General features: G+C 33.9%; 3 protein-coding genes across 3 annotated transcripts; 1 reads left to right on the forward strand and 2 right to left on the reverse strand.

Moving 5' to 3' along the window:
* Positions 1-11,065: 11,065 nt before the first annotated feature.
* On the reverse strand, positions 11,066-13,135 carry LOC112034756 (phospholipase A1-IIgamma). The gene is made up of 2 exons (XM_024067570.2): positions 12,347-13,135; positions 11,066-11,972 (listed from the first exon to the last, which is right to left on the reverse strand). The coding sequence occupies exons 1-2, from the start codon at positions 13,010-13,012 to the stop codon at positions 11,361-11,363; spliced, it is 1,278 nt and encodes a 425-aa protein (XP_023923338.2). The 5' UTR covers positions 13,013-13,135; the 3' UTR covers positions 11,066-11,360.
* Positions 13,136-17,636: 4,501 nt separating this feature from the next.
* Positions 17,637-20,485, forward strand: LOC136068786 (uncharacterized). The gene is made up of 5 exons (XM_065776433.1): positions 17,637-17,878; positions 17,992-18,329; positions 18,455-18,644; positions 18,878-19,069; positions 19,354-20,485. The coding sequence occupies exons 1-5, from the start codon at positions 17,637-17,639 to the stop codon at positions 20,483-20,485; spliced, it is 2,094 nt and encodes a 697-aa protein (XP_065632505.1).
* A 6,802-nt stretch (positions 20,486-27,287) lies between these two features.
* Positions 27,288-31,204, reverse strand: LOC111987373 (phospholipase A1-IIgamma). Its single transcript, XM_065776434.1, has 3 exons — positions 30,460-31,204; positions 29,880-30,056; positions 27,288-27,617 (listed from the first exon to the last, which is right to left on the reverse strand). Exons 1-3 carry the CDS (start codon positions 31,051-31,053, stop codon positions 27,288-27,290), a joined length of 1,101 nt encoding a protein of 366 aa, XP_065632506.1. The 5' UTR covers positions 31,054-31,204.
* Positions 31,205-72,089: the final 40,885 nt, after the last annotated feature.

Below are 72,089 nucleotides of genomic sequence, written 5' to 3' on the forward strand. Positions count from 1 at the left end.
ATGAAATTGAACCTAATTAATTCGCTTGGCTAATTAATTGATTAATTTACCAAATGAGTCAATACATTTTTGGCCTATCAAGTGGTATCAGAGCAGGCACACTTTGATTAGGTTTAATATTTGTTGTGTAATCCATTGACCCATGTTTGTCATGGATAGAAGACAATCTCTTATTATACCTCATTTATTTGATGACACTAACTATGCATACTAAAAAGCACGCATAAGAGTTTTCTTGCAGTCTTTAGATGAGAAGGTGTGGCAAGCTGTGGAGATTGGCTGGACTAAGCCAAAGGAAGTGTCGGTTGGTTGAGATGATGCCAGTAAACTTCAACAGTAGAGCATTGAATGTTCTATTCAGTGTGGTCACTAATTAGGAGTTCAAGAAGATATCCTCTATTGAAACTACTAAGGAAGCATGGACTATCCTCTAGACAATCTATGAAGGAACTAAGGCTGTCAATGATTCAAAGCTCCAAAGGCTCACTACTAACTTTGAGGAGATAAAAATGGAGGAGGATGAGTCATTTGATGAGTTCTATGCCAAGCTAAAAGATATAGTCAACTCAGCCTTTAATCTTAGGGAAACCATTCCCAAACCCAAGGTTGTAAGAAAGGTACTAAGGTCTCTACATGAGAGATTTCATGCCAAGATCACTGTCATTGAAGAATCAAATGATATTGACTCTATTCCTTTGATGGAGGTGGTTGGAAACTTGCAAACCTATGAATTGGGTTTGACTAGAATCGGAAAGAAAAGCAAAAGCAAAAGCGTAGCACTAAAAGCCAAAAGTAATGAGACTGATGAGTCTTTTGATGATGAAGATTTCAAGATGAAATCCTACATCACTAGGCAGTTTAAGAAGTTCATGAAGAATTCCAATGCGAAAGGATTTGATAAGGACCATAAGGAATCAAGTTCTTCTCATTACAAGAGCCAAGATAGAGGAAAAAAGGATGTTAAGGATAGCAGTCAATACACTATTCCCTCCTGATGAAAGTCCTTCGGATGTCAAGGTTTTGGACACATGAAACAAGAATATCCAACATATCTCAAGTCAGTTGGGAAAAGCAAGGCTCTTGCTGCTACCTTGAGTGACATCGAGCCTGAGATTTAGTAAGATGACAGTGATGACGAGGGAATCTTGAGTGCTTTCACTGCTAAAGTTGATCCTACTAAAGGGGTTATAGAAACAAAAGATGATGAAGAGGACTTAGTGGTATCTGAGTTTGAGAAAATTGATGAACAAGATGACATCCATACAACCTATGCAAAATTGTACAAGGTTTTTGAGAAGCATGAGAAACTGTATAGGCTGGCCACCAAGAAGCTGAGTGAAGCAAATCAAACCATTGGAGCTTTGCGTTTCGAGAATAACTTCCTTGCTGAGAGGACAAAGAAGCTTGAAGCGGAACTATTCCATGTTAGAGCTCAATTGGAAAGGACTTCCAGTGCAAAGCTCGATGAGATGTTAAGCTTTCAAAAAGATGCTTATGATAAAACCGGTTTGGGGTATGATTTCCCTTCTCTTAATATTGCCTCATCTAGTACAACTGTGTTTGTCTCACCTGCTGATAATATTAATTGTAAGAATGATGAAGCTAAAACTAAAATAGCTAGTCGGAACTTAGGTAAAGGCAAATCTAGTTTAGGAGCACCAACTAAGGTTAAAAAGAAAGTGACTAGAAACCCTAGGACTAAGAAGGTTAACAACAAAAAATCTCAACCGAAGAAGCCGCATCTCTGTCATCACTATGGAGCTTCAAGGCATACTTGTCCTGAAAGCTCGAATTTGTGTAAAAACATAAGAGCTGTTTAGAGCCCCAAAATAAAATTATGGCTCAGTTGATTTTACTTTAACTTAAACTAAGTACGAAATAGAGTAAATGCAAGTGGATATACAATATAACTAATCTAAGCAATATTTATCAAATCACAGCAATAAAATGAAAGTTAAAAGAGTAAGGAAGAAGAATGCAAATACAAGATAATACGCCGATGTGTTATCAGGAGAAAACCGAAGAACTCGGCAAACAATCTCTCTGCGGCCCTCTAAGCAGTAAGTCGATCCACTACAGAATGAGTTGGAGTACACGAATAACAAAAGACCCTCCATGTCTAGTCTACCCCATGTACTTGAGCCCTCTAAGCTTCTACTACCAACTAACTTAACGAAGTCTTGTCTTCTCTAGCTCTCCGGATCACGCAATTTAGTCCGATTGCATCCACCAAACAAATGGCTTCTTCCAATGCTTCTCAACAGCACCAAAACATCACTTTACACTTAGGATAGGTGTGGTAAGTGTTTGGGCTACCAACCTCTCAAGGATTTGGAAATGGAGAGGTAGAAGTTGAGGAAAACCACAATAGATTGTGTAGAAGATTATGGGTATGAAAATCTCTCAATCTCAAGGGTAATGGTTAGGGTTTTCTCTCTGAAAAACACTCATTTCAATATGTGGGTAATGTGGGTATATATAGTGTGGGTAGAGATAAGATGCATCAGATACGACAAATTGACAAAACAAAATGTTTCGTGGGTATCTCGCAGGAAGGCCTTACCTGCAAGACATCCGTGAAAACTAGCTGTCACCATCTGTCATTACTTTTCGCATTCCAATCATGTGTTGAGCACATGCTCCACTTCGCATGAAGGCTTTTCACAAGCTACCCACGAAAACATCTTTGATCTTCAATGATTCTTGAGTCTTCACACTCTCTCTCACACACAACCCTTACAATAAAATCTCACATAAAATACAAGGTACAAAAGATTGAACAAAATTACAATCAAATTTGGCACGAAATTAAAGCCAATACAAATTAGTTATAAATCACAACTTTACACGTCCAAATTGCTACAAGTGGTTAGCCACTCAACAAAGCAATAGTATGTTCTCGTCCGGAAACCAGAATTAGTTTCCATCCTCTTTTGCTCCTCTGGGAGATCTTCTTAAGGCTCTCATGTTCCTTTTGAACTTGAACGGTTTCAATTCTTCCTCCTCACCAATGGATCAAAGGTTTGCTCAAAGGAAAGGTTCTTCCAAAGTGTGGAATGAAAAAAGTTCTAAATGATTTAGTCACATTTTCTCTCTCTCTCTCTCTCTCTCTCTCTCTCTCTCTCTCTCTCTCTCTCTCTTAATTGTCTCATATTATGACCATTTGAGATATGAGAAAATCACATGCACTCACACAATCATAATTGCTTGATGGGGACTATCACCTTCGAGGTACATCTTTTAACTCCCACATCTCCTAAAAACATGCTTGCAACCATATTTAAAAGCATTTTGATTCTTTTGCTTTTGATTTTCTTTGCATATTCTTTTTTCTTTTTGAGCATACCATGCATATGCATATAAGAGAAAGAGAAGAAATACCCAATTATGTAAGCTTAAACATCAATTTTGCTATGCTGAAGCATATAGATGTTATTCATGATTAGTGGGCTTTAGTGGTAAGATGGTTATTTATTCCTTTCTTTTAGAATTTTTTAGTCATTCCCGTAAAAAAGAGTGATATGAGTGTTAAGTATAAGAGATTACTTAATCGTACTCATCACAAACACGAGCCACAAAGCTCACTTGTTTAGTTGTGCATTGAGATGCTCATCTAAGCTACAAAAGATATAAATTTTAGAAACTTTGTTTCAATGACCATTTAAGGTACACAAGTACCAATGTACACATACACTTTTTTTGTATATATCTGATTTTTCAAAATTTTTTTTTTATATTATATGAGAAACAAAATAAAAACAAAGCTCAATATAAACAAACAAAACCATGTTAAACAAAACAAAACATAAAACTAAATTGACTCAAAAAAAAAAAAAAAAGCAAAACAAACAAGTAATGCATAAACAAAGAGAGAGAGAGAGAGAGAGAGAGAGAGANAAATATAATATAAAAGATAGATGATAGGCTAAAAATGTATTGACCCCTTTGGTAAATTAATCAATTAATTAGTTAAGTGAATTAATTAGATTCAATTTCATGCAATAAGTGTGGTAGCACAAACAAATCACCAATTAAGTTAAATGCAGCAGAAAATAAATTTGATACAAGTAATTTGTTTACAAATAGGGAAAACTACCGTGGCAAAACTTCACCTGGTGAATTTAAAGTCACCACTCTGGAGAATCCACTATTATCAAAACAAGTGGTTACAAGTAAAATGAATCTCAGTATCTAATACTAACTTACAGTTGAATCCTTACCCCAATACCCAATTGGACTTGTAATATAGCGGCAATCTCTCCTTTTAATGCACAGCTTCTAGTACGTGACTAACCAATAATGCACGGATCCCAGTACGTAACTAACATACCAACTTGAAAAAGACGTTGGCTGCAAAGTTCTTCAGTTCATCGAACAATAAAGATCAAGAAGCTCATTGGTTACAAAACCCTTAGCACAAAAACGCAGTAGCTTATACAGAAAGAAAGATGAACTGGGGCAAATTGTCTCCGGTCACAATATGCATGTATAATCACTTTGCATCAAGTTGCATTATCTAGTAACGACCCTTAAAATAATCCTTATATATGTCTAGGGTTGCAAGAAAAGAAACCCTACACAAATACACATGAATATGCGTGAAATCAAATCTAAAAATTCTAATTTCATAATTGTTGAAAGATACAGCTTCTATCGAGCTACTATCGAGCTTCAACATTAATCCTTGATAGATATGATTCTGTCGAGCTTTAATGAACATGACTTCTTCACTTGTATCTTTCACTTTGCATCAAGTTGCATTATCTAGTAACGACTCTTAAAATAATCCTTATATATGTCTAGGGTTGCAAGAAAAGAAACCCTACACAAATACACATGAATATGCGTGAAATCAGATCTAAAAATTCTAATTTCATAATTGTTGAAAGATACAGCTTCTGTCGAGCTACTGTCGAGCTTCAACATTAATCCTTGATAGATATGATTCTGTCGAGCTTTAATGAACATGACTTCTTCACTTGTTTCTTGGACAGATTTGTATAGCTTCAATACTAAACTTGAACTCTTGTTCCTTGAAGTACTAAACACATCCTAAATCTACCCAATTACAAGTAAAGTGCGTTTTGTCAAAGGATTAATCAATTTATATAACATATGTCTCTAACAATTTCCACATATGTTCCAACAATCTCTCTCTTTGGCAATCCGTAATAAAACCACAACAAACAAATGAATCATGAGAGTAGTTTTAAATAACTAAACTCATAATCACTTGTTGAATTACAAAAAAAATCTAATCCTAACACAAACTCTTGAAAAACTTTGCAAGAAGAGAGCTCATGGCATGGTAGATTTTCACAACCTGTCTTTCTGAAATACTTTAAACAAACTCATCAAGGCGTCTTAGTGTGAAACAAAAATAAAAATTTCATACATAAAGAAACATGTGTATTAAGAGAGAAAAGAAATAACACATGAAGAGATAGGTGAAAAACAACATACATCATCATATATATGAAAATAAATACAATGTATGTCATAAATAAATGGTCACAAGACCAGTGTACAAGAGGATAATGTAACTAAAGAGAAAGAAAAGAAAAGTACATAAAATCCTCACTACATCCCTCAAGAATATATAGACACTCCCCCTAACAAAAATATCCTATGCTAACTCTCCCCCTAAAAACAAGACTACTCTCATCATCCTAAAACTACTTCCCTTTTTTGTCAAAAATGACAAAGGGTGTCATTGAGAGGTCATCATCTCATTATCACTAGCAGAGCTAGCACCCTCATCCTCATCCTCATCATTAGCACCAACATCACTATCCTCATCTATTGAATCCTCTGGAGAAGGAGAGGGAGAAGTGACGAAACCACCGAGGCGAGCCTGTCGTCGTGCAATACGACCGGCATAGGTGTTCACTTGATACAACTTATCACTAAGAGTGTCAAGGGGAGCATCCATGCATTGAAGCTGCACCATGATGGCCTTAAGAGTCACTCCACCATCTAAGGAAGAAGGAGCAGAGGTGGAAGGAACAGCAAGAGCAGCAGGATTAGTTGTCTCTGTCCGTGGCTGCTTCGATCGAAGCTGGGCCTCGCTCAGTTGAACAAAAGCTATGCTGATGGCACCCATAATGGTGAAGTAGGGAGAATTAGGAATAGGAAAAAAAAAAAGGCAAAGAATCCATGTGATAGCCGAAAGAAAAATGAGCTTATCACGGGTCGCTGTATTCTGATAAACATCAATGATGGAAGTGATGAAGTGAGTGGGGAAGTCTCTAGAAAGATCTTCTAAGAGGGACAACAAAAATCAAGCACGAGGCTCTATGATAGAGTTATAGTGAGACAGTGGAGTAAGAACAAATTTCATCACCATATTAAGAAATCTCAGACCTTTTGCAAAGCCTGAGCATGGGGTGTTTTGATGCTCACCCCATATCGAAGGTTTCTCACAAAAATAAGACAGAAGCTTGTCTTTGGACATAGTCCTCAGACGCTGACAACCGGGATAATTAGGATGTGATACCCTTAGGAAATGTAGTATCTTGGATATAAGATCCGAAGTGACTACGATACGTGTACCTCTAAATGTCGTGGCAAACTGAGGTACAGAGGTATCGATATCGTGTATATTGGAGTAAAACTCCTATATAAACACAATAGGGCACCTCAAGGGTATCTTACAAAAAGATTCCCATCCCTGAGTCCGAATGACATCAGGTAGAGGAGTGTCAGAAAAGTCCGACAGAATGACATGGCACTCCGGAAGAACACCACGTCTCTAAAAGTTCTCAAGGAAGTCTTGCTGGGCTTTCCTATCACAAAACCGGACATGAAGAGGGGTGTATCAGAAGAAGAAGAAGAACTGGAACCAAGAGGGTTCCGAGCCAAAGTAGATTTGCACTTAGGTACCATGCGCAATCTATCCAAGAGAGAGAGAGAGGAAACACATCACAAACAAGGCAAAAAGAAAGAAAAGAAAAGATATGTATGCATGAAAAATGCATGAACATGTGACGTGCTAAATAAATTGCATCATGGGTTGAAATCCAATCCAAACCTACTAGCACTCATTAACAATAATCAAGCACACATCTAAATGCATGAAACAATGTTATAATGCTAATGAAATGCAATGCATGATCATGTATCATCAAATTCACAAAGCCCAATCCAAAAGTTTCAAGAAAAACTCAAAAACCCCAAAATTTTTAAAAACCCCTAAACCTAGGTCTAAAATGCTATGATGCATGAAAAGGGAGAAGATTAGAACACTTACCAAGTGTTTTGATCTTGATCTGATTCCAACAATTTGGTCCATATCCTTTCAATTGTGTCAATTTGGCCCATAACCTTTTAGTGTTATATCAATTTAGTCATTGCCGTTATCTATTAGATGAAAATTGCTGACATGACAAATGACCAAAATAAAAAATTAGTTTATGTTAATGTGACAATAAACTAATTTTTTTATTTTGACCATTTGCCACGTCAGCAATTTCTATCAAAGAAATAACAGTAGGGATTAAATTGACACGACACTGATAGGTTAGGGATGAAATTAACATAATTGAAAGGTTAGAGATTAAATTAAAATATGATGTAAAAGATAAAGACCAAATACATAGTTTACCCATCATTAAATCATTTATTTTATTTTTTTGTGAAGAGATTTATTTTATTCTTTTAATATTCTAATAAATTGACACGACACTAAAAGGTTAAGGACTAAATTAACAAAATTGAAATATGATGTAAAGGATAGAGACCAAATACATAGTGTACCCTTTATTAAATCTTTTATTTTATTTTTTTCAAAGAGATTTTTTTTTTTTTTTGATAATTGTGAAGAGATTTATTTTGCTCTATTAATTACACTGGACTGTATATAAAAAATTGATCATACTTAGGTAAGAATAATAGCACCTAGATATGGCAAAACGGGTCAGAATTTTTTGACTCGACTCAATCTGACTCAAAAAATACCTGATCCCAACTCGGTTTTTTTGACCCGAAGCAAAAACGGGTTGACTAATTACCCGACCCGTGTTTTTTACAGGTCAACTCGACCCGACCTGTGAACAAAAATATTTTTTAACAAAAATTAATAAAATTAAAACAATATTGGTTTAATTGTTTGTTGTGAGCTTTAAGGAAACAATTGAGACATAACTGCGTGCAAATGAATTGTAAGATGAATGGTTGAGCATTCTGTAATGAGTAAAGATTTTTAGATACCAAATAGTAAAGTACATATCAAGATAATCTGGTTATAGTAGAGTTAAAAATATAGATTTAAAATTGTAAACATGTGTGAGAAACATTCATAAGTGTAAAATAGGGAAGCCAAAGTATCAAATTAGCATAAATTATGAATGTTTAGACCTATTTTTTTAACAATTTATATCCAAAATAAATGGTTTTTCAAAATAAATTATGATATTTCCTAAAGTGTGTGTTGCTTAATAATGATATGATATTCATAAAAGAGACAATGTATATATAAGTAAACAATCAAACTTTAATGTATATTATCAAATTGAAATAGAGTGTCAATCACAATTGATAATAGATTATAAAATTAATTTTCAAGATTGTAAATTTCTTATATGTTTTTATTCTTTGTCAAATGAGTTATCCAATAAGTCATTTGTAATTTTGTTTTATATTTTGAGATGTTGATATTGTGTAGAAATAAAACTTGTGTATTTGTTTTATTATCTTTATATTATTTTGTTTTAGCTAACAATGTTATGATTTGTATAATTTTAAAATTATTGAATAAGTATTAATAAGTTTAACTGAGTTCATTCTTGGTATAAGTTGTGAATTCAAAGTAATGGATTTTACATTGAGTAATTTGTTGTATGACTTTTCAAATGACAAATACATGTTGTTTTCTTTATTAAAAAAAAAATAAAAAAATAAAAATAAAAAATAAAAAATAAAATACCTATTTCGGCCCGAACCCATTTTTAACCTGCTTAAAATGAAATATTTTGACCAAAAACTCATTTGACCCACAACTTAATTGATCCGACCTGAACCCGACCCGACCTGCCTGTTTTACCATGTCTAGTAGCACCAAGCCCATACCACAAAGAATGTTGGATTTCTCGCAGTACGCGCATCCCACCAATACGTGAGACTCATGTGATGTGAGAGGGTTAGATACCAAATACAAAATATCATGTTTCAATTCTATGACGTGTTACATGCCTTTTACCCAAAAAAGAAAGGAAAAGACGTGACTTTCCTCTATGGTAGGCTTTCCTCAATAAGTAAATTTAATATTGCATGGGCCAATGGCCCAGAAGTCAAAATATTAAAGTTTATAAATTTTTAGCCGAAAGCCTTTAAATTTCTGTCCAATATACATATTTGAGGCCCATGAAGACTGCATTGAACAATAAACCATCAAAAAAAAAAACGTTTCGCTAATACTTAAATTTAATGTAGATATTTATTTAAATATAATTGAAATATCTAATATTATGTCAATGCTTATTCAATAAGCTCAAAATTTATGTGCAATATACCAATGCCTAATTTAAACAATAGTGGATGAAGGGGCCAAGTTAATAAGAATAAATGTAAACATTGAGGGAAAGATATACAAAATTTTAATTTTACAAACCAAAATTAAAATTATCCTAAACCCAAAAGTTGTAATTTGAGTTTTTGACAAAATTAAATAATATGTATAAATAATTTGGAGAAAAAAAAACTTGTGGATTAGATAGTAATAAACAAAAAAGGTTTGGATTGAATTTCAGTTAGTTTCATTAGTCTTGTTGATCAGATCATTTAGAGTTTAGTAACTATAGTTTGCACAATGCATCACTTTTATCCTTGAGTAGTCATTATATGCAACACCTAAACACTGAGGCATTGGAACATGAAGGAAGTGTGACAAGATCTATGTAAAACCTCAATATGCATGGCTTCTCAGTCATTTTATACATGGGAAAAGTTGTATTGTTCAACCATTGGATTAATTTTTTGGAGAGGAAGGTATTGTTTTCGTTCGCCCCAAAAAAAAGAAAAAAAAGTTTAAGCAAAACTGTGTTATGTATATATACTAAAATTAGTGATGGGATAGCAAGAGGTATTTATTGATCTAGCTAGCTTGCTGATAATGAATAATTTTATAGACAATCATTCTTACAAAATTTTTTACAACTTACTAATTTGTGCGATTATAAGTGGTGAATATTTTTTATCTTTTGTGACCCATGATTTTACATTTACCACTTACAAAGGCACAAATCAATAAGTTGTGAAATAAGTTGTGAGAATGGTTGTGTTTTTGATAATATTCTTGCTAAATAAATAAAATAAAAAACTAAATTCAAGTAAGAAGGATATGAAGATCTTTGGAAACTAAACCCACGTAGGAAACAGAATGCCATTACATAAGACTACTTGATAAGGATACCTTTTTCATCTTTATTGTCATGACCTGAGAGAGAGAGAGAGAGAGAGAGAGAGAGAGAGAGAGAGAGAAAAAAAAAAAAAAAAAAAAGTTTAAGCAAAATTGTGTTATGTATATATACTAAAATTAGCGATGGGATAGCAAGAGGTATTTATTGATCTAGCTAGCCTGCTGATAATGAATAATTTTATAGACCATCATTCTTACAAAAAATTTTATAACTTCCGATTATGAGTGGTGAATATTTTCTATTTTGTGTGACCTATGACTTTACGTTTACCACTTACAAATGCACAAATCAAAAAGTTGTGAAATAAGTTGTGAGAATGGTTGTGTCTTTGATAATATTCTTGCTAAATAAAATAGGAAAAAAAAAAAAAAAAACTAAATTCAAGTGAGAAGGATATGAAGATCTCTGGAAACTAAACCCATATAGGAAACAGAATGCGATTACATAAGACCACTTGATAATATATTCTTCTGGAAATAAATAAGGATAACTTTTCATTTCATCATACATCTTTATTTTCATGACCTATCTACTATATGCAAATTGTGGGTACTTTCCTTAAAGAAAAAGTGTTGCTACTTTCTTTTTGGACTGAAATTTTCAGTTAGATATAGCAAACTGGAGAGAGAGAGAGAGAGAGAGAGAGGTCCTTTATGCAATCTTGGTATATTGAGTGATACACAAATGAACAACGTCCAAACTTCCCCTTTTTTAACACTAATATGACATTCCTAATCCTAAAGGACTCCATTACCTAGATATATAGGTAATTAAGCCAAGGACTCAATCAATTTGTGTCATATTACATTATTAAACATTCTTTCCTTATTTAATTTCCTTCTAGATCTAAAAGCACAACCAAATTGACACAGCAAGCAACTCAAACAAAGTTTTCAAATGTCTTCTAAAAGTATCTCCAATAGTATCCCATATGTATATAAACATTCAACTATCAGGTCCTTCCACTTCATGATCCATCATTTTCCATGAACCATCAAGTTGTTGAACCATTCCCTTGTTCTGCACACATTGCCATGACGCCAGAACAAGACACTCTTCCTTCAAACCATCCATTCTCTTGTTTACGAGTGCAATATCTCGATGAACCTCCAACCTGAACTCTCCTGAAGTCCCATGTGTTCCAGCAACTCCATGCAAGTAACCCTCCAAGTTATGCCAAGTTGACCAATTTCCAGGACTCTTCAAGTAATGCGATTTGCCATTATCTATTGTCAACTCATCTCCAACATCGGAGTAACCTATGAGAGGATAGTTAGGAACAAGATCTGGAGCATTACGAATACGTAAGACTCGAAGATCTTTATGTTCTGAGAAAACTTTCTTGAAGTTGGAATCCCCCACACGAGGGCTGGCAAATACTATTGCTGTTACTGGACAAGATTTGTTTGGCTGGTCTTTTAGCTCGTTAATTCTATTGGCAACTATGTCAACCGCATTTAGAGTTGCAAGTGCTGCACCCAAGCTGTGACCAGTAACAGTTATACTGATTTCCTCGTTCTTGAATTCTTCAACTAGTCTCTTAATCTCACCTAGAACCTGAATGACAAAAATAGCAGACAATATTTAAGTTATTGCTAAGACGTTGTAATTCAATAACATTGCAAACTCTTTGTTATGTGGAGAATCAAGGTTTGAATCCCCTCTCCCTGACTCTCCCCCATAGTTGCTACTATTGAATTATCAAAACAAATACTTTGATTATCATTTTTTTACCTTGATTTCTATCTAATTTTATTTAAATTACTATGTTCTTACATATTGTCACCTTTTATAACTTATCAGTAACTCTCTTAATTAAATTTTGAACTTATATGGCTATAGGCAAAAAAAAAAAAAAAAAAAAACTCTCTTAATTAAATTTTGAACTTAAGGCAAAAAAAAAAAAAAAAAAAAAAAGTATCAAAATTTACCTGGTTTCTGGCACTTGTCTTATTGAATGGAGAACGGGCATCATCAGAAGTGTATATGGAATACCAACCTTGGTGCACCTTAGGATCATCCTTATCTCCAACTCCAAGTAATTTGGAAGCTGAAACCGTAAGAAATTCTAGATCATTAATCCACTCCAGGGTTTGTACTGTTCCTCTCCAAGCGATCACAATATCCCTCCTTCCTAACACGGCCTTCCCTTCGTCTGTGGCTACCGCAACATACCCAATCCAATTTGATTCCTTGCTCCATGCCTCCCTTGATAATGACTTTATGATAAACGCATCAGGAACATCGATGTTCGACGTTGCATACAAGAACTTGGTGACACGATATTTGAAAGGATTTCCTTTCTCTAAATTCACCTTAGAGAAGAAATCCTTCTTCGCATATCGGCTACTTCCCGCAAACTTAGACACCTTCTCTGTATCAAATGCGTCATATGTAGCTTGAGCCATTTCTCCATAATGAATTATGTACCTTCGAAGATCAATGTCTAGAGGCTCCAACAAATGCTTCCAGTTATTCTCGCCGCTAAGAAACCTCCACTTTTTGGCTATGCTATCCATCTTTTTCTTCTTGCCTTTCCACCTTCTAAGGATGAGTCCTATTGCATGCTTTATATTATGTACTACCTGAGCTATCATATAGAACCTTTCAAATTTAGAATCAAATTTTAATTTTCTCTCACTTAGGTAACCAAAATCTAAATGCTAGATTTTGAGAATGAAATGTCTCTGTCTAGCTGCCTTATTAGTAATTTTAAAAAACCTCTGACATATTCATATGCGAATGTTTCATCCCACATTTAAAGATTGGTTATATTCGCTCTATTGTTCAATAACTTGGCCTAATAACTCAAGTCATTCGAAAAGTTAAAAGAGTATAGCCAGAACTTTCTTTTTCCCATCCCAATAAAATATGATTATTCATTGGATAATTATTGTTATGTTAGCTAGCACAGCAATACCATTAAGTCAAATAACCTTTGGTACACGCCGATTAGTTTGTACAAATCCTCATACTAAACCACATGTTACAAAAACGTTAATACTATTATACTAGTATATAATTAATCGCCTCCCACGTGAGCTTGTGAAATACTTTTAAGGTATATTTCACGTGGCCGGGCTAATAATTACTAGGTAAAATTAGGCAAAAGGATAACCTTCGCAAAAAGTAAAATAATAAAAATAGAAAAGTTAAAGAACTGGATTTTCGAAGCCTTATTAATTTCAATGCTTCAAGCGACATACTAGCATTCCTTCAGGATTAGTAACCGAAATTCCCAAATCTGATGGCAATACTGGATCATGTGACTTGTATGGTCTACACTGCTGTTAAGTTAAGTTAAGTGGTCATGACCATGGCACATCCTTGGCTTTGAAGGCCTTCCCACCTTTCTTCTTCTTTTTTTTTTTTTTTTTTTTTTTTTCGGCAAAGATACCAGTATAGCAAAATTATATACTTTCCAAACAAAATTTATCATTAAATAATAGTAACAAGACGTGGATGAAACTAGCTCTCTATATTCAAATATATTTATAGAAAATTACAATTAATTCCTTGGAGATTACTCAAAAGTAAACGGCACTTCTTATTATATAGGTGCCTTAATTTCCAAATATTCTTATTTACTACATAACCCTATTAATTAAGTAGGTTTATTTTCAGTAATTGCTATTATTTTGGCCCCTAATCTTGACAGCGGAACCACTTATTCCCACATCACAAATATTGCCTCTAGCTTTCTTTTTTCTTTTCTTTTTTCTTTTTTGAGAATCAACCTCGAGCTATCTATTTCGTGTAGGTTGATCTAAACTAACTCATCAAGACACGACTAGTCTTTTTTTTAGAAATGACACGACTAGTCTTGCCTTCGAAGTTTTCAAAAGAAATATATTTGCATATATATATGGAAAGTATAAGAATATGATTGGAAGCCGAAGAAGGCATGTATATCGATTTGTTGATGAGATACTTTGCCACCCTTCCCAGAAAAGACAAGTTAAAAATGACATATACTGTTCACTAATGCGGTGATGTTATGGCATGCATCACAATCCAGCTGCTTCATGCAAGCTGGCTAGAACTGACATATAAGGAACTCCCTATTGAAAGTTTAGGCATAATATTTAAATTAATTACATAATTCATTGTAAAGGTAACGTGACTAAAATTATTTGTGGATGTTCATTTCAATTGTGAAAGAGTGGGTTGAATGAATTTTTCTCCAAACCAAGTTGGAAATTAACTCTATCTAGGGACAAGGGATAATTTTCTCAAACCAAGTTGGAAATTGAAGTGGAATAGCCATGATCAATGGTGGAATCACTTTAGGGTCTACCTAGAAAATGGGTCCGGTTGAGTGAGGCAGTAATAGATTCTTTTTCCCTTTTTTATGGGCAAAAAGACTGCATTGTCATAAGAATCCTTACTTCCTAAATTGGGTTGAGCTTGCAAGAAAGTACAAAGGCACTCTGAACTATCTTTTCCAACCAATTTGCAGTAAAATCACATTGTAACTTGTAAATAGTACCTACTACTTACCAAAGATTAACCCACTATTTTTTTTTTTTCTTTTTTTATTTTTAAAAAAAAAAAGTTTTACTAACATATGCTTTTAAGACATATGTTAGTAAAACATTTTAAAATTTTTTTTATCAGAAATTGAAAAATTGTCAAACTTTTTGATGGTATTTTCAATTTCTAATAAAAATTTGTCTAACATTGATTGTTAATGTAGAGCATACATTAACACGACCAAAAAAAAAATCAATACGCAAAACATTCAAATCCACCAAAAAAAAAATAATAATAATAATTCTCAAACTCTTGGAACAACAGTATAAGTTTAAATTGGCCATTAATGTGAATAATGATAACAGTTTATGGGAAGTTTAGCAAAAACATGAACACAGGTAAAATAAAAACATGATTAAGCATAGTCTTGCGCTAACCTTCTTGTGACTACAGTGATTAATGAAGTTGTTGCCATTGCGCAGAAACAGAGAAAGAGATTTCTAACTCTTTGAGTTGAGGTTGAGATTATGAGCAGGATTCAGTGGACCGAGAACCCTATATTTATTGATAAAGATATGGCGGCATCTTCCATTTGGAAAGAACCAACTAGCTAGGTCTTATTTTTTTTGTGGAAATTAAACGACAAAACAAGAAGTTGACCAAAAAGAATTTTTTTTCAAAAAGTTTGATGATTACTAATCACAGTGACTTCTTTATTGCTCTAGTTAAAATGTTAAATTACCCAGCTTAGAGAGTGAAGTTCGGAATCCTAGCACCAACCTAGGTTTTGAAGTAAGGGAGCAAAGAAGCAACAGAACTATTTCTTTATGAAATGGATCTTATTCTAATATAATGAGTTGGCTGGCAAGCGCGACAAAATTAGCGGCATATATTGGTGGTCAACAATGAACTTGTCTTTTCTCCACACACACACACACACACACACACACAAAATGAAAGTCTTAGACCGCACTTATAAAAAACTAGTTACCTAAATAAGATAACTAATTTTAATAAAAATAAAATAAAATCTTTTAGAATTAAGCATAAAATATTAGATAAAAAAATAATTATTTAATATGAATTGCACCTCAATTTGACGAGTAATTTTATCTACAATACAAAATTTTAATATAACTTAAGAATACAATTAAAGTCAATCAATAAAGAATTAAAATTTTATAACTATTACTATTCAATAAATGAATTAAATTATCTTCAATTACGAACTCAAAAAAAAAAAAAAAAAAGAAAAAGGAAAAAGAAAAGAAAGTTCAATATATAAAGGGTCAAGTATGGGTCAACCTATCCTAGAAGCTAAGTGGGTTGGATAACTTGGATCGGATCGACCCATTTTTAAAAATCATGTATCTGGTTGGGATCTAATTTTGTTAGGTTTTCTTTAGGGATACGGAATTTCGACATCCTAAGGTTTTGTTTTAACCAAAGAATTATAAAAATTATTATAAAATTTCAAGTGATATGTATAATTAATGTGTAATGTGACGTTTAAATAATACATGTACACCAAGCGTATACATTATGTTTGGAGAGTGACAAAAACCATTCACTATATATGCTTAACTCATCAGCATCAAAAAAGATAGGTGGTGAGCATTATGTAAGGTTTGGTTTAAGTTATACTTACGATTTGTTTAGGAACAACTTATTTAGCTGAAATTAAAAAATTTTTGCTGAAAATACTGTAAATAAAGCTAAAAAATAACTGAAATAGTATAATAGAATCCATGAATAATACCAAAAAATATAATGGAACCCATGAATAGTAGCAAAAATAAACTGAATAGTTAAAAAAAAAAAAAAAATTGGCTTTTTAAGCCAATGCTGAATGCATACTGAAAGTTCAATATGGGTATGAAACACCCTTGAACGTTTAGACCCCAAATTACAAAATTACCAATTCAAACTTAATATCAAACGATTAACGTGCGTAACATGAATATAAGATAAACACAGAATTGATAAACAATCTAAGCCAAATATAAACACATCCACAGCAGTAAATATAAGGCAAAGGTAAAGGGAAAAAAGATGCAAACACACGGACAACACACGATGTGTTATCAAAGAGGAAACCGAAGTCTTCGGCATAAAACCTCTCCGCCGCCTTCCAAGCGGTCAAATAATCCACTAAAGAATGTAGTTGGGATATATGAACAGCAGAAGACCCTCCAAACCTAATATACCAAAGTACCTAAGCCCTCCAAGCTTCTTGCTCCAACGAGGTTGTGCCGAACCTATTTCTTCTCTGGCTTCCCGGATTCCGCTACTTGACCATAGCATCAACCAATGTATATTGGTTCCTTTCCAAACTGCTTCCCACAGCACCAAATGGACCTTCTCACAGACGTGGGTGTGGTGAGACAAGAGTTTGGTAAATGACCTCTCAAGGGTATGACAATGGAGAGGAAGAGAGTAGAGGAATTTGTAGAGTCTCTTTAGATGAAGATTGGGGATGAATCAATCTTGTATTTCTCTAGGGTTTTCTCTCACAAAATTCTCTCTGGAAGCTCTCTCAATATGTGGGTATAATGGTGTATATATAGTAGGGTGAGAAGGGAATGCAAAACGTCAGTTTTTGCTAAACAGGGCAAGTTGGCGACTTGAACTCACGGCTTGGCCAAGTCGCGAAATCAAGTCGCGACGTAACGGCCTGGCCAGACTGGAACTTTTGTCCTGTAGCGTGACAGCTGGCGCGACCCTTCAGCTTCCCAGTGTGCCTCTCACATGACTGCATTTCGTGGCTTTCTAATCGCGAACCACCCGCAGATTTTGTCCAGTGAATTTAGTGCTGTTGAAATTAGAGAGGCGTTGTTTCAGATGGGACCAACAAAGGCTCCTGGACCTGATGGTATGAATGCTCTTTTCTATCAAAAATTTTGGCATATAGTGGGTGATAGTGTAATAACTGCTGTCTTAGATTTTTTGAACACTGGTGTTATGGTCCCAGATATTAATCATACCATATTGTGCTTATTCCTAAAGTGCAAAATCCTGAGAAAATGACTGATTTCAGGCCTATTAGCCTTTGCAATGTTGTGTATAAATTATCTCTAAGGTGTTGGCTAATAGGTTGAAACAGGTCCTCCCCCATAATCTCTGATACTCAAAGTGCATTTGTTCCTGGCCGTCTTATTACAGATAATGTACTTGTGGCGTATGAAACTCTTCATGCCATGCACAGTAGGAAAAAGGGTAAAAAGGGGTCGATTGCTTTGAAATTAGACATAAGCAAGGCCTATGACAGAGTTGAGTGGTCTTTTTTACAGGTCATTATGCAAAGGATAGGTTTCCCGGAAGGGTGGATTAAAAGGGTGATGGGTTGTGTTACTACAGCTTCTTTTTCTGTACTTGTTAATGGCAAGCCTTTGGTAATATTCATCCATCCAGAGGACTCCGTCAAGGAGATCCTCTTTCACCGTATCTGTTTCTATTGTGTGCAGAGGGGTTTACTTCCCTACTGGAAAAGGCACAGATGGAAGGGCGTATACATGGAGTTTCAATTTGTAGACGGGCACCGATAATTTCTAACTTGTTATTTGCAGATGATTCTCTACTTTTTTGTCGGGCAAACAGTAATGAAGCTGAGGCAATTGCTGATATTCTTCAAGTTTATGCAAAGGCTTCAGGTCAGAGTATAAATTTGGAGAAATCATCAGTATATTTCAGTAGTAATACTCAGAGTGACAAAAAGGTAGAGATTATGGAGACATTGGGTGTCAAGGAGGTAGAGAGGTTTGAGACCTATTTAGGGTTACCTACGCTCATTGGGCGTGCCAAGTACCAAACTTTCTCTTACTTAAAGGATCGAGTGTGGAAAAAACTACAAGGGTGGAAAGGGATGATGCTATCAAGGGCTGGCAAGGAGATCCTTATAAAAGCGGTGGCCCAATCTATTCCCACTTATACTATAGGAGTGTTTCAATTACCAATTAATTATGTGATGAGTTGAACTCTATGTGCGCCAGGTTTTGGTGGGGACAGGTGGGGAATGAAAGGAAGATTCACTGGAAAAGCTGGGAGAAGCTGACTAATGCAAAGAAGGATGGTGGGATGGGATTCCGTGATCTGAGAACTTTCAATTTGGCTATGTTGGCCAAACAGGGCTGGAGGTTGATGCAACAAAAGGATTCGCTTTTGTACAAATGCTTCTCAACCCGGTACTTTCCTCGGTCTCATTTCTTAGATGCTGTTGAGTCTCCTAATTGTTCTTTTGTTTGGAGAAGTATTATGGCTGCCATTCCTATTCTAAAGGCGGGGTGTTGTTGGAGGGTAGGAGATGGGACTTCAATTAAAATTTTGACTGATAAATGGATACCAAAACACCCTACAAACAAGGTTCTGTTTTCGCTGGTGTGGATGTGGGAGAATGGTTAGTGGCAGACCTCATTGAACCAGACTCACACTGTTGGAAGCATGATCTTATTATGAATACTTTTCATAGGGAGGATGCGAAAGCTATTTGTAGAATCCCGTTGAGTCGAAGGCGAGTGGATGACTCAATTCTTTGGCTGCATAATAAGAATGGAAGATACTCTGTAAAATCTGGTTATTATGTGGCCCGGCAGGTCTTGAGGAGTGAGAATTGGGCAGAATGTTCGAAGGGGAATGATGAGCAGCAAGTGTGGAAGGCCTTATGGAAGATGCATGTTCCTAACAAGATCAAAATCTTCGGATGGAGAGCATGCCAGGGAATATTGCCAACCCGTCTCAATTTAGCTAAAAGGAAGATTATTGCTGAAACTTTCTGTCCGATTTGCCTGCAAAGTCCAGAAAATGAGATGCATGTGATATGGGAATGTCCTGTTGCACAGGATGTGTGGGCTGGTAGTCGTATAAAGCTGCAGAAATGCCCACTTGGACAGCCCGACATGGTTCAACTTTTTCTCTATTTACTGCACAGACTTGAACCAGATGATGTTGCGCTGTTTTTGGTGCAGGCCTGGATGTTATGGAGTCAACGAAATAGTGTTTTGCATGGGGGGAAGCTGAAGGAACCGGGATGGCTGAACAAACGTGCTGTGGAGTGGCTGGAGGAGTTTGCACAGGCGCAGGATCAACTTGCTGTCTTGCAGCCAAGGGCAACTGACGGTAATGTTTGGTGTCCACCAGCTCATCCGTTCTTCAAAATGAATTTTGATGCTGCCATATTTAACGACGGCGGGAGGTCAGGATTTGGGGCTGTAATACGGAATGAACTTGGGGAAGTTATGGCTGCACTCTCTGCTATTGGGCCATCTGTATCGAGCAGTGATGAAGCTGAAACTCTAGCATGCAGAAAAGCTATGGAATTTGCTGTTGATGCAGGCTTCAATGAGCTCATAATTGAAGGTGATAGCATTAATGTGATAAAAGCTTTGTCCTCATCAAGCCCGGACCTGTCTGTTGTTGGGAATGTAGTTGCTGATATTAAATGCCTCATAAGTGGTTTAAGGAGGGTTTCATTTAGTTGGGTTAACAGAAATTGTAATAGGGTAGCCCATGTGTTAGCTAAATTTGCTAATAGTTTAGAGGAAGATTTGTATTGGATGGAGGATGCTCCTCCAGTTGCCTTGGTATGGCTCTGGTCTTCCTGACTCTATGTTCAATGAATATTGAAAGTTTTACTTGTTTTTCCAAAAAAAAAAAAAAAAAAAAACTTTTTATAGTTAATTAGTAGAGGCATATTTAGCAAGGAGAAAAAGAAAAAAAAGGATAGTGAAGTAGGTTAGCCCAGTTCAGAGAGTGCAAGTTGTAATTGATCCATCAATCAACCCCAAGCGCATGTGTGTTTGTGTGCTGAAAGAGAAGAAGAAAACAACTTTTTCATTACTTTCCTGGAGAATAAAGAGCCTTTACCCACATTGATATAATCTGAGTGCACCATCTATAAAAGAGTCAAATGCTTTGACAGTCGTCACAAAATGGCCTAAAAGAGAGAAACCACCCAAGGTGGTAACCCCGTTTTGTTTATCCCCCAAATGGACCAGACCAGTAGAAGCAGCCAATTCTAAATTATTGTCTAATCCACTAGACCGAACACGATTAGATTCCAACCCGTTAACCTGTTTGAACCAAAAGTATAAAGACGGCCGAAATGAGTAAGAGTTTTTTGAACGTGTTAAAGGGGTCAATTCAAAACCGGCCAACAAAATAGGAGGTTAATTGGATCGGATTGACTCGGTTTCCAAGTGCATTTGCCTTTTTCTTTTTTTCTTTTTTATTTTTTATTTTTTTTTATTTTTATTTTTTAAGAAAAAAAAGAACTTCCTAATATTTGAGTTTGTTTCTCGGTTCATCTTAAAACTTTGGGATAATGTAGGTCAAAAGAAAAAATTCATTGTAATATTATATAATAATGAATTTGTTAAACTTCGCATATATTAAAAAAATAATGAGTAGCATAATATTGCTTAAAATTATACTAAGTATGTGTAAGACTGAATTTAATCAACCATCTAATTGGCTTTATTCCGTGACCAATTTGCTTGTAATTTAGCACTTAGTAACCCTGTATTTAGGTGGGAAAATTGTAAGGGTAGTGTGTGAGAAGATGTGAAGAAAAGCTCAAGAGTGTGCAAGAAAAACAGAGTCTCGCGACTAGGACTTGCGGGTGGTTCGCGACTGGCAAGCCGCGAAANGACTTCAGGCAAGACGCCATGGAGAACTTCCCTAACCTTGACTTCAGCTCTATAAAGCTCAATCTCGGTGCTGCCACAAGCTTCCTCGGCCAGGCGAGTTCAGAGGATGTAAACGTTGAAGACGATGCTAGCACCTTACCTCCCCAGGACGAACCCAAGGATGATGCCCCTCTTGCTTAAAGATGAGACTTTTAAGTTGTACTCTTTTTTTTTTTTTTTTTTTTTAATGTAATTCAAGTACATTAAGCTCGTCCATAGTTTTCAGGATGAGCTACTGAACATTATGAGGGTGTTTGGACATTGGTTGTCCGCCCTTTATCTATTATTGTATGAACGAGATTTCTTTCTGATTACTTTTAATTTTTACTCGTCCAAGGGACATGCATTTTCTTGTCATACTTAGAATTTTGCAAAGTATAACATCGTCCTTGTGTAATAGTGATTGCCAGCATTACTCGTCCTTAAACTTAGCTAGTTCATTCTTTATGAAGATAAAACCTTTTACTCGTCCACAAATTGGATTGTTTCAACAGGCATTTTATCAAATGTGCTCATGCATTTCTTCGTCCATAGGTTGGACGTGCATAACATTTTATCTCATCCGTTACATGGACGGATATTCTCTGAACTTACTGTTATTCAGTGAAGCTAGTTTTTTCCTCATCCTTTATTTGGACGATGATATTTTGTTTTGCTTTTTAGGAAAGCTTGACATTAATTCTCCGTGTCCAGAGAATTTTCTAGTCTTAGGCCTTTTCAGCCTTTTTATGAGTTGGTTAGAACATAAGTAGTATGGAAATCATGAATTTACACAAACATTATGTACATAGCATAAATATTGTTCACAGATGAGGCACATGCTCATGAACTAGCACCTTCTTAAAAGTTAAACAAAATATAAGAAAATTCTTAATTTTGTCCATAACCATATCATAAAAACAATAAAGTAACATCATAAAATAATACTAAAGATATGTAGATAAACAAGCTCCTTATATGGTTAAGCAAGCTCGTCTAGGGTAACGCTTGTCCAGGTAGGCACTACTGGTAATACCTCCTCAGGTGTTCAACATTCCAAGGATGTTCCAGTTTCCTCCCGTCCAGGGCCTCCAAGTAGTAGGATCCTTGTCTCTTCCAGTTGATAACCTTATAGGGTCCCGCCCAATTAGGTCCCAATTTCCCATGAGCTGGGTTCTTGATGGCTAGAGAAAATCTTTTCAGAACGAGGTTGCCTATGTTGAATCTTCTTGGCTTCACCATTGTATCATACTGCCAAGCCATGAGGTTCTTGTACCTTACCATCCTTTGTTTTGCGTCGTCTTTACCTCGTCTATCAGATTGAGGTGTACACGGAGTTGTTCCTCGTTCTCTTTATCTTGATACATCGTCACCCTGTGGTTGGCCATGTGCACTTCTACGGGTATAACTACTTCACTCCCATAGGCTAACTTGAAAGGAGTTTCCCCTATAGGGATTCTCACCGTCATTCTGTATGCCCAAAGGACACCAGATAGCTCGTCTGGCCATACTCCCTTTGCCCCTTCAAGCCGAGTCTTGATAATTTTCAACAAGGATCGGTTTATAACCTCAGCTTAATCGTTGGCTTGAGGGTGGGCAGGGGAGGAATAATGATTTTGGATTCCAAAGTGTTCACAGAAATCTCTAAAAAGGGCATTGTCAAATTGTCGTCCGTTATCAGATACCAACACTCTAGGCACCCTAAACCTACATAAGATGTTTTTCCAGACAAAGTTCTTCACATTCTGCTGCGTAATATTCGCTAAGGGTTCTGCTTCCACCCACTTGGTGAAGTAGTCTATCCCTACCACCAAGAATTTCATCTGTCTGGTTTCGAAAGGAAAAGGACCTAAGATATCTAGGCCTCATTGAGCAAATGACCACGGGGCCATCATCGGGGTGAGATACTCTGATGGTTGTCTGGAGATATTACTAAATCGTTGGCACTGGTCACATACCTTGACATAGGCTTTTGCATCAGCTTGAACAGTTGGCCAGTAATACCCCACACAGATGACCTTGTGAATGAGTGATCTGGCTCTTGAATGATTTCCGCAGGCTCTTTCATGAACTTCCCTTAACACATAGTTCGCCTCGTCTGGAGCTAGGCACCTGAGATAAGGTTGAAAGAAACCTCTCTTGTACAAAACCTCGTCTATAAGGACATACCTAGTTGCTCTAACCCTGAGTTTTCTGGCTTCATCTTTCCTTTTTGGAAGTTTTCCATCCTTCAAGTATGATAGTATTGGGGTCATCCAATTTTCTTCATTCTCTATTTGCTGCACTTTAGGAAGATCTATACTTGGGATATACTGTACTTCATCAAACTCGTCCATGGCTCCTATCGCTGAGGCTTCCTTCGCTAACGTGTCTGCTTCCACGTTTTCCTTCCACGTTAGCTTCTTTGAATTTTTTCACAAGCCGCAACACTTTTTCTAAATATTTCTTCATTCGTTCTTCCTTTGCATCATACGTCCCATTTATTTGACCCATAACCAACTGAGAATCTCCTAGGACGAGTATTGACTTTGCTTCCACAGATTTAGCTAGCTCCAGCTCTTTAAGAAGGGCTTCATATTCAACTTCATTGTTGGTTGCTTGGTATTGTAGACAGACCTTGTACTTGTCTCCTTCAGGGGATTGCAAAACCACTCCAATTCCTCCTGCATGTTGTGTGGATGAACCATCCACGTGGAAAACCCATTTCTTACTGTTTTCCATTCCTTCTATATCATCGCAGCATGGTGTGAACTCCGCAATAAAGTCTGCCAAGGCCTGAGCCTTTATAACATGCCTTGGTTGGTATCGGATGTCAAACTCGCTGAGTTCGATGGCTCACTGGATTAGTCATCTTGTGACTTCCAATTTGTTCATGGCTTTCTTGAGCGGATGGTCTGTCATAACATTAATTACATGGGCTTGGAAGTAGTGCCTTAGCTTCCTGGAAGCCGTGATAAGTGCAAAAGCTAGCTTTTCTATTAGCGGATATCGTCCTTCCGCTCCCCTCAATGCTCTGCTAGTATAGTATACTAGCTTTTGTACTTTTCCTTCCTCTCTTATTAATGCTGAGCTCACGGCATACGGTGTCACTGCCAGGTATAAAAACAGCTCTTCTCCCATCACAGACGGACTCAGTAACGAAGCTGTAACGAGGTACGTCTTCAAGTCTTGGAAGGCTTTTTGACATTCGTTCGTCCACTCAAATGCTTTCTTTAGAATCTTAAAAAATGGTAAACACTTGTCAGTAGCTTTAGAAACAAACTTGTTGAGGGCAGCAACTTGCCCGGTAAGAGACTGGACTTCTTTGATACTCTATGGAAGCTTCATATCTAGGATTGCTTTAATCTTTTCTGGGTTCGCCTCGATCCCTCTGTCCGAAACCATAAATCCAAGAAACTTTCCTGACGCTACTCCAAAAGCGCACTTGGTGGGATTCAGCTTCATATTGTACTGCCTGAGTGTATTAAATGTCTCCTGTAGGTCATCCGGATGTTTTCCCTCGTCTAGGCTTTTCACTAGCATGTCATCCACATAGACTTCTACATTTCTTCTAATTTGAGGACGGAACATATGATTGACTAGCCGTTGGTATATTGCTCCAGCATTTTTCAAACCAAAGGGCATTACTTCATAACAAAACAAGTCTTAACTAGTAACAAAGGATGTCTTCTCCTGGTTGGCCTCGTCCATCCTTATTTGATTGTATCCTGAGAAAACGTCCATAAAACTAAGTAATTTATGGCCTGCGGTGGAATCCACCAGTTGATCAATGCATGGTAATGGATAGTTGTCCTTGGGGCAAGCCCTGTTTAGATCAGTAAAATCTACACACATCCTCCACTTGTCGTTCGCCTTCTTGACCATTACTACATTGGCCAGCCAATCTGGATAGTACACTTCTCGTATAAACTTTGTTGCCATCAACTTCTGAACCTCGTCTTTAACGGCATTATCTCTCTCAAGGGCAAACACCCTTTTCTTTTGTCACACTGGCTTGGAGGAAGGACATACGTTTAAACAGTGGGTGATGACCCTAAGATCTATGCCTGACATATCCTCATGACTCCAAGCAAATACATCAGTGTTTTTCTTCAAAAATTGGATGAGGTCCTTCTTAATCTTCTCTTCTAAATCTGCCCCAATCCTGGTACACCTCTTAGGGTTACTCTCATCTAAAGAAATATCTTCTAACACTTTGGTGAGTTCAGCCACAATTCTCCTTTCTTCAATGCTCATCGTCTGCTGTTGCTCTTCCATGGCGAGCATGGCCAAATAACACTTCTTTGCTGCCAGCTGGTCTCCTTGCACTTGTCCTACCCCATGCTCCGTAGGGAATTTAACTAACAGGTGATAAGTGGATGTGGCTGCCTTCCAACTATTTAAAGTTGGTCTTCCAAATATAGCATTGTAAGAGGACGAGCAATCTACCACAAGGAAATTTACATCTTTGGTTACCTGCTGCGGATATGGCCCCACTACCACTGGCAACGTAACGGTGCCTATAGGCTGTACCTTCATTCCTCCGAAACCCACTAGAGGCGAGTGTACTGGACGAAGCTGGTCTTGTCCAATCCTCATTTACTGAAAAGCTGGATAATACAGAATATCTGTTGAGCTTCCATTGTCTATCAACACTCTTCTGGTCGTGTAATCAACAATAACTAAGGTGATGACAATAGCATCGTCATGAGGGTGATGAATTCTCTCCGCATCCTCATCTGTAAAAGTGATCACCTACTCGTCTGTGTTTCCCATCCTAGGAGATCTTTCAGAGAGTTGAACATTCTGAACTACCTTCAGGTATGTCTTTCTTGACTTAGACGACTGAGCTGTTGTACCACCTATAATTACCCTTATTTCTCCAAGTGGAGGTCGCGACGACTTTTCTACTTTCCCTTTCAACTTCTCGTCTTTGTGATCTCGTCCAAGGAAATTCCTCAATTTCCCTTGTCTAATGAGATTCTCAATTTGCTATTTTAAATCAAAACATTCATCTGTGTCATGCCCATGGTCTCTATGGAAGCGACAATACTTGTTCCTGTTGCGCTTGTTAGGATCTCCCTTCAGTTTCTCTGGCCACTTCAAAGAAGGGTCGTCCTTGATTTGCATAAGAACTTGCTCCATTGGTATGTTTAGCTGCGTATATTATTGATTCCATGTTGAAGGACCTGCCTTCTTATTGTCTCGGTCTTTCCTATCTTCTGTTCGTCCCTTCTTTGGACGAGGACCTTGTTCAGAGTGGCGTTGAGCATTCTCTTCCATTCTTTTCCTCTTCTTGGCAATAATTACATCTTTTGCATTCATGAAGTTTTGGGCTGAATGGATGAGTTCAGCCATAGTTTAGGGCTCCTATTCATAAAGCTTGTGGATAAATAGGTCAGAGTTGATCCCATTGTGGAAGGCTACTAACAATAGCTTGCCGTCCATCTTATCTACTGCCAAGGCTTCTCTATTGAAACGAGTAATGAAGGACCGCAAACTCTCATTTTCTCCTTGCTCTATGGTTAACAAGCTGGACAAAGAACGTTTGTGCCTTTGTCCTCTAATGAAATTATTAATAAATAGCTTGCTCAATTCTTTAAAGGTACTTACCGAGTTTGGGGGTATCTTGCTGAACCACACTCGCGCGGGCCCTTTAAAGGTAGTTGGAAAGGCTCTACACATTATCTCATCTGGAACCCCTTGAAGATACATAGTAGTCTTAAAGATAGCGATATGGTCAAAGGGATCACGAGTACCATCATATGCATCTAAAGAAGGCATCTTGAACTTCGATGGCAAGGGATGGCCATTTGATGGAAGCCGTAAAGGGAGAATCAATTCTGTGAACTAAATCTTCTACGGGGTTTACCCTTCTCATGTTCTCCCTCATCTGGTCTATTTCTCTCTCCAAATGTGGTACTCTTCTGGGTGCAGTACCCCTTGATTGGCTTTCTGGCTCTGCATTTCTTCCATCTCCCTGGTTCTGTCCATGCTCTTCTCCATAGGCCTCATGCCATTGCCTTCTGAGATTAACTTCCTTTCTTAATTCTTGATTCTGGCGAGTTAACTCCGCCATGGCTATTGGGTTCTTCACTTATATACAAATATTAATAAAATAAAATTTATATTTTAATTTTGCTTTTCATTTGAGAAAATTATTTTATGTCTTTTAAGATACAATTACTACTAATTATATTTTTGTGTGTTTAAATTTTGTTAATTAATTTTATTTTTTCAATTTAGAATATGGTTAATTACTTAATCTTTCTTATGATATAATTGATGTAAAATAGGATTTTATCAATTTCTATTTCAAGTAAAAGTGATAGTAAAAATATTATTAAAAACTTTAATGTTGTACATCAGAAACTACTAAGTCAAAGTCACACACAAGTGTATCTTCTACCCAACATACAATATCATCATAATAGAGGGACTCAGTTGCAAATTTCTTGACTACTCCATGACCCTTGCTATTGTAAGTTGTAACCACTGAAAAAAAAAATTCCAAATTTCCAAACTATTTTTTAAAAAAATGAAAAAGAAATCAAGTAAAGATACACTTACATAAAAATTTGGACCAATGAATATAATTTAACCAAATATTATCTATGATCTAAAAGAATATTGGAGGAATTATAAATTGAATTTAGTTAGACTTTCAAAGAAATATGGGAGGAATTCCGCATACTAAGAAATTAACACAAAGCACAAATAGAATTTTAAAATATAAAAATAGATAAACATTTATAAAGTTTTAACAATCAATAAGTAAAAGTAACTTGGAATCAGATTGCACTACAGCACACATGTAAGACATGTTTTGAACCAAAATTTTCTAATTGATAGTCAATTAAAAAAGATCAAAACACTTGCAAACTAAATACATAGAATAGCCAAAACCTAAAACACACAAAATAGTTCACAAGTTAAGAATTTAAAAAATAAAATAAAAAACTTACCTAAGAGAAACTAAGAACTTAAATGGGCGTCCCTTGTTTTTCTTATTTATAGCAGGCTTCCGTTAACACAATATTCATACATGAAAATTTAGAAACAAATAACAATAAGTAAGATTAATTTATTTAATCAAAAATATCATATACAAATACATATGCGTAAGTTGCAACTTGGAAATAAATAAATAAACAAAAACATAAGGTGCAAAAAGGATTCTATGGAAAGACCATTGGTGAATATGTATAAGTATTGAAATTTCAATAATAGATTTTTAGTTGGAGTAAGATTTAAATTTCTTAAACTTATATGTATGTTACATTGCATGTTTTATTAAAATATTTATTGTTACTTTATCTAAAGAAATTGATAAGAACAAATAAGTTGTTGTTTTTATCAACTAAAACTTAGATGCATGTTGCATGTTTTGTTAAAATACTTATTTGTTACTTTATTTAAAGAAAAGAAATTGAAAGAACAAATAAGTTAGTGTCTCTATCAAGTGAAACTTAGATTCATGTTACATGTTCTATTAAAACAAGTATTGTTATTTTATCTAAAATGCATGTTGCATGTGTTGTTAAAACATTTATTTACTAAAACTTAGATGCACGTTGTATGTTTTGTTAAAACACTTATTGATTGAAATTTAGATGCATGTTGCATGTTTTGTTAAAACACTTACTGTTATTTTATCTAAAATGCATGTTACATGTTGCATGTAAAACACTTATTTTTACTTTATCTAAAGAAGGGAAAAATGCTCACACATCCTTGAACTTTGAGGTAGTGGCCAAAACACTCCTTGAACTTTTTTATTGGCCAATTTACTTCATAAACTTTAATTTACATACTGGCCAAATAAGGTTATGTTTGGTAACAGTTTTTGTTTTCTATTTTTAAAAACTTGTTTTTAAGAATATAAAGAAAAAACAATTTTCTTGTATTTTTGAAATCAAAAACATGTTTGGTTAGTTAAATTTTTTTTTAAAAAAAAATGAAGAAAAAAAAAACACTAAAATGTGTTTTTAATGGGATTTGAATTTTAATGCTAACTCATTAAATGAGACAGATTCATTAAACCAAATGCACATTTTCTTTGACTTTTAAAAACTAGACACTGAAAACAGTCTTTTGCATGTTTTTAATTTTCTTCACAAATTGAGTTTTGAGAATATTTTTTGTTTTTTATCCATTTTTAGTTGGTAAACAAGTTTTTTAGTTTCAAAAATAGAAAATTGTTTTTGAAAATAGAAAATAAGGGGGAAAAAAAACAGTTACCAAATATACCCTAAGAGACCGTTTGGGCAGCCCATTTACGATTTGCGTTTGCGTTTTTTCCTTTTTTTTTTTTTTTTTTTTTTTTTTTTTTTTTTTTTTTTTTGGCAAATACTATTGCTGTCACTGGAAAAGATTTCCCCGGCTGGTCTTTGGGCTTGTTAAATCCATTGGCAACTATGTCAATCGCATTCAGAGTTGCAAGTGCTGCTCCCAAGCTATGGCCAGTAACAGTTATACTGATTTCCTCATTTTGGAATTCTTCAACTAGTCTACTAAGCTCACTAAGTACCTGGATGACAAAAGAAAAAAAAAAAAAAGCAAATGAAGTTTTAATTATCATATTTAAACCTTGAATTTGGTTGAACCTTATTTTAATTACTATTTTCTTAACATTATTCCATCTACTATATTTTGTCAATAAGACATTCACCCTGTTTTTTACATAGATAAATATGATTGAAACCTTTGGTATTAATTCTATAATAATTATTTTATACAATGAAGTTAAGACAACAATTAATTAGTTCTTTTATGTAAGCAAAATTTAAATATAAATTTTTATTCGAAAATAAGACACTTCACAAGTTATATAAACTCCGCACTTGCCTACCCGACTAGCCTGGAAGCAATTCAATTTACCCTCCGAATTAAATTATAAACTTATAATAGACAAATAAAGTATCAAAATATACCTGGTTTCTAGCACTAGTCTTATTGAAGGGTGAACGGGAGTCATCAGAAGTGTAGATGGAATGCCAACCATGGTGCACCTTAGGATCATGCTCAGCTCCAAGTAAATCGGAAGCTGAAACCAAAATAAATTCTAGATCATCAATCCACTCCAGGGCTTGTATGCTTCCTCTCCAAGCAATCACAATATCTCTCCTTCCTAACTCGGCCTTCCCTTCATCTGTAGCTACCGCGACGTACCCAATCCAATTCGATTCCTTGCTCCATGCCTCCCTTGATAATGACTTCATGATAAAGGCATCGGGGACTTTGATATTTGATGTTGCATACAAGAACTTGGTCACTCGGTATTTGAAAGGATTGCCATTCTCTAAGCCCACCTTAGAGAAGAAATCCTTTTTCGCATATCGGCTACTTCCTGCATACCTAGATATTTTCTCTTTGTCAAAGGCATCATATGTAGCTTCAGCCATTTCTCCATAATGTATTATGTATTGGCGAAGATCAATGTCGAGGGGTTCCAACAAATTCTCCCAGTGATTTTGACCACTAAGACTCTTCCACATCTTGGCTATGCTATCCTTTGTTCTCTTCATGTTTAGCTACACTTTGTAAGGAGGTACTACGAAAGCATGCTTTATATAGCCGTTTGTGAAATCAAAGACTGCGTTTGAAATACAGAGCCAAATTTGGATCAGCATCAACTTCATCATCTCTGACGTTTTCTTCCTTTGAATCTACAACTAAAATTAAATATTATAGATTGTGAGAATGAAGTTTGTCTTTGTTTAGCAACCTTAATAGTTGGCTGAAAACGATGATAAATTCTTGTGCGGATTATTTATTATTATTTTTATTATTTTTATATATGGCACTTAAGACTAGTCAAATCTGCTCTATTTGTGCAATAACTTCCAAATTTTAAATCGTTATTACTGAGCGATATCATTAAGTCAACTAAAAACAGATACATGTTAGGTAGCGACACCATTATGTTAAATTATCTTTCGCACATGAAAATTAATTTTTCAAATTCTCTTCTTACCACTGCAAAATGCAAATGATATATATTAAAAGTAAATCTTATAAATAATTCTGGGTCAACAGATACAACCTAATCCCACCTCAAAGAACTTGCCAAATACTCATGGCTCAAATGGTACATCGATCTCATGTTTACTATTGTCTTAATAATACTTTATGCTATTTTTTTTATAGATACAATAGAATTGCAACTCTTTATCATCAAGTCAAAATAGTAATTTTCTTCTTTAGAGAATTTCACAACTTATAACGTCCATTCTTAATAATAACTCTTTATCATTTGGCCAAGATATCGATTGATTTTTGGTATAGGCAGAAATTGAATATCAAATCTTTTATTCAATCATCATAGACTTTACCAATTGAGCTGATAAGAACTCATAGGCCAGACAATAATTGGACATAACAATATCATTAAATTCAAAAAATAATTGTTAAAAATTTTATAACTCAACTATTTGATATCTTTTAAACTCTTGAAGCTTTAATTTAAGAACAAAGTTTAGTTACAAAATTAATTATAACTTTAAATTACAACCTTATTTAATATCATTTTATTGAATTTGAAATTTGATAAATAGATCGTTGGATTACTTTTTCTTTTTATATCCTCATACTTGCAAAATTTTTAGAAAATTAAAGATCAATAGCTACGTCATCAATCAATTGTTTAAATTGAAAGTTTTTGTAATTTAAAATTATGCATAAAATATAAGTTTATAAATCATATAGTAAATAACATCTGATTGACGCAAAAGTTGACATGTGTATTAAGAGGGCTAAAATGGGCATTTGTCTCTTTCATTCAAAACAAGTAGCAAAATGCCCATATTTTGAAACTATCCAGCAAAATGCCCCAATTTAGAAACTCGATTTAATGAAAATCAAGTTACTTGCAAAACGTTACATGGAACTTGAGTTCCATGTATTTTTTTTTTTTTTTTAAGTTTTTTGCTTATAACTTGATTTTTTAAAAATCAAGTTTTTCGTTGAAACTCAATTTTTAGAAAATCGAGTTTAAAATAGGGGCATATAGCTAAATAGTTTCAAAACAGTGACATTTTGCTACTTGTTTTGGGCAAATGTCCATTTTGGTTATATTAAGAATGTAAAGAATATGCAATTTAATAATTAGATTTTCAAAATGTATAGTAATTTTTATTTTATTGAATAAAATTATAATCTTATGCTACAACTAAATTTATAACTAAATGTTTTTCCTTAATTTAATGCTTCAAGAAACGTGCTCATATTTCTTTTTCTTTTCTTTTTTTTTTTTCTCTTTTTTTGATAACATACAAACATATAATAACATGCCAACTCCAAAACTATTAACAGCAGTTAGAGATGTAGAGCTGTTGATATACTCACGGACACCAAGCAAACTAGGCGACGTGGGACAAAGCCCACCCAGATTTTTTTTTTTTATAACACACAAATATACAACAACACGCCAACTCCAAACGTGCTCATATTTCTTCAAACGTACTCATACTTCTTCAAGATAGCATGTGCGACTGAAATTCCCAAGTTTGACGGTAATATTAATCTTGCAACTTGTAAGCCCAGCCGAGTTGTTAATCCAAGTTAGTTGACGATGTCTGCCCATATTCTATTGGCCTATTGAAAGGCCTTCCCACTTTTTTTTTCTACTAATTTTTTTTATGGAGCCCAGAAAGTCCTTCCCCACGAGAAAAATATTTTAGGTTTATCGATCAAGGGTCAAGGTACAATAAACCATGGGGCTATCAAATTATTTAATTTATTCATTAGTGTACAAAACAAAACAAGGAAAAAGGATTTTTCTTTTCAAAATATATAGTTAAATCTTTGATTGCTTCTCTTTTATTTTTTTCAATTTTTCCATCTTATGTTTTATAATAATTACGTTCTTCCTCACAAGAAGCGAAATGCTTCAGAAATTTGAGTTAATTTTAACAAAATAGAAAAACAATTAAAATTTTTATGTAAATGAGTAGCAATGCATTAACTAAGAATAGTCGAATTGATTGGGATCACGAATTTCCTGACATGATATAAGCCCCAATTGGATTAGTACAATGATTACTAAATATAAATTCAATGGTCATTGTACTTTTAAATAATGAAATAGCATGTCATACATTTAAAAATTATAGTAAATGTGTTTAGGTGAACTTAAGATATAACGCCTATAAAAAAAAAAAAAAAGAATATCTATAACGAATTATATTGCGAGTATCCTTTGTATTATACTTTTCAACTCGAGAGAAGCCAGTGTATTATTCAAAGCAAGGAGTAGGTGAAATTTCATGCATGAAACCTGAACAAGGGATGAAGAGAGGTCAGTGTGAAAACAATGGTTCATAGGTACTGAAAGGAAGATTTCCATGGTCTGATTTTTTAAGACATAGTCAAACATGTTCCATTTATGTTTGCATCTTCACTCTAGACTAGATGCAGACAGCGGAACTACCTATTCTCGATGACAAATATTGATTGTTAAGTTTTTCTTGCAAGTTCATCTAAACCACTTCAAGACACAAGCAGTCTGGCTTTGAAGTTATGGAAAGAACATATGTGGAAAATATGAAGATGTTTGAGGATCTCGTAGAAATAATTCATCTTTTACTTCTAAGTTTATCCACTTCATGTATGTATTCAAACCACCAACTAAACCAATCTGACGGGTGTTTTCTTTAAGCTTAGGTTGAGTCGGGTTTCGATGACTAAATTTTCCCCCAAGTAATAAGATCAATTTGATTATAAAAACAAAAAGGAAAGATGTTATTTTGTTTCCTAAACTTTAGGAAAAGTTTGTTTTCCATTTCTAAATTTTTTTAAAAAAAAAATTATCCCCAAACCAATCCAAAATTATCACAACCCAACTCAATCCCTATGGTTGGATCAGTTTAGATTTCAGAACTAACATGAGATTTTTCAACCCAACAATGCCCAAATCTGGGTTGAAAAATATCCCTAACCGAACCTAACTCAATTTATGAACAAAAATTTTTGTAGCATGCAGGCCAGAAAGTTGGTATGACATTGGTTATTAGGTCATCAACATCAAGTTGTATTGAATAAAAAAATGAATGGTTCTCTGCTAGCTTCTTGTTTTTGAAACTCATCAGGCTTCTTACATCTGTCTTTCATAGTTTTTCCTTTCTTTCTTTCTTTCTTTTTTTTCTTTTTTCTTTTTTTTTTTTTCATTTTTGAACACAAATAATAATTATAATCTAGAAAAAGATAATCCACATTTTTTCAGCTCCTTACTTGTGTACTACTCTACTCATAAACTCGGACTGATTTATGTGAGACCCCAGACTTATCTGTAATATCTGCTTCAACAGCTTGTGCAATAGTTACTCTTCTTTATAAGGGCAACATGTGAGCTTTGTTCACGAGGAACAAGTCCATGAATATTCCCCTCTTCAACATGGATGACTGAATATTCTTCATCAGGTTGACGAGAGATATAGTCATTTGTGCTAAACAACATGTTCTACCATGTTTCCGAGGTTTCTCACATTCATATTGCGTCTCCTTTTGTAGCAAAAAAAAAAAAAAAAAAAATTTCTTCAAGACATAACGATCCCATGCATGTCCCCATCCTCCTTAGGTTTATTTATAAAATCCTTTTGAACACTAAAGCCGATTGACCCAGCATATTCGTTAAAGAATAAGTATGCATGATTTTATGATTCAAATCTCATGCCAATTTTTAGCACCAAATTCGATATGTTATCCTCAGCCCCCAATTCATGCTCGCTTCGTTACATGAATACGATAATATCCACATCTGTGAAAAAGGTTTTTTGCCAATCTGGCAATCAGTCCTACCAAATTCCACACATCAGTAAAGAAACGGAAAATTCAATTTATTTATTTATTTTGGTTAATAATTCAATAGTTAGGAGTGGTGAAATTTGAACCTGAATATCTCTATTAAAAATGCAAAAGGATGCAAGAAGTTGAACTACAAGAAAAGACAATAATAAATTTGATATTAATTTGGTATAAAATTAAAATACTTTATGCAAGTAATCATTGTAATTGAATCAATGCTATATTAAATTTTCCTAGAATGATAGGATAAAAAATAATTAGAGAAACCTTCAAACGAATTGTCTCATCCAAATGACTCCATAGCAAAAGAATCTTACTTAACTTAGGACTCTTGTATTTAAATCCTTTACTCTTTTTTTCTCAATTGGTTTAGAAATACATACTTACTAAATATACCCCACCCCAATCCCTCGAGTCCTCGAGCACAAACCAAAACCCCCATACCCTATGCATGGGGAAGGTACCATCTGGGCTACCGGTGGTTAGTTAAATCCTTTAATAATACGATACTACCATTTGAGGTTTAAGTGTATGTTCAATAATATCATGCATTTTGAGAATTACTAATACAACCATGTGTGTCATTAGGCTAGCTCTAGAAGATGAACACACTCACACATGAACATATGATTTCAATGTTTTTTCGATGCTCATTTTTTTGTGGCTAGCCTCATGATTCCTAGCTACATCAATAGTTCTCAAATGCATAATATGATTAAATATATACTTAAGCCTCAAATTGTGATAAATAAAAAATTATGATACTAAACCCAAAAAAAAAAAAAANTTTTTTTTTTTTTGCTTTCAGCCGTATAAAAAGACTTTTTCAACTGTGATGCACTGTTCACGGTTACTGTGCGGCTACTGTTCAATGAACAGTAGCCGCACTTGTTGACTTTTGTCAATGAACAGTACATCTGTGCACTGTTCATGGACTCACAATTTTCACTTTTCAGCAACTTTTTCATTAAAAATAGGTCTCACGATACTATTCACACATTTAAAAATTATTTTGCTACAGTGTTTTCAGTTTTCAGCTTTCAGCTGCATCCAAACGGGCCTAAGTATCTTGGTTAGTCTACTATCATAAAACTAACGGAATAGTCATGTGTCTCTCATGTGAGTTAAAAAAAAAAAAAAAAAAAAAAAGAAGAAGAAGGAAGCACTCAACCCAGAGAAAAAAAGCAAGGTCTTTGAAAGCCAAACCCAGTTCTTTGTTTCTTACAATCTTAAGCTATTCTTGGTTCAAAAAGCCTAACCCAGACCAAGTTCTTGGTTTCTTAAAATTAAGTCTTTAGTTTTTCTTATTGAAAAACCATACCCGGTACTTTTTGTTTTTAAGAAAAAGATCACACTTAGGTGAACAAGTTTCGATATTTTAACAGATTCTTGCTTCTTGAAAAACCATACCCAGACCAAGTTCTTGCTTCTTGAAGCTTTGGCAAGCCTAACAATAATTTAACAGCTTCTATCTCAACAAAAAAAATAAAAATAAAATAAACAACTTCATTCTTGTTTCAACATATCTATGGGGTAGGTAATCTCAATATAAATTAAAACCACAAGAACCTGTTTGGTAATGTTGTTCTAGTAACGTTTATATTTTTTGGAAATACATATAGGTAAAAAAAAGTATGTGAAAATACGTGTGATGTTATTTAAACACTAAAAGCTGTTGTTTAAACAACGGTAACAAATAGGCCCTTGGTTTCTACATCATGGAGACCTTGCTTTTCTTTGGGTTTGAGCTTCTTCTTTTTTTTTTTCTTTTTTTTCTTTTTTTTTTTAAGCTCAAATGAGATATACGTGACTATTCTGTTTGTTTTTTAATGGTAGACTAACTGAGGTACTTATTTGGCAGATATGTAAAGTTGATGGAGTAAATTGGCTAATTAAAAAGTCCAGAGGGTGTTTTGGCCACTACTTGAAAGTTCAGGGGGTGTGTGGGCATTTTTCCCTCTAAAGAAATTAATAAGAACAAATAAGTTATTGTCTCTATGAACTGAAACTTAGATACATGTTGCATGTTTTATTAAAACATTTTATCTAAAGAAATTAAAAAAAAAAAAAAAGTTGTTGTCGATCTCTACTTAAAAATTGATTTTATCTAAAATATTGTTATAATTTGGTGAAGTCACTTGGCACAACCATGGCTTCAAGTCTAACTTTTATTATATAGTGTATAATTCCGTATGTTAATTGGAATATTTTCATTTATGATAAATTTCTCTTAAAACTTTTAATTCTGAAAATAAATATAAACCATTATTATTAGAATAAATATTATTTTTAGAAATAGTTATTGTCTCTTTTGACAATTTTGAACTTTAATTATTGGACATTGGATTTTAGTAATGAATTCGTGTGGAAAACTATTAATTCTCTATTTTTAATTTTGATATAAAAAGAGATAAAGAATCTATTCACCATCAATGTGTTTGGGAGATTGAAAATGTTTACACTCTTAAACTACCACAAACAATGTAAAATGTACAAACATAGTTCACAACATATGAAAAGAGAACAATTTAAAAAAAAAAAAATTGATTCATTAAAGTTTTGGATCTTGATTGAAATTTTTATGTTGTAAACAAATAAACAATGGCCGATAGAGGCCTTAATTTTTTTATTTTTTACTACACAGAGGGCTTTCTTTTATTATTATTATTATTTTTCTATATACTACAAAAAATAAATATAACATAGTATATTTGTATTGAAGACCTTTTTCCATTTGGGGGCTTTAGGTCATTACCTAAATGGCATAAGGCTTTGATACTTTCCATTATTGAAAAACTTATTCAGTATATTGGAGAATAAATAAGAGCATTACACTTACATGCATAGTGATAAAATTTCCTCTTTTTCATTAAAAAATAGACAAAAATAAAAAGGGTAATTGCAATAAAATTAAAAAAAAAAAAAACTCATGCATACGCAGAGATGAGGCTAGTATAAAATATATATATTGATGACGATGAACTTGTTTTCCAACTTTCACACCTACTTTGTTTTAAACAAAGAGTTATTGACCTCACTGCTAAGTCCATGCTTCTATATTACGCGCATGCTTACAATTAATATGCCTAATCTGTCAGAGCATTCACATCAAGAGTATGCTAAAAAAATATAGTTTTTAGCAATTCAAAATACTATTTTATCTATTTTAACACTACAATTTGTAATATACCAAATATCAAAGGTTTTACATTTCTTCCACTTCATTAAAATATTATTTCTTTATTATTTATTATTTTTATTTTATTCTCAACACATCTCTCTCTTTCTTCCTCTCTCTTTCTCTATGTATCTCTCTTCTCTCAAACAAAAACAACCAACCCACCACTCACGGCCACTGCCAACCACCATCATCATCAGAAAACCCAAGCCACTGCAAAACCGAAACCGAAACCTACTATAAAACCGTAATCACCAAAACCCAACCCACTACAAAACCAAAACCCACTACCACTGCCCACACTCACTGCCACTAGAGACCACCGCCCACACCCACATCCACACCCACTGCCACAGCCACCACCAGCCACAACCTCAAAGCCCAACCACCAAAATCACAAATAAGTAACAAACCCAAAACCAAATCACAAACCCAAAATTAAATCACAAACTCAAACCCACAATCATCGAACCACCAAGAACAAATTTCACAAACTCAATCACATCCAAATCACAAACTCAAACTCACAACTATCGAACCATCAAGAACAAATTTTACAAACTCAAACCCACAAAGAGCAGAAAAACAAAAACAAAAATAAAAACATCAAGAGAGAACTAATTGGTCAACAACAGGTGATGAGGTCAAGTGGAGGCATCAGAATATGGCATCTCTACCGAATTTGAATTCAGAGTTTAGTTGCTTCGAGTGGACCAGAACTTCAAGCAGATTGAGAGGGATAGAGGCACGAGTTAAGGGGATATAGCCGTGGGTTGAGGGAGAACCAAAAAAAGAAAAGGAGAGGAGGCAGCATGTGAGAAAGAGAGAAACAAGAAAAGGGCACATGTGTGAGGATTAAACAAATAATATTTGGTTTTGACACTCAGCTACAACAAGCTGCTAGAGATGGTAACTCATTGTAGTTGAGTATCAAAAATCTTAGCATTTGACTTGTTTGATGTAGTAGGTATTTTTGTGTGTTGGTTGTTAAATTAGCATTTTTTTGCATTTTAGCATTCTTAATGTGAATGTTCTCATTGAAACAAATTGGAGTTTTTTGAGCCAAAAGTGGCAAAAATAGTAGGAATTGAATCTGGTAGGAGAGAGATGCAAAATGTAGTTATGGAATTTGGCTAGAAGTAGGAAATGGTGGAGGAAGACCTGTGGGAGAGTCATTTAAATTCTAGTTATTGTATTTGGCTAGAAGTTGAAGGTGATCCAAAAGTAGTTTTTGGCCATGTTTAGTGGGAAGTTTTCATTTTATAATGGGAATAGGAAGTTTCATCAAATGTTTTTTTTTTTTTTTTTTTTGGGGGGTGGGGGGGGGGTTGTGGAAAACATCAATGCTGGTTTATAGATATGTTGTAGCAGATTGGTTTATTTTATTTTATTTTATTTTTGTTTTGGTAATTCGGATAATTGTGTGTTTTAATTGTGGAGCCTATTTTTGAGGGTGTGGGTAGAGAATACGAGTGGGAAAAAAATTAACTAGAGTAGGGGTTTTTTTTTTTTTTTTTAGTAATACTAAGATCGCTAATTTTATCACAACTTTTCCATAATTTATCCACATTGCGAGTTGTAGACCCACCACTTTTACTCCTCTATTCACAACTTGCCATGTGGATAGTTGTGGCAAAAGTTATGAAAAAATTTGTGGTCTTAGATTTTTTTTTTTTTTCTACATCAAATTATTAAATTTAAATTGCTTGAGTACCCTCAAGTAATTTAAATTACTTGCTTAAAGAAAAGATTAGGGGTAATTTAGAGATTTGAGATATGAGGTAACTAATTATTAGAATTTTTTTTTTTTTTTTGGATAGAATTATTGAAATGGAAGGTTTGTTTTTTTTTTTTTTTCCCTAAGAAAGTGAGGAAAAAAAGAAGAAGAGGAGATTTTAAAAGAGGTTTCTATCTTGCCAAAAAAAAAATAATAATAATAAAAAATAAAAAATGAAGAAGAAGAAGAAGAAGAAGAGAGGTAGGTTTTCGTGGGAAGGATAAGGGGTTTTTTTTTTTTTTTTTTTTTTTTTTTTCGATAAATACAGTTGTTTTGAAGATATGGGTTTGTCAGAGAGTGTTTCTGTTTAATAGGTAATGTAGTGGTTTAGCCCTTTATTTATTTAATTTTTTTAAAGGATATTTTAGCCGTTGAGTTGATTATGATTTTTTTTTTAAAGGTAAGTCTTGTAAAACAAATTACCAATTTAGTAGGATTGCACATTTCTTTGTGGTTAAGGAATGAGGCCAGTAGTTTTCTTTTTGAAAAAAATAAATTTTTGGACCAAATAGTTGGCAACAGTAACTTATAGGTATAAACAATGTCCTAATTTTTAGCAATTTTAGAGTCCATGACTTGGAAGCCAGCTTGAAGTCCATAGCTTGGAATCCACAGCTTAGAAGCACCTTAAATAGTAATATAGACTAGCATTTTCTTTTTCTTTTTCTTTTTCTTTAAAATTGAAATAACATTCATATCAATTTTCTAACCCCAAAAAAAAAAAAAAAAAACATGTTAATTTAAGGAAAAAAATATGTATCTCTCTCATTTTTTATTTCTCTTTTACCTTTTTTATTTTTTGTATGTGTTTAACTCTATCAAAAATAAAAAACAAATTAGAAAGAATAAGGAAAGGTGGTGCCTAATTTTATGGGATATAGAGAAACATGGTAAAAAAAAACTGTTTTTTTTTTTAAAATTTTATTTTTACCTAAAATTTAGAGATTTTATTTAGAGTTCATATTTAAGAGTCCATGACTTAAATGGCTTAAAAGCCTCTTAAATTATAGTATAGATGATTTCAGATTTGAGCCCAAAATTTTGTAAACATCATGAGTAACTTTGAGCTGGGTAAAAAGAAAGGAAATGGAATAATTATTAATTAGTGGGCTTTTATTTGGTCAAAACCATAGGCTATTGGGCTTTTGATGCGCTTGGTCTCATTAAAGGTTATGTTTTTCTTGTACCCTTTTGCTCATTTCTCTTTGTAAATACTATATAATTGAATCCTTTAATTAGTGGTTGACTTTCTCGTATTATGCCACGTAAGCTTAGGAGCCTCCACAATTTTTTATATTATTTTAATCTTTATAAAATTATTTAAAATTTTAAACTAAATACCACGTGCAATCTTTTGAAAATCCCGACTACAAGTTTTGTCTTTGAAACAACGACCCTCCCAAAATTAAAAACCATAAAGATCCTAACATTAGGCTCAATTGAAAACCTTAGGCTTTGGTCATAATCATATGCATCAAAGCCACCAAGTACCGCTGCATTTGCTCTAATTTTGATTCAAAGAGCGAAAAAATACAAATTGGCTGTATGAGCTACAATACTTATTTAATTCCTCTTACTATGTTCCTTTGGTCATCTCAAAAATATATATGTACGAATCTATCAACTTCCTGAATTAGGGGTTATATAGCATTGCATATTGAATCAATTTATCATGTCGAATCACTTTTCATATTGAACCAAGTTATTTGATTTCATTCTAATTGTATAATTGTGATATGAATGCTTAATTGGTTCTCATGACAACACTTTATGTTAATTGGTGGCTACTACCTCTTTGAGATTTGGGCAATGTTAATCTTCAGATGTGTTCCTATGTTAAGGGGATTTTTTTCAATCTCTATGTGATTGGGGTTTCGTTCCTCCAATATAAGAGGTTTTTCCTCAATCTCATGTGATCATTTTTTTGTTTCCATCATGTGTATTTATATTTACTTCATGAGTGTAACTAAATCTCTACTATAATTTCATGGAGTTTAATTGAAACCATAATATTTTAGAGCGCAATTTAAAATTATTGACCCAATAATTGCTTGGTGGGATATCTACATGTAGTATTTACGTTATTTGATACCAGAGAGGATGAGTTTATTTAAAATCTGCTTGCTGTCTCTGGACAGTTTTAGGAGTTTAGTTTTCATATTCTCTTTGGACCAAATTCAATGTCAAAGGCCTTATAACTGAATTGACACCTCCCCATGCATCAAGTGCTTAGAGGTCTGGGAGAGGAAGGGTTCGAAAATTGGGAAAAGAATATCTAATATAGTCATAACCATTACAATGCTTTGATATAGCCAATGAAGAGTTCTAGGAAAAACAAGATTACATACCCAAAAAATGAAGAGTTCTAGGAAAAACAAGAATACATACCAAAAAAATTCTAGAATTGTGGATAAAAGATGGTTATAGGATTAAGTGATGCATCACAGTGTATGTTTCATACTTAAACTATATATGGTGTTATTTGTGATTAAGATGCTAATCATAATATATGTACATGTTTAGAACCTTTAAAACACAACCAGATTAACCTAGTTAATTAGTCAAGTTATTACTTAATCAAATTATCATATCTAGGTTAACATAAATATATCATATCAGTGTAAAATGCAAAAAATAAAGAACACAAAGATATGATAACCTAGGAAAACCAAACAAGTAAAAAACCTAGGAATGATTTTACCTAGCTATCCTCAAGGTAAACCGAATCTACTATGAAATAATTGAAGTTTACACAATAGTGACTAAGACTACTAACATCATACTGCTATCTTGAGTAGGAAACTTACTACCACGACCACGTGACAGCTTCGAGTCCATGAACTACTTCTTTCTTGGATTCCCAGCAAGTACAAGCACTCCCACTTGTGTATTTTTAAACTCTTGAATTTGCAACTAAATTGATCATCATGTTCTTGACATAGTCTTGATTCTTGATAACCCTAAGTATATGTGAAGGCAAACACCTCTAAATCTCATAGAAGATTCATACACACAGCATAAAGAGCAACCTTAAAATGTGGCTAGGGTTTTCCCTTTTATACTTAAGACAAAACATAAAACCTCAAACGGGCTTGGGTTGAGTTAGAAATTCTGCAGAAAAAACAATCTGCACGACTTTCGATTAATCGAGTATAATTCTCAATCAATCGAGGCAGGCAAATTTACACAGTAAATCCTATAGTAACTCAATTCCAACTTTACATAAAAACACATACTTTGAGCAAGTCTAAATAAGACTAAAACCATTTTGATCATGGTTTGACAACATTACAAAATGAAGTTCTAATACATTAGTTCCTAATTCCTTAGAACCTAACAATTTATTTTTTCTTTATATGTTATTATGATGTTCTCTGTATATCACTTTTGTTTATAATATAAATTAAGGTTGTTTAGAGAACTGTCTATAAGTGAATAAATATAGATTGAAGAATGAATTGAAGCTAACGCAAATATATGATCCAAAAAGTTAGTTTTTATTAAACCTATATGTTTTACCAATATTTAATAAAATAGAGGATTATGAGTATCATTAAGATCTAATAAGATTATTAAATAGTTGTATAACGTAAGTGAAAGATAGCTTATGCACCTTAAATTTTGTTCTCTACTATCCGTTTGTTTGGTTAATGTGTTTGACCTTACTTTTATGAGATTTCAAAAATTTTAATACTAGATTTGTGGTGGAAATTGAGATTAATCTTGATGTAAAATATGTATTTGCATGATCAATTTCCTTTGTAGTTATTTTTGTGTGCATATGTTGCATATTTTGTATGACTTAAATTCATGAATATTACCTTTCCAAGAGTATAGATAATTTATTTTAACTTTATTACTTTAGATGAATTGCACAAGGCTAATTAATAATCTTTCTCTAATTGTATTTCTTACCCAATTATATATGAGCAAAGTCTAATTTTTAAATGGCATTATGAGATGAAGTTTGTACTTTTGAACTTAATTTTTTTTTTTTCCCATTCATTTTCAAGTTGATGTCTCTTCATGCAAAATAAATATTTAATTTTTATTGATAAACCCGTGTACAGCACATCTTAGAGATTAGTTTATCAAATTTTGCAATACCTTTTTAATTTATGCTTTACTTTGGGTTTATATATCTGGGTTTTTTATGCTTTACTCTGTGTTTATATTTTTGGGGCAATAGTTTATTGAAGCTAATGGTAAGCATGGCGGGGTGAGTCAGTGATACGCCAAAAACGTATTGACCCTTTGTGATAGATTAATTAATTAATTAGCCAAGCTAATTAATTAATTAATCAGATTGACATACAATATGTGTGGCAGGATAAACAAATCACTAATAACTAAAGTATGCAACGGAGAATAAAATAACACAGTGATTTGTTTATGAATGGGGAAAACCTACACGGCAAAAACTCCACTAGATGATTTTCAGGTCACCACTCCCGAAATTCCATTATTATCACAACAAGTGGTTACAAGTAAAAAAATCTCAGTACCTTATACCAACCTACAGTTGAATCCTTACCCCAATACCTAATTGGACTTGTTCTATAGTGACGATTTCTCCTTTTGATGCACGGCTCCCAAGTACGTAACTAATCAATTGCACGAATCCCAGTATGCGACTTCAATCATCAACTAGAGAGGATTGCTAGTTGCAAAGTTTTTCAGTTCATCCACACGATAAAGATCAAGAAGATGCTTGGTCACAAAACCCTATGGTGTACATACACAGCAACTTCTTCAAGAATGATGAACTAGGGAGAAACTTTGCCTCTACTCACAATTTGCTTAAACAAACTTTTCTCAATGCTTGTGCAACTTGTGTACTCTTTGACGACCCTTAAAACAATCCTTTTATATTTCTAGGGTTAGGAGAAAAGACGGTCCAAAGACATATTCACGGAACCTAAGAAAATCATATCAAAATATTGAAATTCTTAAACCTCGACAGATAGCAGCTGTCGAGCACACGGGCTGAATAGTTTTTTAAACTTCAACACATGCTAGCTGTCGAGCTTTAATGAACTTACACTTCTCAGCTTGTTTCTGGACAGATTTGATTACTTCAACACTTGATCTTAAAACACAATATCTTGAAGTATTAAAAACACCTAGATCTACCAAATTACAAGTAAAATGCGTTTTGTCAAAGGATTAGCCAATTACATAAAATAGTGACATATATTCCTAACAAGTGAAACACATATGTCCTAACAATCTCCCCCTTTGGCAATACATGACAAAACCACAATAAACAAATGAACATATGAGAGAAGTCATAAATCACTCAACTTATATTCACTTGTTGAATACAATAAAATCTATCCTAACACAAACTCTTGAAAAACTTTACAAGAAGAGAGTTTATGGCAAGTAGACTTTAACAACCTGTATTTCTGAAACACTTTAAACAAAACTCATCAAAGCATCTTTGTGTAAAACAGAGATAATAGATTTCATACAAGTAATAAAAAGCATGTGCATAAAGAGAGAAAAGAAACAACACATGTAAAGGGTAGGTGAAAGAAAAACATACATCCACATATAGAAAAGAATAAGTACAATGTATGTCAATAAATGGTCATAAGACCTAAAGGTACAAGAACAATGTACCTTCCTCACTACATCCCTCAAAAATATTAACACTCCCCCTACCAAAATGGTCCTATACTAACTCTCCCCCTAAGAATGACTACTCTCATATCCCAAAACTACTCTCCCTTTTCATCACGAGTGACAAAGGGTAGAGTGTCAAGTAGACATTTCATTGGTAGAGCTAGCATCTCTACCATCATCAGCAAAAGCATCATCGTCATTACCATCATCATCATCCTTATCCTTGGAAGGACGCTCACAAAAAAACAGATTTGAGCTCATCCTTGGACACAGTCCTCAGACGCTCATAACTAAGATAGACAAGAAACTCTACCCTGGGAACCCAAAGCACATCCGCAACAAACTGCAGTGTGACAGGAATGTGCGTACCTTGAATGCAAGTGAAGAAAAGAGGTACAGAACGATCAATCTTATGTATGTTGGAGTAAAGCTCCTAAATAAGCATGAGAGGATAGGTGACCAGGACGTCATACAGTGACTCCCATTCCCAACTGTGAAGGACATCAGGAAGGTCAGTGTTGGCGAAGTCCGCTAGAATGACTTGGCGTTCCAAATGAATGCCTCATCGGGAAAAGTTCTCTAAGAAAGCCTTACGAGCATCCTCATCATGGAACCAAATCGGTGGTGGAGTAGGATCAGAAGACGAAGATGATGCCCCCAAACGAAGAAGGTTCCGAGATGGAGCAGATTTACACTTAGGTGCCATAGACATGACTAACATAAACAGAAAGAAAGGGAGAGAGAGAGAGACAATCAGAAAAGATCCAAAGCAGTTCAAATATAGTAAGTATATTGAAAAGAGAGTACGTATGCATAGGAAATGCCTGAACATGTAAGATGCAAAGTAAATTGCATCATGGGCTCAGCCCAATCCAATCCTACCAGCACACAATCAACTTGCACACATCTAAATACATGATAATACTGTTATAATGCTAATGTGATGAAATGCATGAGATTTTAAACTCATTTAAGTGACAACCCATTCCAAAATTTCAACAATAAGTCACCAATTTTGAAAAACCCCAAAGTTTTTTCAAAAAAAACCCTAAAACCTAGGTTTCAAAACATGAAAATGCATGAAAATGAGAGAATAGAAGCTTACCAAGTGAAAGAAAACTTTTTTTAAAAAAAAAAAAAAAAAACACTTGAGGAACAAGTTATGAGAGAATAGAAGCTTACCAAGTGAAAGAAAACTTTTAAAAAAAAAAAAAAAAAAAACACTTGAGGAACAAGTTTGGAGTAAGTGAGAGAGGTTTGGGAGGTGAACAGATAGAGGTATCGAGAGAGATCGAGAGAAATAAGGTTTAGATCACACAAGGAAGAATATATAGAAACTCAGTAAAGCTCAATAGATGAAGGTGTTAAGAGGTGTCAAGCCATCTGTTAAGGAAGGTGTCGAGAAAAACAACGTCGACAAATGAAGCTAACGAGAAGGTATCGAGGAATAAAGCAAAGACACAAGAATAGAAGCTTGATCGATCCACCAGCTGTCGAAGAGCTATCGAGGAGATAAGAACTTTCTCGATCGATCCACCAGGTGTTGAGAAGCTGTCGAGATTGTGATAAGAAAAAACTTAAGAAGCTCGACAGATAGCTAGGTGTCGAGGAGATGTCAAGCTAGCTTTTAAAAACAGATATTGAGAAGAGAAAAACATAGAGATGAATGCAATCAGACATGCAACTCAACCAATGATCCAATCAACATATTAAACTCTCAAAATCATCTCTCAACAATAACTTTAAGCATAAGGATCCCAAAAACACACACACACACACACACACACACACACACACTAAACGAGTCTAACCAATTTCATATTTCAAAAACAAGTTAAGGAAATTTAGTGAGCATACATTAACACATGTAAAACCTTGTGATGGCCAAATCACATTGTACCTACACATGTATCAAGAGTAGCAAAGAATATTGCGTGTTGTGTGTGAAAAATATCACAAGATTGCATAAGTGTATATATGTTATGACAATTTGAGATATGAGAAAATCACTTTAACTCACACACAATCATAACTGTTTGATGGGGACTATCACCTTTGAGGTACGTCCTGTAACTCTCATATCTTTTAGAATACACGCTTACAATCATATTTAAAGCATTTTTTATCTTTTTTCTTTTTATCTTTTTGCTTTTTATTTTTCTTTGCATATTTTTTTCTTTTTTTGAGCATATCATGCATGGGCATATAAGAGAAAGAAAAGAAATACCCAATGATATTTGACATTCCAATTTTGCTATACCGAAGCACACAAATGTTATTAGCAGCACACTTTTGCTATGCCAAAGCATACAGATGTCTTATCATGATTGGCGAGCAACAGTGGTGAGATGGTTATTTATGCATTTCTCTTAGGATTTTCTAGTCCTACCCGTCAAAAAGAGTGATACGAGTATTAAGTACAAGAGACCACTTAACCTTACTCATCACAAACACGAGCCATAAAACTCACTTTCTTAGTTGTGCATAGAGATGCTCATCTAAGCTACAAGAGATACAAGGTTTAGAAAACTTTATTTCAATGGTCATCCAAGGTACACAAGTGCCAATGTACACAAAACACACACTATTTTTGTATTTTTCAGATTTTTCAATTTTTTTTTTATTTTTATGTGAAAAACAAAAATAAACAAAACTAAAAATAAACAAACAAAAACATGTTAATCAAAGTAAAGCATAAAATTAAACTAACTCAAACAGTAAAGCAAAACACACAAGTTATGTAAAAACAAAAACACAAAGAAAGAAAAGAAAGTGATAGAATCACTTAGACCCCTTTTTCTTCCACACCTTGGAAGAACCTTTTTGTTGATTAAACCCTTGAACCGGTGATAAAGAGGAAGAATTGAAACCGTTCAAGTTCGAAAGGAACATGAGGGCTTTGAGAAGATGTCCAAGAGGAGCAAGAGAGGATTGAAGCTAATTCTAGCTTTTAGATGCTATCATGTCATTGCTCTGTTGAGTGGCTAACCACTTATAGCAATTTGGCTAAGTATGACCTGTAACACTACAATGACGACAGAGATGCTGCTTCTTCTGTTTAGACTTTTGAGAGTTAGTCTTCTTAGCCCTAGGAATTTTAACATCTTTCTTATCTTGCTTAGGGGGTGCTCCTAAGATAGATTTACCCTTATCTATGTTCTCATTAGCTAAATCAGTTTTAATATCATTGTTCTTAATTTCAACATTATTAGCAAGAGGAACAAAATAATAGTACTAGTAGAAGCAATATTAGAGGAAGAAAGACCATACCCTAAACATGTTCGATATGAAGCAGATTTCTAAATGCTGAGCATCTCATCAAGCTTTTCACTTGAAGTCCTCTCTAATTGAGCTCTAACTTGAAATAGCTCTGCTTCAAACTTCTTGGTCTTCTCAGCCAAGAAATTGTTCTCAAACCTCAATGCTCCAATAGTCTGATTAGCCTCATCAAACTTTATGGACAACTCTTCATGGTCAAGTTTCACATTACTGAGTTTCTTGGTGGCCAGCCTATAGAGTTTCTTGTGTTTCTCAGACAACTTGTATAGTTTCTCATAGGCAGTATGGATAACATCCTGATCATCCATCTTCTCACACTTAGAATCCACCAATTCTTTTTCTTCATCCACGTCTTCAACAACCCTTCAATAGGATTGACTTTGGTAGTGAAGGCATTCAAGATTCTGTCATCTTCATTGTTGGAATCACCCTCAAGTTCAATGCCACTCAAGGTTGTAGCAAGTGCCTTGCTTTTCCCAATGCTCTTGAGATATGTAAGACACTCCTGTTTCATGTGTCTGAAGCCATGACACCCAAAGCACTTAGGTCCTGTGGGAATAGTGTACTGACCGCCATCCTTTGTGTCCTTCTTCCCTTTGTCTTGGCTCTTGAACTAAGAAGAACTAGATTGTCTACGGTCCTTATCGAAGCCCTTCCTATTGGCATTCTTCATGAACTTTTTGAATTGCCTTGTAATGTAAGACTTCATCTTAGAATCCTTATCATCTAAAGACTTATCAGTGTCACTGCTCTTGGCCTTCAAAGCCATGCTCTTGCCCTTACCTGACTTGCCAATTCTTGTTAACCCTAGCTCGTAGGTTTGCGAGTTTCCAACCAACTCAATCAAAGGAATCTTGTCAATATCCTTTGATTCCTCGATCGTCGTAATCTTGGCATGAAATCTCTCTGGTAGATATCTGAGCATCTTTCTCACAATCTTGGGTTCAGGAATGGTTTCCCTAAGATTGAAAGCTGAGTTCACTATGTCGTTGAGCTTGGCATAGAACTCATCAAACAACTCATCCTCCTCCATCTTTATTTCTTCAAAGCTTGTAGTGAGCCTCTGAAGCTTTGAATCCTTAACAGCCTTTGTTCCCTCATTGGTTGTCTAGAAGATGGTTCATGCTTCCTTAGGAGTTTCAGTGGATGATATCTTCTTGAACTCCTCATTTGTGACCACACTGAACAAGGTATTCAATGCTCTGCTGTTGAAGTTTGTCACCTTGATCTCGGCTTCATCCCAATCGGCCAGTGCTTCTTTTGGCTTGGTCTAGCCAATCTCTACAGCTTACCACACCTTCTCATCTAAAGACTGCAAGAAAGCTCTCATACATACTTTCCAATATGCATAGTTAGTGCCATCAAATAAAGGAAATATAATTAATGACTGTCCTCTATCCATGACAAATAGGAGTCAATGGATTAACACAGCAAAAGATTAAACCTAATTAGAGTGTGCTTGCTTTGATACCACTTAATAGGCCAAAAACTTATTGACCCCTTGTGATGAATTAATTAATTAATTAGTCAAGTTAATTAATTAATCATATTAACGTATAATATGTGTGGTAGCACAAACAAATCACCAATAACAAAAGTATGCAGTGGAAAATAATATAACATGGTGATTTGGTTACGAATGGGGAAAATCTACACGACAAAAACTCCACTGGGTATTTTCAGGTCACCACTCCCGAAATTCCACGATTATTAGAGTAAGCGGTTACAAGTAAAAGAATCTTAGTATCTTATACCAACCTACAATTGAACCCTTACCCTAATACCCAATTGGACTTATTTGTAGTGAAAATTTCTCCTTTTGATACACGGCTCCCAAGTATGTGACTAACCAATTGTGTGGATCCCAGTACGCGACTTCAATCACCAACTAGAGAAGATTATTAGCTGCAAAGTTCTTCAGTTTATCCACATGATGAAGATCAAGAAGATGCTTGGGCACAAAACCCTATAGTGCACATACACAGTAACTTCTTCAAGAATGATAAACTAGGGCGAAACTTTGTCTCCAATCACAATTTGCTTGAACAGACTTTTCTCAAAGCTTGTGCAACTTGTGTACTCTTTGAAAGCCCTTTAAATAATCTTTTTATATGTCTAGGGTTAGGAGAAAAGAAGAATCAAAGACATATTCACGAAACCCAAGAAAATCGTATCAGAATTCTGAAATTCTTAAACCTTGACAGATAGGAGTTGTCGAGCAGGTATCGAGCACACGGGCTGAACAGCTTCTTAAACTTCGACACATGCTAGCTGTCGAGTTTTAATGAACTTGCACTTCTTAGCTTGTTTCTTGGACAGACTTGATGACTTCAACACTTAATCTTGAAACACAGTTTCTTGAAGTATTAAAAACACCTAGATCTACCCAATTACAAGTAAAGTGCGTTTTGTCAAAAAATTAGCCAATTACATAAAATAATGACATATGTTCTTAACAAGTGAAACACGTGTCCTAACAGTCGAACTCATCAAGTGTGGGCTTGCTGCTTCTATCAATGACCATAAAGATGACCCAATATGTGTTTAGTGTTACAAATTGTTTGAGTTTATTGAATTTTTGAATTTTAAGAATGTGTGTTCTTGTTGGCAATATATTTCAATTTTTTTTTTTTTTTTATGTTTGTGTTTTTTTTAAATGTTTTGTTTTGGTTCCAATTGTTAGTTTATTGTGGTTGGTTGAAGTTTGGAGATTTTTTGAATTTGTAAAGGATTTCGTGCGCAAAAATGAATATTGCATTTGTAAGCATCTGTATATCAATAGTATGTTTTGATTTCCATTGGGTTTCTTTTGCTGCTTGAAGGTTTTGATTTGGATGGCTTGTTATGCAGCTAATAAAGTTTAATTAATGTTGCCCCAAGGGGTAGTAGAATTGATTGGGGGCCATGCCTCATGAAGAGGAGGTCACCAGTTTGAATCTCTCATTAACATCTTCTTGGGGCCAACACTCATTAAAAATAAAAATAAAAGTTCAATTAAAGTTAATAAGTTGAACAAACAATATGAGCCTTTGCATTTTGAGTTAAATTTGGCAATGCACATTATAGATTGAGTTTGTAAGCATTGTACTCAATTGCCATTGTATTTACTATTGTTTTCTGAAGAAATAAAAGACAACTTATTGTTGTATATATAGGTATATACATGGATAGGTTGTAATAATGATGTTTGAGTTTGGAGAATATTGTTTCATTAAGTGAAAATTTAAGTTTTGGAATTTTCTAAGTGAAAATTTGAAATTTAGCATTTTCGATCGGTCGAAACTTTGGCTCGATCGATCGAAATGGTAAGAAAATAATCTTTGAGCCTCTAGATGAATTGATTGCTATTCGATTCCTATTCAATCGATCAAAAAGAGCACTCGATTGATTGAAAGTTGTAAAACACGATTTTCTGCAGAATTTTCTTGTAATTGTTCTGAATGTTTGAAGAGGTATCAAGCTTTATGAATGGTTTTATGAAACATTTTGACTCTCTATACGTGCTTTTTGATGAACTATAACCCTATAGGTATGAATAGAGGCTTATGTTCACTCCACAAAATAGTAAGTTAGAGAGAAATACAAGAAATTTTGTAGTCATTCTCCAGAATTGTTTTCTGTAGAACCCAACATCTTGGTTGTATTATGGGGACAAATTTGCGATAACCTTTAGCAACAATAGTGTAGGGGCAAATATTGTCTAAGGAAAATGATATTGTACCCTCAAATTATCCATTTTCTGTTTGTCTTTTGTGTTAACCTTATTCTTCCATTATTACTTTGTGTAATATCCCCAACACTTATATGTATCATCCTTTCAGAGAAACAAGTCCTAATATTTGTTGCAACCAGTTGATTGGCTGCACTAATTATTCCCTTCTGTATATTTTGTAATAATGTGTAATGTTTCGATTGCTGAAAGAGTAACTTGCAAGTTTCACTTATTGCCTAAATCAAAGTTTTTAACTTGAACTTGGACAATATATCCTTTTGTTTTACATATGTGTATAAATTCAAATATTCCATCAATCCATTTCTATAAATATAATTAAGGCCCTTAAATCCTTTATTTTGCAGAAGTACTTCCATCATTTGCTCTGAAATTTGATGTTGTTAAAAGTTTTTTTTTTTTGATTAATTTCTTTTTTTGTTGCAATTATTAGCAGTTGCAAGAAAAACTGGTTTGGTGAGATACTCTTTGGGGCTATGAATATATGGATACATGTTTTGGTTTTCAATTTTGCTCTTACTGAAGAGACTGTTCAATATTTGTGTTCTTAATGTATACTACATATTGAGGTTCTAGCGCAACAAACGAGGATCTTCAATGCACGATTTCTAATACTAATGGTGGTGGTCCTAGACCTGAAGATGATGCTGTTGTTAGATAACATTTATTTGCCAGATAGAAATTGGAGCTGACATCCAGGTACAGGAAAATTGTTACTTTCTGAGTTTTGACATCTGATTCCATGATAGGTTCTTACATCTTTGGTTACCAGCAGTTGCTTTCTTCCTATGTGAATACAAATACCGATATTTCTTGAATTGTTGTCCATTGTTAGGTCTTGTACTTTGCTTACTTGCACAACAATAGGAAATGAAAGCATGAGGTCCATTGACGTTACTAATTCACCTGTAGGTTCTGCCTCTATTGGTTCATCAAGCACATGGAATGCATGTGGTTCTGGAAATATCTTATGTTCTAAAGTGGATGGAAGTGAAATATATTCTACATTTGGAGTGAGAGCTCTCATAATGCACAGTTAGATTAGAAACTTGAGAATTAAGTTAATCTCCATTCAGTATTGGGATGTTATGGTATGTACTAGCTTATTTGTCTGTGAAATAATGATTTTCTTGTTTTCCATCTCAGAAAGGGTATTGAAGTTGACATGTGGGATCTTGAAAATTGTACTAAAATCTAGACTTCCAAACCTGTGAGCCTTTCCGTTATCTGCTAAATCTTGAAACATTTTTCCTTGCGTTAATTTTAATAGCTTCTACCTTGTGCAGCCTCCTAAGACTAGTCTTGATCTCATTACCCCAACTTGGTTTACGTCATCAACATTCCTAAGTAAGGATGATCACCGCAAAATTGTGGCTAGCACCAACAGCATCAGGTAATCATTCATACGGAAAATTCTTATTTCATTTTGGAATGAATAACTGGATACTAGAAGCTTCTGGGAATTCAACATTTTTTCAGAAAAGTTTTCCACTTTCTACTGTCTTTTGAGAATGTGGTGCTTGAGACTAACAGAATTGGGGGTTTTCGCACTAAAAAAAGGGGTCTATAGCCACGTTTCAAAAATGTGGCTATAGACCCCAAAAATGCAGCTATAGGATATAACCGTGTTTCCTATGGTCGCATTTACAAACCAAGCCTATACTACGCAGCAATAGCCCCCTACGAGTCTATAGCCACGTTTTTATAACCGCAGCTAAAGGTTAGACCTATAGCCGCGTTTTTTAACCGCGGCTATAGACCCACTTTGAGCTGCGTTTATAAGTGCGATTATAGGCTGCAGACCTATAGCTACATTTTTAAAAACGTAGCTAGCTTAGACCTAGCTACGTTTAAAACGCGGCTATAGGTTTAAAAAAAAAAAATTGGGTTTTTTTTCCCTAAAAAATTCAAAATCAAACACAACATACCCACAAAACAAACACACCCAGAAAATTCAAAATCAAACACAACATATTGACAATACAAACATAATGTGCTCCAAAATATAACGACAGAAATCCATGAATCTCCTCTCATTCAACAAAACCAACCCAAATTTAACACTAAATCCATTCAAGGAACACAGAATCAATTTTTTTTTTTTTTTTATGTTTGTGTTTTTTTTAAATGTTTTGTTTTGGTTCCAATTGTTAGTTTATTGTGGTTGGTTGAAGTTTGGAGATTTTTTGAATTTGTAAAGGATTTCGTGCTCAAAAATGAATATTGCATTTGTAAGCATCTGTATATCAATAGTATGTTTTGATTTCCATTGGGTTTCTTTTGCTGCTTGAAGGTTTTGATTTGGATGGCTTGTTATGCAGCTAATAAAGTTTAATTAATGTTGCCCCAAGGGGTAGTAGAATTGATTGGGGGCCATGCCTCATGAAGAGGAGGTCACCAGTTTGAATCTCTCATTAACATCTTCTTGGGGCCAACACTCATTAAAAATAAAAATAAAAGTTCAATTAAAGTTAATAAGTTGAACAAACAATATGAGCCTTTGCATTTTGAGTTAAATTTGGCAATGCACATTATAGATTGAGTTTGTAAGCATTGTACTCAATTGCCATTGTATTTACTATTGTTTTCTGAAGAAATAAAAGACAACTTATTGTTGTATATATAGGTATATACATGGATAGGTTGTAATAATGATGTTTGAGTTTGGAGAATATTGTTTCATTAAGTGAAAATTTAAGTTTTGGAATTTTCTAAGTGAAAATTTGAAATTTAGCATTTTCGATCGGTCGAAACTTTGGCTCGATCGATCGAAATGGTAAGAAAATAATCTTTGAGCCTCTAGATGAATTGATTGCTATTCGATTCCTATTCAATCGATCAAAAAGAGCACTCGATTGATTGAAAGTTGTAAAACACGATTTTCTGCAGAATTTTCTTGTAATTGTTCTGAATGTTTGAAGAGGTATCAAGCTTTATGAATGGTTTTATGAAACATTTTGACTCTCTATACGTGCTTTTTGATGAACTATAACCCTATAGGTATGAATAGAGGCTTATGTTCACTCCACAAAATAGTAAGTTAGAGAGAAATACAAGAAATTTTGTAGTCATTCTCCAGAATTGTTTTCTGTAGAACCCAACATCTTGGTTGTATTATGGGGACAAATTTGCGATAACCTTTAGCAACAATAGTGTAGGGGCAAATATTGTCTAAGGAAAATGATATTGTACCCTCAAATTATCCATTTTCTGTTTGTCTTTTGTGTTAACCTTATTCTTCCATTATTACTTTGTGTAATATCCCCAACACTTATATGTATCATCCTTTCAGAGAAACAAGTCCTAATATTTGTTGCAACCAGTTGATTGGCTGCACTAATTATTCCCTTCTGTATATTTTGTAATAATGTGTAATGTTTCGATTGCTGAAAGAGTAACTTGCAAGTTTCACTTATTGCCTAAATCAAAGTTTTTAACTTGAACTTGGACAATATATCCTTTTGTTTTACATATGTGTATAAATTCAAATATTCCATCAATCCATTTCTATAAATATAATTAAGGCCCTTAAATCCTTTATTTTGCAGAAGTACTTCCATCATTTGCTCTGAAATTTGATGTTGTTAAAAGTTTTTTTTTTTTGATTAATTTCTTTTTTTGTTGCAATTATTAGCAGTTGCAAGAAAAACTGGTTTGGTGAGATACTCTTTGGGGCTATGAATATATGGATACATGTTTTGGTTTTCAATTTTGCTCTTACTGAAGAGACTGTTCAATATTTGTGTTCTTAATGTATACTACATATTGAGGTTCTAGCGCAACAAACGAGGATCTTCAATGCACGATTTCTAATACTAATGGTGGTGGTCCTAGACCTGAAGATGATGCTGTTGTTAGATAACATTTATTTGCCAGATAGAAATTGGAGCTGACATCCAGGTACAGGAAAATTGTTACTTTCTGAGTTTTGACATCTGATTCCATGATAGGTTCTTACATCTTTGGTTACCAGCAGTTGCTTTCTTCCTATGTGAATACAAATACCGATATTTCTTGAATTGTTGTCCATTGTTAGGTCTTGTACTTTGCTTACTTGCACAACAATAGGAAATGAAAGCATGAGGTCCATTGACGTTACTAATTCACCTGTAGGTTCTGCCTCTATTGGTTCATCAAGCACATGGAATGCATGTGGTTCTGGAAATATCTTATGTTCTAAAGTGGATGGAAGTGAAATATATTCTACATTTGGAGTGAGAGCTCTCATAATGCACAGTTAGATTAGAAACTTGAGAATTAAGTTAATCTCCATTCAGTATTGGGATGTTATGGTATGTACTAGCTTATTTGTCTGTGAAATAATGATTTTCTTGTTTTCCATCTCAGAAAGGGTATTGAAGTTGACATGTGGGATCTTGAAAATTGTACTAAAATCTAGACTTCCAAACCTGTGAGCCTTTCCGTTATCTGCTAAATCTTGAAACATTTTTCCTTGCGTTAATTTTAATAGCTTCTACCTTGTGCAGCCTCCTAAGACTAGTCTTGATCTCATTACCCCAACTTGGTTTACGTCATCAACATTCCTAAGTAAGGATGATCACCGCAAAATTGTGGCTAGCACCAACAGCATCAGGTAATCATTCATACGGAAAATTCTTATTTCATTTTGGAATGAATAACTGGATACTAGAAGCTTCTGGGAATTCAACATTTTTTCAGAAAAGTTTTCCACTTTCTACTGTCTTTTGAGAATGTGGTGCTTGAGACTAACAGAATTGGGGGTTTTCGCACTAAAAAAAGGGGTCTATAGCCACGTTTCAAAAATGTGGCTATAGACCCCAAAAATGCAGCTATAGGATATAACCGTGTTTCCTATGGTCGCATTTACAAACCAAGCCTATACTACGCAGCAATAGCCCCCTACGAGTCTATAGCCACGTTTTTATAACCGCAGCTAAAGGTTAGACCTATAGCCGCGTTTTTTAACCGCGGCTATAGACCCACTTTGAGCTGCGTTTATAAGTGCGATTATAGGCTGCAGACCTATAGCTACATTTTTAAAAACGTAGCTAGCTTAGACCTAGCTACGTTTAAAACGCGGCTATAGGTTTAAAAAAAAAAAATTGGGTTTTTTTTCCCTAAAAAATTCAAAATCAAACACAACATACCCACAAAACAAACACACCCAGAAAATTCAAAATCAAACACAACATATTGACAATACAAACATAATGTGCTCCAAAATATAACGACAGAAATCCATGAATCTCCTCTCATTCAACAAAACCAACCCAAATTTAACACTAAATCCATTCAAGGAACACAGAATCACAAGCTTAGAAACACAAAAGAACAAGCTCAAGAACACAAATCCATTTCAACATAAGCACAATATTAGCAACACAGTAGCACAAATTCAAGCACAGATTCAAACAATTCAAAATCAAATAATTCCACCAATGTAAAACCCATACATATAAACACATAAATATTACTCCCAATGCTCATAAATCACATGGGTTTTATTTTTAAAGCTTAGATAAAAAATAACCTCTAGCAAAAGTACAATACCCATAAAAAGATTAGAAATTTTTTTATCTCAAATAGTAGAGATGTGTGAGCCTTAGCTTTTCCTATGAAGTTTTTCGGTGATCCTTAATAGAAAAATGAAGAATATGGTGGTGTGGAGTGTACCGGCTGGTGGGATAGTGAGGGAGAGGATGAGTGCGTGTGTGTTGTATTAAGAGAAAAAGAAAAGAAAAGAAGAAGAAAAAATATGTGGCCGGCAAAAGAGGGAAAAGAGATATTTTGAATTGAGTGGTAGGGAGCAAATGGGGTAGGTTGGGGGTCAGGTCATCTATTTTCTTTTTTCGTTTTTCTTTTTTCTTTTGTGTGTTACCTATAGCCGTGTTTTTAAAAATGCGGCTATAGGTCCTCCTTTTAAAAATATCTCAGGCCATCCATCTTTGTGTGTCACCTATAGCTGCGTTTTAAAAATGCGGCTATAGGTCCTTCTAAAAAATATTTTATTCAGCTATATATTTGAGGCCATCTTTTGGTGTTACCTACAGCCACGTATTTAAAACCGCGGCTATAGGTCCACTTTTTTTTTAAAAAAAAATTTATCTTATTCGGCTGTATATTATATTTAAAATATATATATAATTTGGTTGGACCTATAGCCACGTTTTTTAAACACGGCTATAGGCCCTATAACAAAAATGCAGCTAAATACACGTACAAATGCGGCTATAGGTCAGTTATAGCCGCGTTTTTACTAAACGTGGCTAAAAAAAACATGGCTATCTTGTACTTGAGTTCTTTTCAGTTGAGATATTATCAAATTTTATTTCACAAGAGAGAAGACCTGTGTTCTACAAGTTATTGATCATGAGCCATTAAACTAAGAATGACTAACAATAAACCACAGATGAAATTTTTTAATTTTTTATCTCCTGTTTGGGGCTTAGAAAATGTCAATTACATTTATATACTTGGTTCTATGATATAAATGTTATTTTCAGTTACTGTTCTTTTTAAGAAGTTGAAATGCTTTCTTAACATATTTGCCCTTGCTGATCTCTTGGACATTTTTATAGTTCCTAATCTCTAGTAGCTATATCGCAATTGTAATTACCCTGCCACTAAAAAAAAAAAAAAATTAATTCTTTTTGGTATCAGGTTTGCCTCTATGGTATTTCTACTCAATGAAGACCTATTATCTCATTTGATTTCTGGGAGACCCCTATCAAAGCAATAGCTGAAGATTTAAATGGCTACACAGTTTATGTAGGGAATGGGTGTGGTGACCTTGCTTCTGTTGACATGCGCACAGGTGACTGTAGTTCCATCATGTAGTCACATAAAGTTGATATTCTATTTTTGTGGATGATAGATTTAACATTCTCCTATAGTGTATTTTGGTTGTGTATTTGTTCTGCTTATTTACACAATTAGTTTTCTTCAATAGAAAGTCTCTCATTGTTTTTTATTTAAAAAAAAAAAATAGCATTGCTTTCTGTATTGCCTGGCTCATGTAGATTGGCATTTAATATTTTAAGGTGATCAAGTTTTATATTCACAGGGGGGTGTTGTTTCCCTATGTTCTTGTGGGGTTCATTTATATATGCATTGCTAAATGCTGGCTCCACCATGTAGGCTCCAGTGGGGATATATGAACTGACAGGCATACCTTGATGCTTGTTTGATCTGTGAAAAATGTTTTCCTTATGTTAGTTTTAGATCCAAAAGATGAGGCATCTAATACTTTTTCTTTGGCTTCATCTCAATTGTTCACTTTATGTTACATGTATCAAACATTATGTGTGCTTTAAACTGCCAAGGGATCATATCAGGGATGAGCTTGATCACCACAAGTAAAAACCTAATTCAGTTTTGAATTTTCAATGCAATAGAACCCAAGCCTTTTGTAGAGATTTATAATTTTTTATCTAAATTGTGGATTCACAATTGATTGGCATATGTCTGTTCATGTATGGATGAGATGGCTTCCCCACCCCCTTCCCTCCCTTTTTTGGTGGGGCAGGTGTTCTTCATTCCTTTGGTGCCCAGGATTTCTAACAATCAAATTTAGCTTCAATATTGATAAGCTTTTGTATTTATCCCAAAATTGATAAAGTAGTAAATAAAAATTTTGCATATATCTTAAAATTGATAAATTTTTAGAGGAAAAGTTGATAATAAAATTTAAAAAAAAAAAAAATTCATTACTCCCTTCATCTGAAATTGTTTGGCCTACTTAGAAATCTCAACTATTTAGAAAAACGTCTTTAACGTTCCGTTTGTTTCAACGTAAAATATTTTCAAATGTAAAATATTTTACATGTAAATATTTTCAAGAAAAAGAATTTCAAGTGTTTGGATTGACCTCAATACTAAAAAATGCAAATACAAACCAACAACCACCAACCACCACAAACCCAATCACCACAGTCACCAGTCACCTAAATCACAAATTGGAGAGAAAAAATCAACAAAAGCCAGCCACCTACTGCAACCTCCAAGCCATCCCAGAAACTCAAATCGTGAAGGAACGAAAAAACAGGCTGAGATCTGGTGGTGGCGCCACCAAAAGGAGGTTTGATGGCTTCTCATAGCTCTTGCTCTCTTATTCCCGAAATTGACAATGTAAAGTGGATGCCAGCTTTTTTAAAATGTATCTTACTAATAATGTAAAATTGCCAAAAATTAAGACCTTACCAATGCCAACAAGGTCTCAAATGATTCCATGGCAACTTGAATGCACAAACAAATAAAATGTCTTTAAATTCTAATCTACAGTATCTGTGCATCCAAACAGACAAACATTTGTGCACTCATAGAGCTGCTTTGACAAAAACTAATTGAAGTTTAAAACATTTATGCACAAAAAACACCAAAGCTAAATTCAAATTTTCAAACATTGAACAATGCAGACCGTTCCAAAAAAAAGTTTCCCCAATTTTGCTTGCATTTTCCATCAATTTTTTAATGGTTACTGAGGTGCCAATGGGCCAAAGACTGCATTTTTGCTCCTTACTTTCCATCTGATGACCCCCACAAGTTTGCCATTGTTCACAAGATCTTTGGTGCTACCAACGTTAGCAAAATATCCACTCTCAGTGATTCCAGATCAGAGATCTTAGCGGCGGCATTTCTAGATTTGAAGCCAGATTTGAGCAATGAGCAACAAAGCGGCAGTAATAAGGCTCACCTCAAGCCTCACACGGCGACTTCTCCGACACCAAAACATGCCAAGATCTTATGGTGGTTCCACCAGAATGGAGGCAAAGAGTAGTGAATGGGTGCTAAAGGAGTGGAAGCAAAGACTGGCATGTCGGTGGGTGTTGTCACTGGTTTGGGCAAGTGTGAGAGAGGACAAGTAAAGTATGAGAAAGGGGGAGAGAGTCGGGTGTGAGGCTATGAGATTTTTGTAAAATGTTTTACACTTTTTTTTTTGGTAAAATATTTTACAAGTTTTTACACCCAAAGTTTTAGTCAAAGGAAAAAAGTTTACAACATTGACTATATTTTACATGCAATCAAACACTTAAAAATGGGAATATATTTTAAAATATTTTACATTGAAACAAACAGGGCGTAAATGTCTTATCTCTTTAAAAATAAGTTAGAAATTTGCTAAATTACCCTCATAAAATATTTTAAACACTTGTGCATAGGAGAAAAAAAAAAAAAAACCTTTCTACCATGCAACTTTCAAAGTTATTGTAGATTACAAACTCTATTAGTGTACTACTCTTACATTACAAACTCTATTGGGTGTAGATTAGAAATTCATCTTCAATCTAAATTATGTAGTTGCCAAACTCATCCAAACCTAATCTTTATCTTCAAATCAAATATTAATATGATTATTGGTAAATTATACAGGGGTATAATGAGAATGCTACTAAATAATGGGGTTTGACTTTTCAAACCAAACTTAATTTTGGGACATCCCAAAGTAGAATACAAGTCAAACAATTGGAACGGATGAAGTAAGAAGAAAAATAAGTAGCAAAAAAAAAAATAAATAAAAATAATACTGATTTTAGGATAGGAAAAATAAATGTGAATAAAAAAGAAAAGAGAAGAAAAGTTCATAAAAAAATTTATGTATTTATATTATTCAAAAGATTGTTTTGGTCAAAATATTATAGAATAATAGGTTTTATTAAGAAACAATAATTAAATGTTTCACAATTTTTATGGAAGCTAGATATAAAACTACCAGAGTTACATAATCAATTGTACCTAATTTTAGTTCAAAGCCTTATTAGTGCTTGGATCCATATCGCTAGTGTACCCACCTACTTTTTTTTTTTTTAACAGAAGCATATCATTCAATGAATTAGAAAAAGTAGCATCTTGGTACAAAGCTTCTCTAGCTATTGGAGGAACATCTTCCATCCAATCCATATCCTCAATAATATTCTTAGCAAATTGAGCTAATACATGAGCTACCCGATTCCCCCCTCCTAATACAATCAAACCTTACCTAATGTAAATTTCTAATCAAGTGTTGAATATCCCCAATCACATTCCCAAGCATTGACTAATCAATCTTCAGAGTTGAAATAGCTTTCATGGCAAAACTGTTATCTCGTTCAATGACTAATTCAAAGAAGCCCACATCCACTGCAAACTCAATAGCTTTTCTACATGCAAGTAGTTTAGCTTCCTCACTACAAAACACTTCTAGTCCCTTAGCTACCATGGCTACCATAACCTCACCTTTCTCATTTTGTATAATTGCACCTTATCCAAATCTGTTAAGGACTGAGAACATTGCTGCATCAAAATTAAGCTTGAAGACCAACTGTGGAGGAGGTTGCCACGTATTGCAGGCTACATCAATTGTTCAACTCCCATTTGTCCTTATGCAATCCGAAACTCCTCTAACAGCTCCCTTGCACAATTGATCAACCATCCTGGATCATGGAACTTCCCTCCATGTACAACTCGGTTTCTTTGATTCCAAATCAGCCAAGCTTAGACCAACACAACTGATCCAACAAGTATTCCATTAAGTGAGTTAAATTAGCCCAACCCGAGACCCCCTTGTACTACTACTCATATAATATACTAAGGAGGTGCTGCCATGTAGGAAAAATGCCCATCTAACTTTCAGCCACGTTCACAATTAAGAAGCGATAAATTATATTGCTTCACAACTTTTACACTGTTTGATAGTCTTTGGGTAAAAAAAAAAAAAAGCTTGCAAGTTACAATACAAGGGAGAGACAGTTCATACGGCCGGCCATCAACATCTCTTGCCAAACTTAGACCACCGGAACCGACACCAATAACCTAAAGGTGCATGCTGGTATTGAGATACGTAGATAGAAAGAACTACCACCGGTATTTTTTTTTTTTTCTCTTTCTTTCTTGGATTTAGGTATGAAATATGAATTAGTTTTAAGAAATTTGGTTGGATTGATTTTTATTTCGGTATTTGGGTTACATTTGGTTTAGATTTTAAAAGAGAAGAGAGAAATTACTGAAAGGATGCGTTGTTAAGGCACAGGGGAGAAAGACAAACATCTCAGGGCTGGCACTACCATTAGCCTCCAACCACAAGGAAACTTTATTTCTTCTGTCGTCGCACCGCCAGAGCAGTTATTAGGTAGGTTCCTTTGACTCTCTCTTAATTTATTTCAAGTATAGATTCACTATGCGATCTCGACTGCACTCTTTGTTTATGTTTCTTTATTTATTTCTGGGTTTGTAGGTGGAAAGGCCAAGCCTTTGAGGCAACCCAAAGTCTAAGAAGAATGGGTACGGTTAGGTCTATTTTTCCCTTTATTGAAATCTCTTTCAATTTGTGTTTCAAAGTTTGTACTTTTAATGGATTGGTACTTTGGGTATCTATCTACTGATTACAATAACTTCATTTCTTTTGCATATAAACTTTTCAGCTTTATTTAATATTTCAACTATATCATGTTATGTATCAATTATTTACACTTTACAGAATCCTCATACGTACGGTTAACACTTTAATTTTTTTTCATTGTACTTTTATTTTTGCATCTATATTCTACCACAATTGGTTCTCTCTTTTACTTAGAAAGATGTGGTGGGTGAAGTTGAGGCCAAAGGCAAAGGAAATGAAGACCTAGACAATTCATTGTAAAATAGGTATGTTCCTAAATTCATGGTAGATAATAATTCATAATGTATTATAATGAAACGTGAGTTCTTTTAGCAAAAATAGTATCAACAAATTGGTAATTGACTTAAAAATTGGCATGCATAATTTATGTTAGAAAAGCATTAGATTTAATAGATGACTTCGTCAATTAGGAATCATACCAAAGCTCTAAGTGTTGCTACTCACACCAAAGTTCTAATNAGATCATAAAACACCTAATGAACAGTGAATAATTTATGCAGAAAAAACAGTGAACAATTTTTCAAATAATGCTGAAGAGAAAATACTTTTATGCAGAATGCTAAAAATAGTTTATGCAGAAAACAGTGAAAATTTTTTATGAGAAAATAGTGAACAATTTTAATTAATGCAAAAAATAGATTTTATGAATGCAGTAAGCAGATTTGAATATACAGTAAACATGATGTACAGAGAGCAAATTTTATTAATACAGAAAAACCAATTTGATTATTGTGAAATTTAAACATGAAAAAGCATTCAGATTTGGCTTTTAAATTTAGAAAACACGATTTCACTAGGTGTTTTATGAGAAAACACGAACAATTTTTTAAATAGTGAACATAAAATAATTTACGCAGACGCCAACTATAGTCATACAAACCACATGCAGAAAACAGTTTGAATTAATGCAGAAAACAGATTTTATGAATGTAGTAAATAGTTTGGGCATGTGATTTTTGGGCCTCATTGTAATTTCCTTTATTCTTTCATTAATGGATTGCATAATTGCCGCATAATACATAACATAAGCACGTTTAGGGCTCATTACTCAATCTCACCGACTATTGTTTGACAAATCCTCTTCTTTCTCCTCAGTCTCATTAAATGTAGAACTCCCTCTAGCCTTTCACTAATTTGCTTCATGGTCGATTCAAGCCTTTGCACAGCCAAATTATTGTCCAACCTCCTGCCAGCATCAGACCCCTAAATGTCTTCAGTTTTTTTTTTTTACAAGATATATTTTTTATGGTGGAATGCTTGAAATGAATAAAAAAAACCAGTAGGCTATAATAGTTCTTCATTGCATGAGAAGAGAATAGAGGCAACCCCATATCCTTAAAGTGTTCGGCAAAGTGCTAAGGTATAATCTATAATCCCTTTTGGTTATGTGATAACAAAATTATGATTTTAATTATCAAATATAAAAGTTGAATGCTTCTATTAACTGTGTACGATGGCTTAGATTGATTTTATTTGATATGCATTATTTTGTTTAAAGGGTAGTATTTGTAGTTTTTTTGGGGGGGGGGGGGAATAGAGAGATATTATTACTAGAAAAAAAGGTCCCTGTTTCCCCATAACTTATAACATTCTACTGTAGCAATAGCTATCACAATTAGATTGCAAAACTAATTTATTACCAGTGCTGGGTACGAGTAGATGGAATCCACTACCTGCTACATGATTTAAAGTATACTGGGCTGTTTATTTTCTGCAAAATACTAATGTTGTTGGTTTAGGAATTGTTATAAAGGGTAGCTTTGTGCAAATAATTGTAGGTCCTTCTAAAAAAAATTAGGGCTGTTATTAGTTGTGTCCTAATTTGATCTTAATGTTGGCATTTTTTATGTTATTTTTGAAACAGAGTTTAGCAAGTCATCTTTGGTGATCTGGAGCTCCTCAGGCAAGTTGCTAAGCAGTTTGCAAGTACTTTCAATTCAAAGTAGATCCATAATTTGATTGTTAGGCTGCAGCAAAATGTCGTAAGAACTGAACCATTGAAAAATATTGTTTTGTTCTTTTCAAATTAGTTGAGCAAGTCCATCTCTTCCTACTAAAAAACACTAGGCAATTTATGTGTTTGTCGCAATTTGAGCTATTTTATGTTTTAGAAACTATATTTGTCTATACTTTGAACATAGTGAAATAATGGATTTGATAAACAATTTAATAAGGTGATTTGCATTATGATGGAAAGGCGCAATTCTATGTTAAATATAGTTTTTCTTATGTTCTTTACATTTTCCCTATTTACATGTGTTGTGGTTTGCTTCCAACAATTTTATTCTCTGATTGTAAACATTAGAAAGCAAGGTAAATGTGTTTCATTTATTTTCTCTTTTGTGTATATTATTCACATATTTCAATTAGGTAGTCAAAAGTAATTTGGCTGGTATTAAAGGTATTGTTCTTTAGTGCCAAATATTTGTTTGAATTGGAAGCCTTAACGAAAAAAATTTCATGAACAAGGAACCCTCATTTTTTTGGTATATTTTTTGTTCAGCTGGCCCTTGGTGTTATATGGCTTGATCTTAATGAAAGATTTTTATCAAGACAAAGTAACTGGGGTTTCTGTACAGCTGTTTATCTTTGAATTGTGGACTTCTTTCATTGTAATTTTGGATGGTTCTAGCTTCATGTTGAATGAAATTTCTTGAATTTTCTGCAAGTGATTCTACTACCAATAAAAAATTGGATAGTTCATAACGTGTGATTGATTCTTTTACCCAATTTTGTAGTCTAACTTGTAAATGATTCTAATTGTAAAGCTGGACAATATGTAACTTGCTTTGGATCCAACGATTTTATGTATTATACAATATATATATATATATAGATATATATATATATATATATTTTGGAGTTGATCTCATTTTTAGCAAAACTTCCAAAGTGAATTTTAGGCTAGGACATTTTGTTTTGCATCAAACATGTCTGCACTAGGGACATTGGCCCATTGGTTTTGGAATGCAAGCATGTCATCAATTTTCTGTGCAAGCATGTCTAAACTAGGTCTCTACTTATTCATTTGAATATGAGGGTAATATTTACTATTGACTATTGGGGTTTGTGCACTTTCTCTAACTATGTAGGTAGCCTATAAACTAATGGTTATGCATGAAGGATGTTTGGAAGGGAAGTTTCAGTCTATTGAAAGACTAAGGGAAACCAATCAGGAGAAAGCTATTTTTCATCATGTCAGACAGGTGATTATAAGTAGAAATCTTGCCCTGAATCATTTATGCTCCTTAGAGAGGTTCTGAAGGTCCCGTGGTTTAGTTTTTTGACAATTATGTGGAAATACGTTATTGTTTTCTCTGCAAGTTTCCATAAATTATCATGTAGCTTTCTGTTTCTGTTGTTGCACTTGATGTGATTAATCAATGCTTACCTTTGGAACCCTGATGAGTGTTGTTGCATTGTTATCCTTCATCTCTATATTTTGTATATATATATATATATATATATCAATTTATAGTAAATTTATTATTAAATTTTTTTTCCTGGTTGGTTGTAATTTCAATACTCTTTTTGCTATAACATACTACTATTTAATCAATTAAATCATTTGGTTTCGTTACATGTTTTGTGTTGATTTCTTACTTTATGTAGTTACTTCTTTTCATTTATAACATGATTTAATAATGCTGTCACAAGAGCAACCCTATTCAGGTCCTTATTCATGTGATCAATGCTGCTTTGTTGTTGCTTTCCTACTTCTTAATGTTGCATATTGAAAAAAAATTTGAGAATGTTGAGTGAACTTCCATTATAAAAAAAAAAAATATATATATATATATATATAAAAGAAAAAGAAGGAAGAAAAATTAAACAAAAGGGAGATCCAGAAGTGGATGAACCCTATAAATGTTGGCTAATTTTGTTTTAATTAGATTTTTTTTTTTTTTTTTTGGTTGGGGAGCTGTATTAGCGATTGGGTTCTAGATGGGTTATTAAAATGAGTACTAAGTGTTCGATGAAATCCTGCAAAGAACTTGGGATAGAAAAGGTTATGTTTGGGTTATTCTAAAACAAAATTAAAAGGAATTGGATTGGGTTACTTTCCACAAATTTGCTTCCAAGGAAGGATGATCACACCATTCTCTTTAGCTGGATTTTTTTTTTCAATTGCTAGAAATATTTTTCTCTCCATCATAGTGGATGTTACAGTTTTAGTTGTTTAGAATAGGCTTAAAAGAAAATCTATTTGTAAGACAACACATTTTTATGGATAGCATACTGAGTGTTATATACATTTTAAATTTGAAATTCATACCAAGTGTTATTTTTTAAAATTCATAAATTCAATTGCATTAGCTACATACTTATTTAATTAAATTTATTTAAGTACAACTTTTGAACCAAAATGTTTCTCCAAATATTTACCTAAAATTATTTGAATATATTTGCTTTCTCGGATTCTAATTATTTCTATGCACGGGTTTAAATGCTAGTTTCCTTAATATGCCAATATACATGTACGAGAGTCTTGGAAGCGTCGGGCACATCATGGTCGGCAAACCTACAAAACTAAGTACAGATACCACCACAATAGAGTTCATTTAAACATGAAAAACAAATTCGATTATTGTGAAATTTAAACATGAAAAAGTATTCAGATTTGGCTTTTAAATTTAGAAAACACGATTTCACTAGGTGTTTTATGAGAAAACAGTGAACAGAGAATAATTTACATAGAAAAGAGAGTGAACAATTTTTTAAATAATGCTGAACAGGAAATAATTTTATGTAGAATACTAGAAATAGTTTATGCAGAAAATAGTGAACAATATTCATGAGAAAACAGTGAACAGTTTTACTTAATGAACAGTTCTACATTCAACTAATTCGAACTTTTTTACAAATTCAAAATTTTCAAGGCATTTACCGTTAGGTGATTTATACGAATCATTCATTTTTCTTTCATGGAGTTTGTCCATTATTCATATGGTTACATATTTAAAAAAACACAAAAACCATTTAAGTGCAATAACTGCGCCAATGCTAAAAACAGTTTATGCAGAAAACAGTGAACAATTTTTATGAGAAAACAGTGAACAATTTTAATTAATGCAAAAAACAGATTTTATGAATGTGGTAAGCAGCTTCGAATATATAGTAAACATGATGTGTAGAGAGCAAATTTTATTAACGTAGAAACAAATTAATTTTATCAATGCAGAAAAACAAATTCGATTATTGTGAAATTTAAACATGAAAAAACATTCAGATTTGGCTTTTAAATTTAGAAAACACGATTCACTAGGTGTTTTATGAGAAAACAGAGAATAATTTTTAAAATAGTGAACAGAAAATAATTACGCATAAAAGAGAGTGAGCAATTTTTTAAATAATGCTGAACAGAAAATAATTTTATGTAGAATGCTAGAAATAGTTTATGCAGAAAACAGTGAACAATTGTTATGAGAAAACAGTGAATAATTTTAATTAATGCGAAAAAATAGATTTAATGAATGCAGTAAGTAGATTTGAATATGCAGTAAATATGATGTGCAGAGAGCAAATTTTATTAATGTAGAAACATATTTTATCAATGCAGAAAAATATATTCGATTATTGTGAAATTCAAACATGAAAAAGCATTCAGATTTGCCTTTAAATTTAGAAAACACGATTTCACTAGGTGTTTTATGAGAAAATAGTGAACAATTTTTTAAATAGTAAACAGAAAATAATTTATGCAGAAAAGAGAGTTAACAATTTCTTAAATAATACTGAATAGAAAATAATTTTATGCAAAATCGTAGAAATAGTTTATACAGAAAATAGTAAACAATTTTTATGAGAAAACAATGAACAATTTTAATTAATGTAAAAATTAAATTCATATTTAAAATCTCTATATTTTACAATTTTTTTGTTTAAATAAATGAAAACATAAAAAAACCACTTATTTTTATCTTTATGCTTATTTGTCGATTATCCCCAAACAAAAAAAAGGCGAAAATGCACTTTTGGTCCCTACATTTTGGGCCTATTCTCAATTTGGTCTCTAAATTGATTTAACTCCTAGGTCAGTCCCTGATTTTTAAAAATCGTTTTTAAAATAGTCCCTACCGTTAACCTAGTGACAGAAAATGCTAAGGTGGCAAACGATCTGTCCTATTTGCTGACATGGCGCTGAGGTGGATATTAAAATATTATTAAAAAATGCTACATCAGCATTTATATCAGCGTTTTAGTGACAAGTCAGCCCTTTAATTAATAAAAAATAAAAAAATTAAAAAAATTAAACTGAAAAAATTCAAAATCAAAAAGAAAAAAAGAAAAAACTTTTTCAGATTCTCTCTTTCTTTGCGTTTGTGTCTGTGTCTTTCTTCTTTTCGTTTCCTTTTTTTTTAGATCCTTTCTTTCTCTGTCTCTTCCATTTTCTCATTGGTCATGTGGACGAGGTACCGAACGAACTCCGGTGAGACCATGACGGACTTGGTGGTCCCCAACGGAACCTTTAGCCGAATCGAGCAGCGGATCGCGACGATCACGCACTAGTTGTTTGCATTGGTTATGCCAAATTCTCTGAACCTGGCCGACCTCACCATGGAGACTAGCGACTGAGCCAAGGCGAGGTCTTTGCACTCCACGACGACAATGAGTGGTTTGAAGCGGAGGACGAGTTTGGGCTCGGGTTCGGAGCGAGTTGGTGAGTCAGGGAAGAGGAGGGAGTGGCCGTGGAGATCGAGTTTGCCACTTTGTTCTGGGTTTCTATAAGGGTGGGTGGTTGGTAGTGGATGTGGAGATTGGTGTGGCCGTGGAGATCGATGTGGCCATGTTTGTGTTTCGAAGATGGAGTTGTCTCAGTGAGTTTGGTTTTGTGTTTGTGGTTTTTTATTTATTTATTTATTTTTATGTGGATTTGTATATTTATTTCTTGGATTTCTTGGGTTTGATTTACTAGAGGTTTATGGGTTTGATTTCTTGGACTTATTGGGTTTGATTTACTAGATGTTTATGGGTTTGATTTCTTAGATTTATTGGGTGGTTTATGAGTTTGATTTCTTGGATTTATTAGGCTTGATTTGCTGGATGTTTATGGGTTTCTTGGATTTATTGGGTTTGATTTGGGGAAGAACATGAAGCATGAAGTTCATGTCCTGGGAAGAAGAAGAACAATGTTCTTCCGAAAAATAATGAAAAGCAAACCCGTTTTTTAAACTCAATTTTTTAAACTGAAAAAGCTTTTTTTTTTTCTTAATTTAATTAAATTAATGTTTATTTATTTATTTTAAAATTTCTGACATGGATTTTTGTTTCAATTTTTTTATTAATTTAAATCTGATGTGGCATTTCAAAAATGTTAAATAAGTATTTTTAATAATATTTTAATATCCGCGTCAACGCCATGCCAGCAAGTAGGACACGCCGTTTGCCACCTCAGCATTTTCTGTCACTGGGTTAACGGTAGGGACTATTTTAAAAACGATTTTTAAAAATTAGGGATTGACCTAGGAGTTAAATCAATTTAGGGACCAAATTGAGAATAGACCTAAAATGTAGGGACCAAAAGTGCATTTTCGCAAAAAAAAAAAATTTACATGGTACTTGAGTTTGGTAAACTTGAGTACTGTGTAAATTTTTTTTTCTTGCATTTTATTTATAAAACGTACTCGAGCCTGGTATACTCGAGTATTGTGTTGCATGGAACTCAAGTTTACCAAGCTCGAGTACCGCATAATTTTTTTTTTAATCACACAATTCCAGCTCAGCAGTGCCATGGTGGTAGAATTGATGAGGAACTCGAGTTTCTGAAACTCGAGTTCTAGAAAAAGTGGTACTTCGCTATTTATTTCTGAA

Source organism: Quercus suber, unplaced genomic scaffold (genome assembly GCF_002906115.3).
Source record: "Quercus suber isolate HL8 unplaced genomic scaffold, Cork oak 2.0 scaffold_133, whole genome shotgun sequence".
Lineage (NCBI taxonomy): Eukaryota > Viridiplantae > Streptophyta > Magnoliopsida > Fagales > Fagaceae > Quercus > Quercus suber.

What these genes read in the sequence shown, in the direction of transcription:
- LOC112034756 (XM_024067570.2), bottom strand. Translation starts at nt 13,012, where the DNA reads ATGATAGCTCAGGTAGTACATAATATAAAGCATGCAATAGGACTCATC. An exon ending in AGACAAGTGCCAGAAACCAG is followed by an intron (nt 11,973 to 12,346) that starts GTAAATTTTGAT and finishes TTTGTCATTCAG; the next exon opens with GTTCTAGGTGAGATTAAGAG.
- LOC136068786 (XM_065776433.1), top strand. Translation starts at nt 17,637, where the DNA reads ATGACTGCATTTCGTGGCTTTCTAATCGCGAACCACCCGCAGATTTTG. An exon ending in CAAGGAGATCCTCTTTCACC is followed by an intron (nt 18,330 to 18,454) that starts GTATCTGTTTCT and finishes TGTTATTTGCAG; the next exon opens with ATGATTCTCTACTTTTTTGT. An exon ending in TACAAATGCTTCTCAACCCG is followed by an intron (nt 19,070 to 19,353) that starts GTACTTTCCTCG and finishes TACTTTTCATAG; the next exon opens with GGAGGATGCGAAAGCTATTT.
- LOC111987373 (XM_065776434.1), bottom strand. Translation starts at nt 31,053, where the DNA reads ATGAAGAGAACAAAGGATAGCATAGCCAAGATGTGGAAGAGTCTTAGT. An exon ending in AGACTAGTGCTAGAAACCAG is followed by an intron (nt 30,057 to 30,459) that starts GTATATTTTGAT and finishes TTTGTCATCCAG; the next exon opens with GTACTTAGTGAGCTTAGTAG. An exon ending in CTTTTCCAGTGACAGCAATA is followed by an intron (nt 27,618 to 29,879) that starts GTATTTGCCAAA and finishes ATATAAGTGAAG; the next exon opens with AACCCAATAGCCATGGCGGA.